We start from the raw sequence: 58,528 nt of genomic DNA on the forward strand, positions 1-58,528 counted from the left end.
TACTTCCTGAGATTGTTTTATTACTTGGCATTGGCTTTTTTCTTCTTGGCAATTTCCACCATTTGTTCTGACATCCAGTTTGTTTTCTTCCCTTTCTTCATCTTTGACATTCTCTTTTCACTGTCATCCTTAACAAATGCTTTGATTTCATTCATACGTCCTCTGGTTCTCTGAAAGGTTCAGGACTTTAAAACGATTCCTGATGTTCTCCTTGAAAACGTTAGCTATACACACATGCTCTTCCCCAGGCCTTTGGTGAGGGAGCGTGAGGCCCACTCGCTTCATTCCATCGGCTTTCTCACAATGGGCCTCCTTTTATTATTATTTATTATTTATTAAATTTTTATACCGCCCTTCTCCCGAAGGACTCAGGGCGGTGTACAGCCAAAGATAAAACACAATACATATACAATTAAAACCGACAATTAAAACCTAGCAAATTACAAAAGGCTGATAATTAAAAGTTTAAATTTAAAATTATAATAGAATTTAAAAAACCCAATAAAAACCCCAATTTAAGATTAAAACTATTAAAACCATTATGCCAGTCCCGCTTGAATAAATAAATATGTTTTTAGCTCACGACGGAAGGTCCGAAGACCAGGCACTTGACGTAGGCCAGGGGAAAGTTCATTCCAGAGCGTCGATGCTCCAACAGGGTTTATAGGTTTTATTGTTAATTCCCTTGACTGCATTGTCAGGCAGCACACAGATTTAATAAACCACTAGTTGTTATCACATTGTGGCACTAATTGGCTTTCTTCTGCAGCTTTAGCTTGATTTGAACTTGTACATGAGCAGCTTGTGATGTGTTTCACAGTCAGCACCTGGCCAGGTCTTTGCTCTTACACCTGAGCTCTTCTGCTTCCTTTGGGACAATAATATAATCAGTTTGATTTTTGTGTTCACTATACGATGCCAACAGGGCTTGACATGCAGTGGATGGTAGTTTCAAAAAACATGTGGTGGTATATCTGGCCAATGGAACTTCTTTTTAGGTTAACTTCCCCAAGCCAGATCAATTTCCAACTTTGTTTCTCGTCTTGCCTTCTGGTGCCCCTCATCTTTGTGGCAGCCCCATTTGTCCAGAATGGGATAGGTTCTGAGCGGAGGCTTGGACTTGAAGATCTCCAAGATCCCTTTCGTCTATATTCACAAGTGCCTTTTAATAAAATTTGTCAAGTTATCGAAACATTTTCTTGTTTTTCCCCCACTCTGAGTAGCCTGACAGAGAGTAACCACCCATCTCATTTCTCTGATGCTTATTATGGCAATTTGCAGAAGTTTCATTTCATCTTTCTGTGGGTTGAGCCTCCCCATGTTCCTGCTTCTTCTGTTTCATTGCAATTCTGCCTTTGCAAATTCAGATTTTTTCCTATGGCATCATCATCAACTAATCATGCCAAAGGCTTTCACTGAGCCATGAGCATCCTGAAAAATCCTCAGCTCTTCCTCGGCATCTGGAGGGCCATATGACCTGAGAAGCCATCAGCTGGCACTGCACCCTCAATTGTTTTATATTTTCCATCTGGCTTCCTTGATCAAGATCCAGGAGTGGCTTACCATGGCCTTCTCCCATGCAATATGAATGGCCACTTTTGCCACAAAAGGGATCTTCTGCCCCCAGTGTCTGCTTCTATCACTGTTGCCCCATAGTGAGTCCTACTGGCTTTAGCTGGGCAGCTGGGATGACCTTCAGGCCTTGGGTGACCCTGCTGAGAGGCACATCCTTGGCATACACCCCTGGCCTTCCTCACCCACCCATCTCAAGCACACACGCGCACATATACACACACAAAGTAGGTTACTTTATTGAATCGCTGGGAGTATCTCAAATTACTTTAAGGCATTCCCAACCATTTTCTCCAGCAAGGTAATTCAGAAGTCATTTTTTCCCAATCACCCTTTCTGACCACCCTTTCTGCGGCTTTCACAGCCACATCATTTTCACAGGGGAAGACGCCTGGCTCTGGCAGTGTATCTCCTTAGTTCAAAGGTGCTTTTCAAAGGTGCACCTTTGAAGATAGGCTCAAGATCCAGATGGATCCTGACAGACTTGAACACTGGGCCCTAACTAACAAAATTAAATTCAATGTAGAGAAAAGTCAAGTCTTACACTTAGGCAAGAAAAACCAAAAGTACACATATAGATTGGATGAAACAAGGCTTAATAGCAGTAACTGTGAGAGATCTTGGAGGCTTAGTGGACAACCAGTTAAATATGAGGCAATAGTGTGTGATGGCAGGCAAAAAAGCAAATGCAATCCTAAACTGCATTAACAGAGGGATTCAATCTAGATCAAGTGAGGTACTAATATCACTCTGTAAAGCCCTAGTAAGACCACACCTAGAATACTGCATCCAGTTTTGGTCACCACACAAAGATGTTGAGACTCCAGAAAAAGTGCAGAGAAGAGCAACCAGGATGATTAGGGGACTGGAGGCTAAAACATGAACGGTTGCAGGAACCGGGCAAGGCTAGTCTAGTGAAGAGAAAGACCAGAGGAGACATGATAGCAATGTTCCAATATTTGAGGGGCTTCTACAGAGAAGGAGGGGGTCAAACTATTTTCCAAAGCCCCCTAAGGCCAGACAAGAAAAAATGGATGAAAACTGATCAAGGAGAAATTTTCTGACAGAACAATCAACCGATGGAACAGAAGTTGCCTTTGGAAGTTATGGGGGCTTCATCACTGGAGGCTTTTAAAGAAGAGACCAGACTGCCATCTGTCTGAAATGGTGTAGGGTCTCCTGCTTGGGAGGTGGGGTGTTTGGACTAGATGATCTACAAGGTCCCTTCCAACTCTGATAATCTGTAAAAAGGCAACTGGGCTCTTGGTTTTTTCTTTGAAAACAATCGCAGAAGCTTCTTCAGTTCAAGACAGTCGAGCTGCTTTTTGGAAAAGCACCTTTGGGACAAGCATAGCTGAGACCCCATAGTTGTTTCTGAGTTCCAGTTCGTCCTTTTGCGAGGAGTTCCGGAGACTACTGGCCGGATTCTGCTGGTTGGTCGGGTGTCCCACGCGGGCCTGCAACACTGCAGCCTCTTTGGGGGCAAGCCGCAACCCTCGTCGGATCACCACCCTGCTCCGCTCCCCGGCCGGGATCCCGGCGAAGGCAACCCAGCGCAGCTGCCCGGCTCCATTGGGACCCCTCCGCCCCGAGCCCGCCGGTACCGGCCCGGGACCGCTCCAGGCCGGTGGGAGTGCACCCTCCGAGGCACAGGAAGGGGCGGAGGCAGCGGCCGGGCCTCGGTTGCCCAAGTAGCCGCCCAGCCTCTCCGCCACTTCCGAAGAGCGCCGCTCCAGCGCTCAGCACGACGCAGCCCGCTCGCAGCCAGCCCGCCCCGCGCCCAGCATGGCCCCGCGGGCGCTGCCGCTCTTGGTGCTCTGCTCCGGGCTGGGGCTCGGCCTCTGCGCCGCCAGCAGCAGCTCCGCCTCAGGTATGCGGCGGGAGCAAGTCGTCCCGCTCGGCTCCTCCGGCAGGGCAGGGAGCTCGGGGCAGGGGAGGCAGCGTCGGCAGAGAGGGCCGGCCCGATGCCTGTCCCGCGGGAACGGTGGCGCCCGCCCGGCCCGCTCCCAACCTGCGTTTTTCCTCCCGCAGGCGAGCAACTCTTCAAGGCGTGGGCCGCGCAGGTAAACAGCCTCTGGCCAGGAGCCACTGCGGGACCGGCCGCCTCCCAGCGCAGCAGCCCCGGAGAAGCGCCCGTCCCCCCCTCCCCTCCCGGGGGCGAGCAGAGCGGACTGGGGAGGGGGAGGCAGGGGGAGGTCTGCCTGGCAAGAGGCCGGGGGTGTTGGCCGCCCAGGGACCCTCTCTCGCCTTCTCAGCCGGGCCCAAGCACGGAGCGGGGGGCGGGCGGGGGAATGCCAGGCTGGAGGCGGTTCCCGGGAACTACCCTCCTGCTCGAGCCCGGCGAATCCTCGCCTCGCTTTCGCTTTCTCTTTGGCGCTGCAGCACCGCCGGGAGTACCGCTCCGAGGAGGAGGTCCGGCACCGGTTGCGGATCTTCCTCGAGAACAAGCAGAAGATCGACAAGCACAACGCAGGCAACTCCAGCTTCCGAAGTAGGGGCTCTGCTGCCCCCCCCCCGTTTCCTTTTGGTGGTTAAGAAAAAGCGGAGTGGGAGGCCCTCCTGACCGCCTCCCCCGTTTCTCTCTTCAGTGGGCTTGAACCAGTTCTCAGATATGACCTTCACTGAATTCAGGAAGAAGTATCTCTGGCATGAACCTCAGGTAAAGCCACCTGGGCTTCTAAGGAGATCAGGAGGGGCACAAAACTCAGCTGATGTGCCCTTAATCTGATTACAACCCACCCAGACCCCAATCTGCTAGAGGGGCAGAAAGTCCCAATCTGACTTTGGAAACTTTGAAGACCTCCTGGCTTCAACTCCTAGAATTCCCCAGCCAGTATGGTTAACAGCTGAATTCTGAGACTTACAGTTGCCTAGGTTGAGAAATGAGGTTAACATCTCATGGTCACATTTGGGATAAGCATTAAAAGTGAAAGGGTGGGTGGGAAAACCCCCAAACCATTGAATAGCAGAGCAAAAAGGGAAGGCTTCTCACCAGACTTGGAGCACTGCCAGCCTGCCAGCCCCTTTACAGTGCCATTCCTGTTCCTTTGCATCAAAAGCAGGTCCTGCCCAAGCCAAGCCACAGCCCTTTAGTTTTCTTATTTGGATATAGATGTGCCTCACAAAACCCCAGAGCCTCGGCTGGCCCACATGGGGGGGGCATTACAGTATGGAGGGAATGAGGGAGGGAATTAGCCCCCCAATCCTATATTTGTCCCCACCCATGAGAAGCAGGCTAGCTGTGGTGGCCAGGGACCCATCCAGAGCTTCCTTAGAGTGTGGCCCCCATTCACGGTCTGTTCAGGCATGGGGAGAGTGAGATGGACTGGCCTGATGGGGCTCATCTGCTGGCCAGTGACCGCTTCCCACTTGCCTCCAGAACTGCTCTGCAACCATGGGCAACTTCCCCAGAAGTTCTGGGCCCTACCCGAGGGCCATCGACTGGAGGAAGAAAGGAAAGTTTGTCAGCCCTGTGAAAAACCAGGTAATTGGGTCAGTCATACACAATCCGTACAGCCACTCATCCCAACAAGGGGCTCTGGGCAGCCAGCAGGGCTTAAAGAAGGGGGTGAGCTTCCCTCTGGCCTTCGGGAGCCTTGCCAAAAAGCTGGGTGATGGGATCTTCTCATGCCTCTCCTCTCCTTCCGCTCCCCCCACCCCCAGGGCCCCTGTGGCAGCTGCTGGACCTTTTCCACCACCGGCTGCTTGGAGTCTGCCATTGCCATAAAAACAGGGAAGCTACTGAATTTGGTGAGGATGTTTGTTTGCGCTCCGTTTCTTTTAAAGATTTTGGTAAAATATAACAGGGCCATTTGGTATTTTATCCATCTATTTATTGGATAAAGCCAGAACTACACCAGTCAGCATAAGCAGAGGGGATTTCCACGGCTGAAACCCAACACCTCCCTTGCAAGTCTTCCTGAGGATCCTTCCAGTCTCACAGGTGTCACTTGCAGCTCAGCAGGACACACTTCGTGCCACCCTCTTGGAAATGCTGCTCCTGACCCGAACTCATCAGCGCCCCCCTTCTTCTAGACAGGTGGCGGCTTGTACAGCAGCATCTAACGGGGGGCCAAACCCCTGCCAGAGAAATTGCAGCCTTCTCCTGCCAAGGCCGGAGGGGTGGGTGGGGCGGGGGCTTTCATGCTGTGCGTTTGTGGCAGAGAGAGCAAGCAGCCCCAGCTGAGCCCCAGCCCAGCAGTTATTTATTTATATGCTGCCTTTACTATGTTTACAAATAACTCGAGGCAACACATCTCCCCCCCTCCTTATTTCCCCCTCAACCATCCTGTGAGGTTTGATGGGCTGAGAGTGAGTGACTGGTCCAAAGTAACACATGGCTACCTTTCATGGTTATGGTGGGACTAGAACTCTATCTCCCACTTTCTAACCTGGGTGCCTTCACCACTTGACTTCAACATGTGAGACTCTCTACACCAGTGGGGCTGCTGAGGAACAAGGTGGACGCAAACTCTTGCAGAGCAGCCTGGCCCTGAGCATCCACCTTATATGGTGGGCTTTTATCCTGGGCTTCAGTTTGATCACAGTGGGCATGAGACACTGGCTCCTGTGGGGAGCCTCGGCCCCTACAGGGGCAACTTGAGGACAGGCTTCCTCAGGTGCCAAGCACAGTGGCAAAGAGCTGGGAGGGCCCCTTGTCTGCAAAGACCCCCAGCCTCCAGGAAAGAAACTGGCACTAGGTAAGGCAGGGCAGGCTGCTGAAGAGATGGGCAGGAAGGCTGGCTGGGCCTGAAACAGGCCCTCAATGCATGGTTTTCCAAGGCTGGCAGTCTTGATTCAACATGTCTCCTCTCCCAGGCGGAGCAGCAGCTGATTGACTGTGCTCAAAACTTCAAAAACTTTGGCTGTAATGGGTAAGAGAGGCCCTCAGGAAGCCCCCCCCCCCAACATCCCAGTTCCACTCTCACCACCAGGCAGCTTTGGCCTCTGGGGTTCCCTGTAAAGGGTCTGCATGATGAGGCTGTTCCTTCCCTCCGCAGGGGGCTTCCCAGCCAGGCTTTTGAATATATCCTGTACAACAAGGGACTCATGGATGAAGAGGGGTACCCTTATCAGGCTAAGGTATGGGGGGGGGAGTGTCTGATCCAAGGGGAGGCAGGCAAGTTGCCTCTTCTACAAAACAACATCTAAAAAGGCTCCTCTGGTTATGTGCAGAACGGCACCTGCAAGTTCCAGCCTCAGAAGGCAGTGGCGTTCATCAAAGACGTGGTCAACATTTCACTGGTGAGCAGACTTGCAGAGGCCAAGCAGCAGCCAAAAGCCCTTTGCTCCTTGGGGGACCAACCTTCACCTTGTGCCCCCCAGAGCGGAGGCCCAGGGCATTTCCGGCAGTCTTCCTTGACTGCCCTTTCTTTTTAAAGAGATTAAGAGACTTGAAAATGGCCTGCTTCTCACTTGGGTTTGCTCTGGCAACCTGTTGGGAAGCCATGTCCCCACTTTCTGCACATGCTCAGAGGCCCTTGCCCAGTAATGCTGGGCCTCTTTTTTTCCAGTACGATGAGCAAGGCCTGGTGCAAGCAGTGGGCACGTACAACCCAGTGAGCATTGCCTTTGAAGTGAAGGAGGACTTTGTACACTATCAGGAGGGGGTTTACACCAGGTGAGTGAGTTCCTGTTAGTGCACCCCGGAATGTTGCTCAAAGGCCCCATAATCAGCCTCTTCCCAGCAGGGCTGCCTGGAGCAGCACTCTGGCAACCCGCTGCAAGAATGGCCCCCGTTCCGTGGCCCCTCAGATCCCCACCAGAACTCCGAGGCACCCATTACAGGCACATGCTGAATTGGGAGATGGCAAGCAAATTGGCCAGCTGGGCAGAGGCACTAAAAACAGGTCCACATGAAAGGGAAATGCCCGTTTCAGGTTTCATGCTTACTTCTTTGAAGCATTGTGCAGCCCTAGATTTCAGCTACTTCCTCAAAGGTACCACTTCCAGGATTACTTTATTCCAGTCCTGTTACTTCACTTTCTTTGATCAGCCTGTAATTTATCAGTCATATGCAAATGAGCTGATCTTAAAAAACCCTTTAGCTGGAAGAGACCTCGAGTCCATGTCCCACTATGTGCCAAACCCCAGCTGAGACCATCTGGCCTCTGCTCCCACCCAACCAGCACAAGGCCCAGTTCCTTTTCCCCCGTGCCTCCCACTCATCCAGAATCTGCCCTGTGACACGATTGCCTTTTGGGACAATAGGAACAAGGCTTCACATCCTCAGATACTTGAAAATGATATTTCCCCCTCCCATTGCTTCTTTTTCCAAGTCACTCTATTTAGTTCCATTTTCCCCTCATAAATTTTGTTCCCAGACCCCTACGCAACTTGCTATCCTGTAAACTGTTCCCTAAAAATGTGGCACCCCAAACCAGGCATAACACTGACTTAAGTTCCTGTGCAGAAAAAAACCCCCACTATTCCTTCCTATGATCTAGAAATTAAATATGTTGATTTATCTTTAAACTGTATTTGCCTTTTTTTGCACGCATGTTACACTGTTGGCACATAGTTTGCAATCGGCCACTATTCCAAGCCTGAGTTTCGCCCCAGGCGATTAGCCGCCATTTAAAGCAGGGGTCTCCAACTTTGGTCCCTTTTAAGACTGGTGGACTTCAACTCCCAGAGCCCCTCAGCCAGTAAAGCTACTGGCTGAGGGGCTCTGGGAGTTGAAGTCCACCAGTCTTAAAGGGACCAAAGTTGGAGACCCCTGATTTAGAGATTTTGTTTCCGTTTCTGCCTTTGCATCTAACTGAGCAGTCCAACTAAGCAGCGAAAGGAGAAGGAGCGCATCGCTTATGCTTCGGCTTCTCTTAAGAACCGAATTTCCTGGAGGGCATCTGATCGGATCCTTCATGATCATCTTTTCTCTTAAGAGGCCGAAGGACCAGGGGGCTTCTTTCCCTCTGACTCGCACAACGGCGGCTAAAGCAGGCCGGCTCGCTCTCCAACCGCTGCTCGTCTCTCTCCCCACAGCACGGACTGCGACCGAACCCCGGACAAGGTGAACCACGCCGTCCTGGCCGTGGGCTACGGAGAGGCGGGCGGCGTCCCCTTCTGGATCGTCAAGAACTCGTGGGGGCCCTCGTGGGGCATGGACGGGTAATGCAGGCAGCGCCCCCAGCCTCACAAGCAGCGGCGCCCGCCAGGCTCGTTCAGGGGCCTCCGCGGAAGCCGCGGCCTCGGCTCCAGGCTCGCGAAAGTCGCCTCCCGAAGGGGACCCGCCTCGGGTCTCGTCCCGCGGCTTCCCGGGAGTGCCGGCCGGCCGTCCCCCCTGTCAGCGGGCGGGGCGCTCCGAGGGGCTCCGGCGCCTGAGGCTGTTCTTTGTCCCGGCAGGTACTTCAACATCGAGCGCGGGAAGAACATGTGCGGCCTGGCCGACTGCGCCTCCTTCCCGATCCCCCTGCTCTGAGGCGAGACCGAGCCCCGGGCGCACTCGACGGCGCAGGCGCGTTCCGTGCGCGGCGGTTAATAAAGCCTTCAAACCGAGACTACGCGTGTGGGCGTGTCGAGGGAGGGCGGGGGGCGTGGTGTCCGGGCTCGCCGGAAGGCGCCGGACGCCACTTCCGTGCGCGGGGCGGGGTTTGCGGCCTCCAATCGGGCGCCTTAGGGCCGGGAGGGCGCGAGGTCCGAAGCCTTCGCAGCGATGGCGGCCCTTCCGCGCAACAACCTGCGGGAGCAGCTGCAGCGTCACTCGGCCAGGGGCGCCTCCAGCCCGCGCGCCGCGCCCAGGCCCAAGCCCGCGTGAGTCGAGGGACGGAGGGCCGAAGGGAGGCGGCGAAAGTCCCTGCACGTCGCCCCGGGCGGGCCGTTTGCCGTTTGCGAGGGAGGCCTCGGTGCAGGCGGAGGTCGTGGGCGCCTTGCAAGCCGCGCAGGGGCCGCCTCAGCCAGCCTGCCCTGCGGTTGCTCGCCTCGCGTGGAGCCCCCGGCCTTTTGCGGAGGCCGCCGAGGCAATCGGGGCTCGGGCGGGAGGGGCCGTGACCGGGAGGGATGGAAGAAGCGGGGGGAGCTGATGCCGCCGCCGCCGCCGCGACGACCCTTCCCGAGTGCGCCCACGGCGGCCGGGGATGCTGCCCTCCAGGCGGCGGCGGCGGCAGCAGCAGCAGCAGCAGCAGCAGCAGCTTCCAGACCTTCCCAGGCGGCCCGTAGAGCGCCGTGCGGTGATCCTTACATAGTGTAAGCCGCCCTGAGTCTTCGGAGAAGGGCGGGATATAAATGCAAATAATAATAATAATAATAATAATAATAATAATAATAATAATAATAATAATAATAATAATAATAATAATAATAATATTCCTCCTCCTCTCGGGGTGACTGAGCGCGGGCAGCGCCTCCCAGTCCAGGAAAAGGCGCGAGTGGAAGAGAAACCTGGGCGCCTCCCCACCGAAAGGGATGCGCCTCAGGTTGCACCCCAGTTTTCTTTGGGAAAGTGCAGCTGAGTCCAGAATCAAAGGTGGAGACACTAGATCGGTGGGGCCCCCAAACCCAGAATCCTCTCAGTCTTGCCGGGGTTAAGCTGAAGCCTTTTCTTCCCCGTCCAGACTCACAGACACCGAGACCGAATCTCCTCCTCCCAACAGGTTAGAGCCGCGGTAGTCAACCTGGTCCCTACCGCCCACTAGTGGGTGTTCCAGCTTTCATGGTGGGCGGGAGGGGTTTTGTCCGATACTGAAGCACTTTCCTTTTTTTTAATTTAATTGACTTTAAAACATTTTTTCATAGCATTATTTAAAAACATTTTCATTAGGTTTTCATAAAATTCCCCGTGACAATTTAAATTTTGGAAAAAATATTATTTGTATCACTCGCGCATAAGTTTAGTTCATGTTACGTAAGTGAAACTAAATGGCGCCATAGTGCGACCGCAAACAAAAGAGCCTCATCCCAGAATAGCTCACATATCTCCCCCCACACCACCCAGCTGTAACAGACAAGCAGAGCTGGTAGCCGGCGCCCCCCTCCCCCGCAACCTACTTTATAAATCATCATTACTGTGGAACCGGTGGGCGGTTAGAAAATTTTACTACTAACAGAGATACAAAAGTGGGCGGTAGGTATAAAAAGGTTGACTACCCCTGGGTTAGAGAGTAAAACGGAGGGTCACCGGAGGCCTGGCCCAGCGGCTTCAGATAGATAGGAGTGGGGAGAGCATTCAACCCTGAGATGCCCCACAGAAAACAAGCTACCAGCTAGATCCTTCCTCCCCATTCTCACCAACTGGAACCAGCTCTGCAAAGAACTGGGCTCCCATTCCCAAACCCCGGAACCAAGCCAGATGGCTACAATGATTTATGGTATCAAAGGCACTGAGAGATTAAAGCATTAGTCCTTGAAGTCTGGACAAGAAGCTCAACCCCCAGTAATACCTTTATTGTAAGGTTTCTGCAAAGACCTTTCCTTTCATTCTCCAGAAAAGGGACCCAGGAGGTTCCTTCTGGAATGCTCCCCACGCCCTTTTTCCTTTGGTAATCTAAGAAATCATTGACCTGCCAGTTGTCCAGTCGGCAGCAATTCCTTCTGCCTCCCAAGGTCATCATTACCACTCATCATTACATAAGGAGATTCAGGATGGACTACTCCATCCAACTCTTGCTAGAGACATCCACAAATGCAAGTGATGGCATTTCAGTCATCTGAAACCTGACAGAAAAGGATCCAGACAATCCATTTCTATCAGGCATGGAGATCCAGTGAGAGTTATTCAAAATGGTCAGATCTAGCCATGGTTTTTGAGGAAGGTAAACAAACAGCAGCAGGACCATCATCCAGGCTTAAGGATGAATCCCCCCTCCCCTAATCTAGAAAGCATAGACAGCTGGGCTAACAATTCCGGGTACCTTGCCTGTTTCTTAATGGTATTGTCTATGCTGAGATGTGGAGCAAGGAGGAAAAGGGAAGCAGTGAAAGAGAAACACCAGCAGGGAGCAGACATAACTAGCCAAGCTGACAGATTAAATGGTATGAAATCTGCTGAGTTTCAACTTGGCTTTTTAAGGACAGACTTGGAATCCTTTTTCTCAGGGATTGCTACCATTAGGTCGGTGATGGGGTAGCTGGGGGTGTGTGTGTGAGGAACATTCTGCCAGTAGTTTGAGTCTGTTGCCACCTTTACATCAGAAATGTGTTTCTTTTGCATAGAGACTGACTGGGTTGCCTAACGTAAAACGTAACAGGGCATTGCTCTCAGCCTTGTCAGGCAGATCAACCAGGAAAGATGATCAGATAAATCAATACTTCTGCTTAATTGTAAAGCTACATTAACAGAACCTTGCAAATCTGAAAATATAATTGTCCCACTGAAAGTCTGTAGATTGTCCCATTGTCACCTTTTACAGCCTGATAACTTGGGGTGGGTTGGTTTCTTCTGAGCTACTTATTCTGCCTGCTATTCAGCTGCGGGTTACACTGTCTCTTACTTGAAAGTTCCCTAGGCAACATCTCCCCCCCACCCTACACACACACACAAATACCATTAGATCTTACAATTTGCTACATTGGAGGATTAGCTTTGAGGAACTTGTCAAATGTCCCGTTTTTTTCAGGACTGCCATAACTCTGAACAGATACACATTATAGATTTAAAGTAGGCATTTTTTCAAATTACAATAAAACTATCCACCAATTGAAAACCTATCAATCAAAGTACAAGAGTTTAGAGGAATAAGGTGCAAGATAGATGTAGAAGAGGAAAAAACAACAGAATGTTACTTGTCTTTTTGTTTAATTTGTGCTCTTTTTTGGTTAAAGGGCAAAGTGACTGGCGAAAATCTAAACTGACTCATTTTTGCAGGGGATTTATATTCAGAAAAATGAATTGCCTTGATGACTGTGCATCAGGATATCTGGGTGGAACAAAACCTCTGGCCTTGAAGGACAAGAATATCAATTCTTCTTTGGAAAAACAAAGTGGTATTAAAAATAAGCAAACCAAAATTAATGTGCTGTTTGAAACAACACTGAAAGTTCAAGAAGGAAAACAAGAGCATTCAAATGATCAACAGGTCAAGAATTTAGATTGTTTTATCTCCTCTGTGAAAGAAAGTGATGCGGACTGCAAAGTGGGGGGATCTGAGATCTCAGCCTCAGACCATAATTGTTCAAACAACTCATTTATTGACCTTACTAATATTTGGGAAGACATGGAGGACTTTGAAACAACTGGACCACAGAAAATATGTCCACAACGGTCTGTATCATTTCAAGATAAGCTGTCTGTAAACAATAAAAAGACTGCAAAAAGCCCCTCTACCAGGAAGCCAAAGATATCTAGCACAGGAAGAGAGAATGAAAAATGTAATGATGTGTATATTTGTACAAATAGGAAAACACAAACGCTTCATATGGAACAAGAGGGAGGCAGCCTGCCTGTTCCTTGTCTTGACCCTTCTAATTCAAGTCAAAGAGATTTTTCAAATGGAGAACGTGAAGAGGAAAAGTCTTTGGAAAGTTTCCAGGCAGAGAAAAAAGAAAAATCTTGGATTGGTAAATGCTCTTTTTCTAATCAGTTCTGTAACAGGGTGGATAACTTCTGGGGAAATGAATTTATTACAGCAAGCGCCCCTTAAAAAGCTAGACTCTCAAATGAAGCTTACTTCCTCTTAATTTATGAATTTAGGTCCTCATTAGTTCCTCTGGGATGTTTTCCAACTTTCCAGTCTAACTTATAACCTTGAAATTCCTCATTAGGTCCCCAACTAAGAGCTAAGCAGCCCCAATGCTGCCTATTTTCCAGGGCTAGTCAAGGTGATGGTATTTGTGTAGGTCGTCTGCCATAGTGCTCCTTCCCCAGGAGCTCACAGCAAATGTCATTGGCTCACATCGGCTACCTTAGGGAAATCAATCACACACACACAGCCCCCTTTAGCCTGAGATCACACCCAATAACTTGTAGCTCTATTGCTGTTTTGACCTGGTTCTCCATAGTCCAAGTCTGACCTTGTTCCCTATCACATAACTTGACTATGTTAAAAAGAGTTGGGTATGTGTCCCCACTAATCAATACATCTAATCACAGAATATCATTAGATGTACTTAATACTTTTTCTTGCTTGATTAGCAATAGCAACAGCACTTAGACTTGTATACTACTTCATTGTGCTTTACAACCCTCTCTAAGTATTTACAGCGTCAGCCTCTTGCCCCCAACCATCTGGGTCCTCATTTTACCCACTTCAGAAGGACGGAAGGCTGAATCAACCTTTAGCCATCCAGAATCAAATTCCTGGAGTGAGCAGTGAGTTAGCCTGCAGTACTGCATTCTAGCCATTTATTGTTGTAATTTAACTTTATATTTTTAATGATTAAATGTGTTCATTATTTTTCACTGGTCTTTTGTTTAATATGTGCTCTTTTTTGGTTAAAGGGCAAAATGATTCTGGCCTCCCCTTAAGTGGGAATGAAGAACCTGATGAAGGAAGGGAGGACCCTCAAGTATTCAGTGAGTCTGAAGACTATGTGGACTTCATCCCCCCATCTCCAGAGGAGGAGATGCGGCCTGCTTCCTTCGGGCTGAAGAGCACTAGGTACGGTAGAATTTATCTTAAGGGTTCGTATGAATAACCAAAGACAGCCTTTTTCTAGCACAGCCCCTTGTGGGAAATAGCTGGTATATATGTATCTATCTGAATGCTCTGCACGAGGGAATGAGCAAAACTCTCCCTAAAGGTAAAACAATGAAGGTAAAACAACCAAATAGTTCTAAAAAGGCAGGTGGTGGTATTAAGTGGGGGAGCCTGGACTCTAAATATTCCTAGAGGAAAGGGAGATGTTTACCAGTAGCTGCCAGCATAGTGTTCTGACCTAGGCTTCCTGATACAATAAAAGCGCACAATGAGTCCCCAAAACCCTCTTTTTATTTCCATAGCTGTGAATTCTGCTCATTCAAAGCATGTTCATTCCCAATCTGTTCATTCACAGAGGAGTCCCAAATAATTGTAAAGAGTCCGACAGAAATCTGCCACAGTTCTTCAGGATAACGGTGATAAACACCCACTTTTATCTCCCTTTACATGCGGCTAAGACCTAATTGGCAATTAGCTTTGCAAAGCCATACGGAACAGAGTCAACACAGAGCTGCAGTCTTGAAACAGGCCAGCATGAACAACAGTTGCTTCCTACAAAGGCTCATGTGCTTTTGCTCCTCCTTTATGTCTTATGGGAGGGGCCAATCATCTCCAAGCTCAAAAGTTGTCCCTTTTGTTTTTCTTCTTCTTGTTTGTTCTTGCCTTTTGGCAACTCTGCACATGCACGCACTGCGAACAGGCTCCCCCTGTTCCTCTGCCTCGCTGATGTCCGACTCTGGAGGCTCCGGAGTCTGCACATAACTCCCAGATGGCCCTGGCCCCATCTCTGCCTCCGACGCAGATCCCTCGTCCTGGTCTTCTCCAGGACTGGCCCATGTTCCTCCCTAGCCTCTTCACTGTCCAACTCTGCTGCAGGCCGCCAGTGGACCACAACACATAGGATCAACATCTTCCCTGGTTTTATTTCCACCCCCCCTCCCCAAAATCACATGGGGGCAGGAAGGGGACAGATCCAGAAGGCTTCCCCCTTTCCCCACTAGACAGATAGTCTTCACTACCACAATTGTCCACAAATTTCTGCTGTTAAGCAAGCGATAGCACTAGCATTTAGACTTACATACCACTTTAACAGTGCTTTACAGCTCTCTCTTAAGTGGTTTACAGAGTCAGCCTCTGGCTCCAACAATCCGGGTCCTCATTTTACCCCCCTCGGAAGGCTGGAAGGCTGAGTCAACCTTGAGCCTGGTGAGATTCAAACTGCCAAATTGCAGGCAGCCGCAGGCAGCAGAAGTAGCTGCAGTCCTGCACTCTAACCACTGTGCAAGTCATTTATTAAGTGAGTTTTGCCCCATTGTGTGACCTTCCTTGCCATATTTAAGTGAATCACTGCAGTTCAGGTAACAACATGGTGGTGAAGTGACTCTGGCTTCCCCCTTGAAGGGCACAAAAGGGAATTGGTTGACCTCAGGGCACCGCAACTGTCATAAATAGGAACCAGTGGCCAGGCATCCAACTTTTGATCACATGACCATGGGGATGCTGCACCGGTCGTAAGTGTAACAGTTGGTCCTCAGTCATGTTTTTCAATGCTGTTGTAACTTCAAATGGTCACTAAATGAATGATTGTAAGTTGAGGGCTACCTGTAGCTCCAGCAGTGCTCTGATATGTTTTACTGTGACCTCTGAGCCGTCTTTGCAGTGCCTTCTTAGTCTTTGCAGGGATGAACGCTTCCCCCAAGTAGTGACAAATCATGGAAATACAGCCATTAAGAGCTGACTTTACAAATACTTCCAAGATCAGAGTTCCCCAATCTTTTTGGGTTGGGGGCTGGGAGGGTTCCCCTCCAGCTGGCTCAAAGGATACCTTGATCAGTCCTGAGAGATCATGGAGAGCCAGGATCAATATCAGCTCAATGCTATGTTCAGGCCTGAAACTGGACTGTAGTGATTCGGATAATCTGCAATAATTGAAAAAAATCTCAACAATGTTTGGTGATTAATTCTATCAAAGATTTATTGTTTGTATTTATAAAGATTTGTTAACCGACTTAACCCAATAAATCAATGCATCTTTTAGTGACAGGTGTATTATTGCAAAAACTGGAAAATCAAATAATTTCTCTGGCTGGTAGCATTTAAGCAAATGGGAAGAAAACACACTGAAAAATTAACACTTTCAAACTTCAATACAGTTGTTTTATTCAAGTCTAATTTCCATTAATTCCATACTTTTCTAATTGTCATTGACTATAGAAATACATACAATTTTTGTTGACAGAAATACTGTGGATGTGTGCATAAAATCCCTGTTTTTTTAAAATTCTATTTGATGTATAAAGTGTATCTACTTCATGATATATCTCTGGATTTATTAATAATTCTTAACATTGTTAGGCATTTTCCCCAAAGAACAGCTGATGAGACAACTCTGAATTTTGAACTCTCGGTGAACCAACTTCCGGAGTTTGGAGAAATGACCAGAAGAAGTGAAGGAAGGAAGGAAGGTAAAACATTGTGACATGTTCCACAATCTTTTGATGATCGTCAGCCAGCTTTGCACTGCTGGTGCCTTGCAAAATATGTGACTGAACCCTGTTACATTTCAGGCCAGTCCCTCCTTTGTGTAATGGAAGAGATCTGTAAACTGGTGGACTCCGTTCCAGAAAGAGAGCTGAAGTCTCTGCTAGGTGGCCAAGAGCTGCTTCGGCTTAGAGATTGCAGGTCTGTTGGGAGTTTGGAATGCGATGAGGGCCTTTGCTTCTTTACCTTAAGAAATTAAGATGGGATAGATTTGTCCAAGTTGCAAAGTGGTCGGTTCCCTGAGATTCTCTTAGCTCTTAATGCAGACCATATAAAGCAGGTCAGTTTTTTTTTTAGGTATGCAAGATAACTTCTAGAAAGTAGAAGGTTCTTTGTCACAGGTTATGAGTCCTACCCATATTTATTTCAGAAGCAGAATTATGCAAATAAATTCCCTTTTTTTGCACCGGGATTTAGTATCTCATAATTTCAGTGCTATTCAGTTCAGGGCTGTAAAACCTCCACAGAAGTCCATCCTTGGAAAATATGCCTACTCCATAAGGGGGAAAACTGTTCCTTACTATTAGATTAGAGAAACAGGAATAATGTTGAAGAAGAGAGTTCTTAATGATCAGATAATACTATACTATCATAGTTCTACAGGAAACTCATGGGTGAATAATAATTAAAAAATACTTTTTAAGTATTCCATGGCCACTGAGGGTCAGGAGTATTGAAATTGTTGAAATTGTTCAATTTCAGTATTGACTGAAAATGTTTCTATCAGTTAGGAAAGATTCCACAGGACAATACATTGCTATTAAGGATAAATAGGTTGTATGGAGGATATTTAGAATAATAATATTACTTCACTTTATTGGCCAAACCAAAACTCTGGAAATGTTTATATATAATACACTCAAACCTATGTTTTAATGTCAATTATGTTTTATAGACAGGGATCTAAATTGGGTTGTGAGTTGTAAGTAAGGTAAAAGATTAAGAAGAGGAGTTTCTGGGAAGAAAACAGCAAATTCATTTGGGAATTTTTAAAACAATAACTTATATATTTTTTTATATTCAGAAGAAAACTGTTGAGCAGTTCCAGAAATGGAAACAGAACCGGTGCTGATCAATTTCTAGATAAGAACTGCAAATATAATTTTGACTATGATGGCTCCCACAATGGAAGTTACTCTTCTCAGCTGGGAAAAACGTCTTCCCCACTTCCTCAAGGGGCCGCCTCTACTTCTGGACCATTTTCTGGCAAGCGGCTTGGTGATGTTCCCCCCCTGCGTGGCATTCTTCCGCCACCCTCTCAAGGATGGGCCAGTGCCAATTCATCGGTTTTCGTGAAAGATTCTACCTGGGACACGTCCTCTTCTGCCGTGGAAAGTCCAGGCGTATCTTGTCCCAAGAGGGAAACCGGCGGAATAACTGGGCTCCAAAATCCAGACTTAGAAGCTGAGACATGCTGGTGGCCTTCAACGCTGAATGGAACAAGTTCGGACAGCCGAAGGAAATGTGCTCTGCTTACGAGCAATGTGGGAAGTGAGAGTCCTTTGGCAACTGGAGGACAGAAGCTTCATAAGGATGATTTTGATATTGATGATTTGAATGACTTGGACGATGCCGTAAGGGCTTCAACAGCCAGAGACACTTTCCAGGGCCCAGCCCAGCCTGCTGCAAACATCTCCCCTGCAGCAAATCTATTTTTGAAAGAAAACTCGGTTGCGACCAAGACAGGCACTGATCTGCATAGCAATTTTTCTTTCACAGACTGTTCTGTGAGGGGCGAGAGTTTCCCTGGTAAGTTACCCTATTTCTTCTTTTAGTGCATTCTGGGAAATAAGCTGCAGTAGAAAATTATGGTGAAGACAACAATTAACTCATTTTACAATCTTGCACCAGAGACTCTTATCTACACATTAACTCAACCTTTTTGAGTATATTTGGATTTTTAGAAACGTGGGCACTCGTCACATAGTTGCTAGGGGTATTTCCCAGTTCACAAGTTGGTTAGCTGTAGGTATGTTTGCTAAGGCAGGACTAGAACTGTTAAAAAGTCTATTTTTCTGGCAGCTTTTTCTTTTTGGTTTTTAATGGTAATTTTGAATCTAGCTGCATTATATCCAAAGTTGCTGTGTTGTAATAGGTGGAGACTGAAAGTTTTCACTGGCTGAGCTGTGTGTCAAGATGCGAACTGGGTCCTCTTCAAGACTTCACATTGTTCTGTACATTTATAAGTGGAAATAGAGTGGGTGAAACCTACTGAGATTTAATCATTGCAATAGCACTTAGATTTATATACTGCTTTACATGCTTTATAGCCCTCTCTAAGCAGTTTAAAGAGTAGCCTCTTGTACCCAACAATCTGGGTCCTCATTTTACCCATCTCGGAAGGATGGAAGGCTGAGTCAACCTTGAGCCTGGTGAGATTTGAACTGCCAAATTGCAGTCAGCCGGCAGTTAGCTGAAGTAGCCTGCAGTACTGCACTCTGACCACTGTGCCACCACGGCTTATCATTGACATCATCATCATCATCATCATCATCATCATAACAACAACAACAGAGTTGGAAGGGACCTTAGAGGTCTTCTAGTCCAACCCCCTGCCCAGGCAGGAAACCCTACACCATTTCAGACAAATGGTTATCCAACATTTTCTTAAAAATTTCCAGTGTTGGAGCATTTACAACTTCTACAGGCAAGTTTTTCCACTGATTAATTGTTCTAACTGTCAGGAAATTTCTCCTTAGTTCCAAGTTGCTTCTTTCCTTGATCAGTTTCCACCCATTGCTTCTTGTTCTACCCTCAGGTGCTTTGGAGAATAGTTTGACTCCCTTTTCTTTGTGGCAACCCCTGAGATATTGGAACACTGCTATTATGTCTCCCCTAGTCCTTCTTTTCATTAAATTAGGCATACCGAGTTCTTGCAACTGTTCTTCATATGTTTTAGCCTCCAGTCCCCTAATCATCTTTGTTGCTTTTCTCTGCACTCTTTCTAGAGTCTCAACATCTTTTTTACATCGTGGTGACCAGAACTGAATGCAATATTCCAAGTGTGGCCTTACCAAGGCATTATAAAGTGGTATTAACACTTCACATGATCTTGATTCTGTCACTCTGTTTATGCAGCCCAGAACTGTGTTGGCTTTTTTGGCAGCTGCTGCACACTGCTGGCTCATATCTAAGTGGTTGTCCACTAGGACTCCAAGATCCCTCTCACAGTTGCTACTACTGAGTAAGGTACCACATATCCGGTACCTGTGCATTTTGTTCTTTTGGCCTAAATGTAGAACCTTACTTTTTTCACTGTTGAATTTCATTTTGTTAGATAGCGCCTAATATTCTAGTCTGTCAAGATCTTTCTGTAACTTGAGCCTATCTTCTGGAGTGTTGGCTATTCCTGGCTATTCATGGTGTCATCTGCAAATTTGATGAGTTCCCCTTCTATCCCCTTGTCCAAGTCATTGATGAAGATGTTGAAGAATACTGGGCCTAAAACAGAGCCTTGGGGTACTCCACTGCATGTAGTTCCATTGAGTACTATACGTTGAGTGCGGTTGGTCAGCCAGTTACAAATCCATCTGCTGGTGGTGCTGTCTAACCCACATTTTTTCTACTTTATCTAGTAGTAGGTTATGGTCTACTTTATCAAATGCTTTACTGAAGTCCAAGTAAATTATATTGACAGCATTCCTCTGGTCCACTAATTTTGTCACTTTGTCAAAGAATGCAATGATTAGTCTGGCATGATCTGTTTTTGACAAACCCATGTTGGCTTTTGGTTATTACTTGGTTTGCTTCTAGGTGTTCGGTGATTCGTTGCTTGATTATCTTTTCCAGAATCTTCCCCAGTATTGAGGTCAGGCTGATAGGTCTGTAGTTTCCTGGATCTGTTTTTTTTTTCCTTTTTTGAAGATGGGAACTACATCAGCTCTTTTCCAGTCCTCTGGCAGTTCCCCTGTGCTCCAGGATCTTTGAAAGATATAGTTCAGTGGTTCTGAGATTTCGTCTGCCAGTTCCTTCAGAACCCTGGGGTGTAATCCATCCGGTCCTGGTGATTTGAACTCGTCTAGGGTAGACAGATGTTCACTTACCATTTTCCCCCCTATTTTAACTTGTGTTCCTAATCTGTTTTTTGTGGTGCTGTTTTTGATAGGTTGGATTTTTTTTTCCTTTTGTGTAAAGACTCCCTCCATCCCTCCTCCCACCCCTGAAACATATTTGGATATTTTCCTGTTTATGAAATTAATTAAGTTTCAGCACCTTATTTGCTGGCTATAAATTCTGGAAACAGCAAATATATTTTGTCTTCAGTCTCATAACAAAAATTTGTTTTTTTCCAAGTTCCTCCACTAATTAAGGATACACCTTCCAAAAATGCTACCGTGGAACCATTCAGAGGTTTAGCATTTCCACATTCTAATGAGATGATGAAGATATTCCATAAAAAATTTGGTCTCCATCATTTTCGGATCAATCAGCTTGAAGCCATCAATGCTGCTTTGCTGGGTCAGGACTGCTTCATCCTGATGCCCACAGGTGAGTCTTCAGGCGGAGGCCTTCTGCCCTCCAAGGAAAGGGGTAAAGGAGAATCAAGGCTGACAAACGACATTTTAAATTGGGATTGAAATAATCAAGGGGAAAAAAGAGCAGTTATAATAATTGGTTTTAAATCAAGTTGCTGATATTTTGCCTACATTCTAATTGAGGCATGCTGATAAGCTGAACAAGTGAGATGAAATGATTCAGGTGGTGCTCCAACCTTGAACTTTCTTCCCTTCTGCTGTTCTGATCAATTGTTACAGACAGTTCCTGTCACCTCACACTATTCAGTACAAGTGTGCAGCCCCTATAGAAGTGAACCATTGCTATTAGGGGAAATTAAGTTTATGAATGAAGTCCATCATTCTGTCTGTTTTGGAAAGTTATAAATATTGGTTTCAGACAGTGTTGGGTTGCCCCCGGTTCGCTCCGGTTCTGTAGAGCTGGTAGTAAAACTCTGCTGGCATTCGGAGAACTGGTGGTAATGGCTGGCCGGCCACGCTCTCAAACCGGTTCTCCGATCATCTGAGGTTTATTTTATTTTTTTACTTTTAAAAGCCTCTTTTCTTCAGCCAAAAAGGGGCTTTTAAAAGAAAAAAAAGCCCTCTGATAATTGTGTGGTTGAGCAGGGATCCTCAGAGGAGCATTTTAAAAACTTTTTTTCTCTGGCCCACCCAATCTCCACTCCTCACTTACTTAATTAAGCAAGCTCCTTTCGGGCTCGCTTTCCTTTGGCGTCTCCAATCGGTTACATTGTCTGGAAGGCAGAATCAGTTGCAGCTAATGTAATTGATTGGAGTTCCCCAGGAACTCTGGGAGTTGAAATCCACAAATCTGCCTGGAATCCATTGCTCAGCCAAATGCTTTGCTGGCTGAGGAACTCTGGGAGTTGAAGTCCACAAACTTTAAAGTTATAAGGTTGGAGACCCCGATCTAAAAAATTTAAATAAAATAACAAAATATTTGTGCAGCTTTCTGAGATTTGGTGTGTTTCTGTAGTGTTTCACTCTAACTAAACAAACACACAGAATCCCACAAAGCTGTATGTGGCATTTTGTGTGTGTTGTGTGTGTGTGTAAAGTGTGAAACTTGGTTTTTGAGCTTTTTGTGGCTTTGTGAGGTCCCTGCTTGTTGCAGGGGCCCTTTTGGGTGAAGTGCAGTTGCTTTTACATTGTGTGTGAGTCAGTTGTGTTGTGTTGTGTTGTGCGTGTGTAAAGTGTGAAACTTAATTTTTGGTACCTCTTATTGTTTTGTATACTTTGTTTATTATTTTTATTATTTATTGTTATTGGCCACGCCCACCAGTCACATGATGGCCAAGCTACTCTCACCCAGTCACATGACCACCAAACCACACCCAGTGTCACATGACCACCAAGCCATGCCCACAAAATAAGCCATGCCCACAGAACCGGTAGTAAAAAAAATTAGAACCCACCCTTGGTTTCAGAGTTGAATGGGTTGCATAATTTTGGTAGCCAAACATTAGAATTGGGAAGACTTTCAGTTCTGAAACCCTGCAAAGTAAGCTATTTCAAACATGCTTACTGTCCGCAGTGCATCAATTTATGACTGCAATGGCTTTTGACTGAAATGTCAGCTTCTATTATGGTTCTAAGTCAAGGACTACCTTTGGGGATCATTGAGTCATGGCAACAAATGCATACCTTTTCAACTGCTTCAATAATAACTGAATCCTTTTCCATCCCATCCCGTGATCCATTGCCTGCCTTTTCTACTTTCCTCACTCCTGCCAAGGATAACTAAAAGATCTCGCCTATTATCCTCTCACATCACCTGCCAAAAGCATATACATTTATTTGCTTATCTGGGCGTTGATTGCTGGTGATGGTCTCTTTGTTTCCTTTTTAGCTTTTTATTATTGTCTTCAAATGGTTCGAATTTATCTCTGTGGCTGATTTGTCTGAGTGCTTCCGGGAATTCCCCAGCATTTTTGGATTTAACTTGGTCTAGGATGCTCACCATTTCTCAGTTGAACTATGGTTGAGTCTGCCCAACTGTTGTGTGATTAAGGAGTTTTCATGGTGTCTTTTGACTGCTACGTGGTGTTCATGACTAGTCTGTTCTACATACAGGTAGTCTTTGACTTACGATCACAACTGAGGCCAAAAGTTCCATTGCTAAGCAAGGCAGTTAAGTGAACTTTGCCTATTTGGGGACTTTTCTCACCACAGTTGTTAAGTGAATCACTGCAGTTATGATTGTGAAGCGAATCTGACTTCCCCATTGACTTTGCTTGTCAGAAGGTTGCAAAAAGGGATCACGTGACCCAGCAAGCGTCCTCAACACATGCCAGTTGCCAAGCAGCCAAATTTGGATCACGTGACTGTGGGGATGCTACAGTGGTCATAAGCGTGAAAAAAGATCATAAGTCACTTTTTTCAGTGCCGTTGTAACTTCAACAGTCACTGAAGAAAGTTCTAAGTCAAGGACTACCTGTAGTGGCTATTGCAGTCCTTATATTGTATGTTGTAGAGGACTCCTGTTTTTTCTTCTCAGGCTCCTGGGTCTTTTGGTCTAGATATTTTGAAAAGCTTCAAATGATGATGCCATGTGATTGTAATCATATGTTGGTTTTTTCTAGATGTTTCTGATGTATGACAGCGTTATTAGCCTTTCCATACCTTGTGCTGTTTGTGTTGTAGCGGGTTGAGCAGCCGGGGACTGTTTGATAAAGTTCCATGGGTACCCAATTTGTTGGAAGATGTTATAGGTCAGTGGTTCCCAACCTTTTCTTGTTTGAGGCACAACCTTTTCTTGTTTGAGGCACCCTTGGAAAGCCTTTCAAAAGTTCCCGGCACCCTTATAAGGAAATAGATATTTAAAATCTCCGTAGCTCAAAAGTTCCCGGCACCCTCAAAAGATCTCACGGCACCCCTTAGTGCCGCGGCACACTGGTTGGGAACCACTGTTATAGGTGGTCCTTTCATGCTCTGGGTTATCTGAGTGATGTTCTTACCCAGCTCCTTTCGTAGGAGTTTGGGTTGATACTTCGCTAGTGGAACACTTGGCTAGGGTGGTGGGAGATTTTTCAGAGACACGTGTTTCTAATTTGCCATCACTTCCTCTGCTGATGAGGATAACCAGGAAGGTAGTGTGTTGTTATTTTCTTGAAGGTGGTGTTGATTGCTTTGTGTGTCTTTTCTAGGTGTTCCTTTTTTATAATGAGAAAGGTGTTGTTCTGTATTTTTGGTAAAATGCCTGGGAGTGCTGTGCTTTCTAGATACTGTGTCTCTGTTAGGAGATCTGAAAATGGTGATTCTGCCAGGGTTTTCCTCCGATTTGTTTACTCTGAGGGGAGCATCCATGATCATAAGATGAATCAGTTTTCTTCACCTGCTTGGCCATTTGCCATCCTCTCTACTGGAGGGTTTGTGGGGTATGGTGTCATTAGTATCCATGCAGACAGAATAGCTGTTCATTGGTGGAGTTTTGCTTTGGCCCTCCTGCTTGGATCTTACAGTCCTGCCAGAGGTGCTCTCAAAGTCACTAAAGTAGATGAGGTTGCCCAATGTGTCAAGTGGGGGGGGGGAGTTAAGTAAAATTCTGTAATTTTATAACAAGTAATTATACTCTAAATCAATTTTAAACTTTACTCGGAATAAAATAAACCATTGGATTTCTTACTTGGTTGAATTACACATTCACAACCCAGACTGAGCACTCTTCTGCCCATTATAAAGCTATTTTCTGTTTTGATTTTAATGTATGATTTGCTGTTCATTATGATTAGAAGTCATTTTCAGGATTTCAGTCATAAAAACCCAAAGAATGATCTCCTAGAATAAATTTCATAAGAAATAATTGTATTTTACCTGAGCAAGTGTTAAGGGCCTTCTGGGGATGCTTCACTCCTGTACCAAACAGAAGGTTGAACTTAGTGGTTCTTTGCATCTCAGTTCTCGGGCCAGATTTTTAATCTTTATGGTAGCAGAGGTGATGGAGAAAGTGTGAGTGGAAGCCCTGGGCCTCCTCCCATGGTTCTGCATATAAAACTCGTGTGTATAGAACTAGTAGCAGAATAGAACATGAATAGAGTTTTCATCTTGTGCTTTTGCTCCGCTCAGGAGGTGGCAAGAGTCTGTGCTATCAGCTACCAGCCTGTGTTTCGGTGGGAGTCACCATCGTCATCTCTCCGTTGAGGTCCCTGATAGTGGATCAAGTCCAGAAACTGACCTCAATGGATGTGAGTTCAAGATGGCTTCCTGCTTGATTGTCTGTAAATTGTCTGCAAAACTTTTTAAGATCATTGTATCTGTCACGGGCATATTGATTTTTGCTCTTTACAGTGTGACCGTGCAAATATAAAAACTCTAGATTCTGGTAGAATCTGTGTTCATACAAAATTTAGCGGGTTAGTCCTGTTAAAATCTAGGACGAAAACCTGGTGTATAACTGCTTTCATCAAAAGAACAACGTAGCCTTGGCTTCCCCAGAGTTATGGGTCCAGCTAGAATTGGGTTTTTTGACATATAATGGTTATTGAAACCTTTAAATGAGAAGATGAAAACTAAAACAAAGAAATAGCAAAAAGTGCAAGAAAAGAAAATTGAAGAAAAGTAAGGAAAACAATACACAAAAGTGGCTTCCAGTATTATTCACAGCAGTTATAAGTACAGGTCCATCTAGAATTGTGTGCTGCTTCTTACAATTTGGTTCTGTGGCCGAAGGGACAAGCATTGGCTGAGAGCAGAGCACTGGTCTGACCTTCCCCACTCCGAGCACAAGCATTGGCCGTACTGTTGACCAGTTTCCAAATGAAGCGGTCAGCAGCAACCAAGATAAGCTGCAAATTAGAGCCGCTGACTTCTCTGTCTAGATTCCAGCCACTTACCTCACTGGTGACAAGACTGATGCCGAAGCATCCCGAATTTACATGCAGCTCTCAAAGAAAGATCCCATCATAAAACTTGTCTACGTTACTCCAGAGAAGGTTTGTATGGAGGCCTGAGCTGCTTAGCAGCGCTCCAGCTGACCCAAAGGGTTTGGATGGAGTCAGACTCTGCCTGGGTCCCTGCATAGGTGAGGAGGCTTTGACTGCCGTTGTCTGCCTGATGGGTCCTGGGGGTGAAGGAGACAAGAAGACTTGGAACGGTGCCAGAGTTGCGGCATCTGGGCCTCCTGCTGCTCTTGCTTTCCCCAGGTTTGCTCGAGTGGTCGGCTGATGTCAGCGCTGGAGAATCTGTACCAGCGGCAGCTCTTGGCTCGCTTCGTGATCGACGAGGCCCATTGCGTCAGTCAGGTGATCTGTTTTCATTGAAAAGGGTGCAGACGGCCACAACGGTTGTCTAGTTCACTAGCGGTCAAGGCACCCGGCCGGAAAGTGGGAGACCTGCAACTTCCACCTTTGGCATGAAAGCCAGCTGGGTGACTTTGAGGTAGTCCCCCTCTTTCAGCCCAGCCCATCTCACAGGGTTGTTGTGGGGTTAATAGAAGGAGGAAGGGATATGTTTGTAGCCTTGAGTTATTTGTAAAAATAGTAGATGCGGAATACAGTAAAGAAAGTTTCACCCTGCTGGAATTCTGTGGTTTTATGTATCAGGACATGTACTCCTGTTCGTCTGAGGTTGTGTTTACCTCTTTTTAAAAACTGAGATGATTTTTACTATGTCTTGATACATAAAACTATAGAACACAAAAAAAGTGATCTTTTTTCACATCACTATATAAATGTAAAGTGTAACTTTTAAAAATCTTTTTATTAGTGGGGTCATGATTTTCGCCAAGACTACAAGCGGCTTAACATGCTCCGAAAGAAGTTCTCCTTGGTTCCTATGATGGCTCTTACTGCCACCGCCAACCCCAGAGTGCAGAAGGACATCCTGAATCAACTGGAGATGCACCAGCCCCAGGTGTAAGTTGGACTCGGAGGCAGAGGAGAGATTTCCTTCTTGAGAAATTTGGAGAAGGAATGGCTTCACTGGGATTGCTGTATAGATGAGTTCTAGAGTCATTCAATAATCCTTTTATTCAACTAAATATCCTTCTAGGTTTACTATGAGCTTTAACAGGCACAACTTGAAATACGACGTGTTACCCAAGAAACCCAAAACTGTTGCTTTAGATTGCTTACAATGGATCAGAAAATATCACCCCTGTAAGTTATCACCCATTCTTCCTTGATCAATGTCTGCTTGTATGGGATTATTTTAAACCCAAAGTTTTTATTAGATTATAGAGAAATTCTGGTATTTGCTATCTTGTGTTCCTTTGTGAAATATGCACAAAATAGGTAAGCCTAGTGGAATGATTCTGTAGATATCTAAAACCTGTTCAAAAATGTCCCATATTAATAAATAAAGTGGTGCTGTGTGGCTAATGCAAGTTTCTTCAACCCATTTGGAATTTGGGGCCCTTTAATTTTGAAAAGTATTTGGGTAAGAGCACCAATGCGCCAGGTACAAAAGCTTGGAAATGCCCTTTTTTCCCTACCTTTATGCTTTTTCTGGGGTTAGAAAGGCCCATTGAGGCTTTTTGCTTACTCAAGGCCAAAATCCAAATGCAGGCATCCCAGAGAGAAGGACGTCCAGCTTCCAGTTGGAGATACTCAAGAAGGGGATAAATTATTTTATACATATTTTTTCAAATGTGTTTTTTGTTGGGAAGGCTAGGAATTTGGGCAGGTCCCTCCTTTCTGGAACAGTGGCATCCATGACCATTATGTTGCATGCCCCACATGAGAGTATCGGTTGAAGACCGTGCTGAGATGTTGGCAGAGCAGCAACTGGCAACATAATTTCCAGAGCTTCACCTTCGTCATCTTGTTATGGGAAGAGGAAGAAGCCGGCTTTGTTGTTTGGGCTAAGAGATGGGGAAGGACCTTGTCACCTATTACGACCTTTAAAGGGCAGGGAAGCTATGGAGATAAAGGAACAATGTCAGGTTTGACGGTTGGATTTCTTTCTATCCAATGGTGAATTGTTACTAGGTGCCATTAAGTAAAGCCAACGGATGGAATTCCGAACTGTATCACCTCCTTGAACCAACCAGACTTTCTCAACCTCAGCAATTTTAAAATGGGTGGCATTCAACTCCCAGAATTCCCCAACCAATTTAAAGTTGTTGAGGTTGAGAAACACTGGAAGAGATCTTTAGAGGACTTGAGACCCTGAACCTTTTCCTCTGTGTTGCAGGTGACTCGGGAATTATTTATTGTCTCTCGCGGTATGAATGTGACTCAGTGGCCAACGCTTTGCAAGAGGGGGGGCTCTCAGCCCTGGCGTACCATGCTGGCCTCCCGGATGGCACTAGAGACCTTGTGCAGCAGAAATGGATTAACCAGGATGGATGCCAGGTAGAAAGAAGACCCTGTGAGAAAGGGAGATCCAGTCTCACAATCACGTCAGCAATTAAAGCCAAAGGAGGGGGAGGGGGAGGGGGAGGGGGGCAACGTGACTCACCCTCCCCAAAGGGAAGTGCAGGGAACTTTTGAGCCCGGTCAGGTTTCAAGAGCTCAGACCGGCACAGATTCTGCTGACGTAACAGTAAAATAGGGCTTTTCGTTCTTTGACCAATACTGTGGCTTGAACAGGATTCTTGGGAAGATGAGAAGCCTTAACAACACTTAGAATACTGCATCCAGGTTTGGTCTCCATATTACAGGTAGTTCTGAACTTATAACAATTCGTTTAGTGACTGCTCAAAGTTTCAGTGACACTAAAAAAAGTGATTTATCACCGTTTTTCACACTTAGAACCGTTGCAGCATCCTCATAGTCATGTGATCAAAATTCTTACACTTGGCAACTGACTCATACCATACTTATGATGGTTGCCATGTCCCAAGGTCACATGATCACCTTTTGCAACCTGACAATGGGGAAGCCAGATTCATTTAGCAACCACGTTACTAACTTAACAATTGTAGTGATTCACTTAACAACTGCTGCAAAAAATGTCATAAAATGGGGCAAAACTCACTTAACAAATGTCTCATTTGGCAACAGCAATTTTGGGCTCAATTGTGGTCATTAAGCCAAGGACTACCTATATAAAAAAGATAAGAGTACAGAAAAGAGCAACTAAGATGACTAAGGGGCTGGAGGCCAAAACATATGAAGAACGGCTGCAGGGATTGTTTGTCTAGTCTAGTGAAAAGAAGTACAAGAGTGACATGATAGCAGTCTTTCAATATTTGAGGGGCTGCCTCAAACAAGAGGTGGGTATGTGTTCCACCTCTTCTCCAAAGCACCAGAAGGCAGGACAAGAAGCAATGGATGGAAACTAACCAAGAAGAGAACCAACCTAGAATTAAGGAGAAACTTTCTGTCAGTGAGAACAATTAGCCAGTGGAACAGCTTGCCTTCTGTGGATAGCAATAGCACTTAGACTTATATACTGCTTCACAGTGCTTTTACAGCCCTCTCTAAGCAGTTTACAGAGTCAGCTTATTGCCCCCAACAATCTGAGTCCTCATTTTATCCACCTCGGAAGGATGGAAGGCTGAGTCAACCTTGAGCCAATGAGATTCGATCTGCTAAAGTGCAGCTACCAGTCTGCTGAAGTAGCCTGTAGTACTGCACTCTAACCACTGTGTCACCTCAGCTCTATCCAGTGCGCCATCACTGGAGGTTTTCAAGAAGAGACTGAACGGCCGTTTGTCTGGAATGGTTTAGGGCAGCGATGGCAAACCTTTTTGCCATTGTGTGCCAAAAGGAGGGGAGCACGGGGGGGTGTTGCACGTGTGCCCACACCCATAATTCTATGTGCCTTGCACATGCGGCTCCCCCCCCCCCCCGCTTTTGGCCCGGTAGGCCCGTTTTTTGCTCTCACCAGGCTTCAGACCCTTTCTAGGAGCCGGGGTGTGTGGGGGTTAAATGGCCTTCCCCACTCCCCCGGAGGGCCTCCAGGGGTTTGCCAACTTCCGGTCCCACGTTTCTGGCCTCCAGAGGGTCTCCAGGTGGTGGGGGGAGGCCGTTTTGGTCCTCCCAAGGCTCCTAGAAAGGCTCTGGAGCCTGAGGAGAACAAAAAACGGGCCTTCCCCACCCCTACCAAGCCTTCTGGAAGTAGGAAAAAGCCTGTTTCCCTATTGCAGGTAAGCCCAGAAGGCCCAGAAATCAGCTGGAGCTGAGTCGCATGCCCACCAGTGTGGCTACGTGTGCCACGCGTGCCATAGGTTAGCCATCACAGGTATAGAGTCTCCTGCTTGAGCAGGGGGTTGGACTAGAAGACCTCCAAGGTGCCTTCCAACTCTGTTATTCTATTATCAAATGGGACAAAATGTTCCAGTTCAGAAGACATTGGCTCAAATGGTATGCCATCATTTTTTTTTTTTTTTTGGCAAATTTTTTTTTTAATTTTTCCATAATACTTCCCTCCCGAAGGGAAAGGGTAAGGAAAGAGGAGTAAAGAAGGAAGAAAGTAGGTAGGTAGGTGGGTAGGGAGGAAAGAAGGGAGGGAGAAGAAAGATAGGAGGAGGAGAAGAAGGAGAAGATAGAGGGTTAGAAAGGATGGTAGTGAGAAGTGGGAAAGAGGAGGGGAAGTAGGAAAGCGAGGAGAAGGTGGTGGGGGAAGTTTAAGAGGGATGAGAAGGGAAGAAAGGATTAAAGGGGGGAGTGGCAGTCGAGCAGCCCTGATTGAGTATAATTTTTGTATAGGACTGATTGTTGGATAAGTGATTGTATTGTACACTGGTCAAATTGTGGGAATTATTATGGTATGCCATCATTTTGTGGCACTGCCCAATGTAGCAATTGGGCTGCCTCCCCGACTGGATCCCCCACACTTGATAAAACCATCAGTGTGCTTGACTTTTTCCTCCTTGGGAGGGTTCAAAGAAGAGCAGAAGAGAGAGAGAGGGATTGTCTGCAGTCCTGGCAGCATCTCTGTGGGCTAGCAATGAAGGATAGGCCAAAGGGGATAAACCAGAGACTGGCTCTGCCAGTCAGCTGGCTGGACTCTCGCTTTGGTTCTTCCAAGGCCCCAGACTCGCCCCCAGCCATACTGGCACAAGCAAAATAGGGAGCAGTGTGGTAGAAGAGGCAGCCAGGCACATGGGCAGGGAACGTGGCCAAGGATGGCAAGCACTCTGCCCAGCCTGAGCTTTGGGCAAAGAGGAAGAGGAAAGGAGCCAGAGTTAATCCAAGTGCTCTTGCTTCCCCTGCATGATGTGGCTTGTTCTATTGCCTTCCAGGTTATCTGTGCCACCATTGCATTTGGAATGGGGATCGACAAGCCCGATGTGCGCTTTGTGATCCATGCCTCCCTCCCTAAATCAATTGAGGGCTATTATCAGGAATCCGGCAGAAGTGGGCGGGATGGCGAAGTCTCCCACTGCCTTCTTTTCTACAGCTACAGCGACGTGACCAGGCTGAGACGGCTCATCCTGAGTAAGTGTCATTTCAAAGCGGGGCTTTTCAAGCTCTGACCTGGCCATTATTCACTTGCCCATTCACGGTGCTGCTCACTACCAAAGGATCCAGTCGGCTAATGGTGAACAGAAAACCCTAAACCTAAATAGAGGGAATGTCCACCGATGATCTTCTTTCCGTGTTTCTCTGTGCAAGCAGCCCTTCCGGAGCAACTCTCACTGCCTGCCACTCCAACAATATTCAGAGCCAAAATAAGGCTGACTTTACCTTGCTTGGACTGTTACGTGAGAGGCCGTCACATTCCAGCATCTCATAATTTGGCTTTGACTTCTTTTGCCTAGAAAGTCACCCGGAATTAGACTAGACCAGGGATCTGCAAACGTGGCTCTTTTAAGACTTGTGAACTTCAACTCCCGGAGCCAGCTTTGCTGGCTGAGGAACTCTGGGAGTTGAAGTCCACAAGTCTTAAAAGAGCCACGTTTGCAGACCCCTGGTCTAATTGATTATAACGGCTGCCTGGCTGATTTCTTTTGTTTCCTGTTTGCCAAGGGATCTATGTAAATAGGGTGAGGATTGGGAGCAGCTAGGACTAATTTTTCCAAAAATGGAAAATACACTACAATTGGCAGCTGTTTTTCTCAGCAGGCTTTGGGACGGTGCTTGTCCCAACCTAATCTGATCCAGCAAGACTGCCTGGCGGCTGGGGGATCTCCTTATTCCAGGAAAATGGCCACAAAGGAGGTTCCAAGGTCCGTGGGGTGTTTCTTTCCATCCTCACCAGGTTCCTCAGAGGTTTGCAGCAGCTTTGTGAAACTTTAGTCGCTTGTCCCAGGTCTTGCTCCTCACAAGGGCCCCACTGCTTGCCTTTCAGTGGAAAGGGAGGGCAACAGCCACACCCGGCAGACGCACTTCAACAACCTCTACAGCATGGTCCATTACTGCGAGAACATCATGGAATGCCGGAGGATACAGTTGCTGGCCTACTTCGGAGAAACGGACTTTAATCCTAGATTTTGTAAGGAGCACCCCGAAGTAAGTTGCGACAACTGCTCCAAACAACAGGTAAGCCCCAAAGTTTGCCTCTAAACAGCTGGATCAGGCCCCTCTTTGAGGAGTGGGCAGTTTAGAAATATGAAATATAAATACTAAACATAAATCTTCCTGGGAAGGGCTGAAAGCTGCCAGCTTTCCATATGTTAGTTTTCCATATGATAGCATACCATTTTTTCTCATTATTGCTGTTCTTCATCCCAAAAAAGCTATTATATGATATTCCTGTTATAAGTAATTACATTTATGTTACATTTAAATGGTATTAAATGCTGCAGTGCATTAGCTCATGTGAGATACAGAATTAATGAAACTACATTTATTAGGTATACAAGTTGAGGAATGTGACCGAAGAAGTAAAAAACATTGTGAGGTTTGTAAAGGAATATTGTGGTGAAAAAGGAACTAGAAATATCAAGAGAAATGCAGGAAGATACACCCTCAATATGATGATTGATATTTTCTTGGGTAAGTTCTACATTACACGTATTTCTTTGGTTTTTTAAAGTCTTTTTTATTGAACAGTTTGTCTTTAAAAATAAAAAACAATCACACACACATATAAAAAAAACACGTCAAAACATAATGTATTGAACATTACATTCCGTCAATGGTAATTTTACAGCATTCCATATTGACATACGTATTTTGCTTTTGTAGTTCTCTATCATTCCTATTTACTTCTCAATAGTATTATAATCACATTACTCATCAGTATTAAGTTAAACATTTCCTGTTCTGGTTTCTATTTTTGAGCCAGCTGTACATTTTATTCCATGTTTCGTAAGAATACTCCCTCTCTTTCAACTCCATAGTCATTTTATCCATCTCTACGCATTCTAGAATTTTCCTAATTACTGTTTCATCCGATGGTACATTTTTTGTTTCCAATTTTTTGCGAATGTGATTTTTGGTGAGGTAAGTATGGGCAGTATAATGTATTGAAGGTTTTTGTTCATTTTCGGGTCCAGTATTCCTAATAAAAACAATTCAGGTTTTAAAGCTATTTTTTGCTTTGTAATTTCTTCCAGCCATTTTTGAATTTTACACCAATACTTCCTTGAGATAGGGCACATCCACCACATGTGGTAGAATGTTCCAGATTTATGGTTGCATCTCCAACAATTAGGTGATAAATTGGAAGATATCTTGGCCAATCTTGCTGGTGGCAAATACCATCTACAAAACATTTTATAGAGGTTTTCTTTGTAGGCAACTACTGTTGTGAGTTTGTAGTTCCTTTCCCGTAGATTGTCCCACTGTTCTAATTCTACACTGTGGCCAAAATTTCTTCCCCAACTAATCATTGTTTCTTTTACAACTCCCGCCTCCATTTTATATCTTAGTAGAAATTCGTATAATTTTCTAATCATTTTTCCTTCTGTTCCTAGTAAAATTTTATCCAATTGTTTTTCATATAAGCTGAATTGTTCCTTGATCCTTTTTTAGTCTTGGTTTGATTTGTAGGTAGGGCCACCATTCTATATTTATTCCTTGTGTTTTCAACATTTGCACTGATTTTAATTTTCCTTTCTTGTCTAAAATTTCTGAGTATCTTACCATTTTGCTGAGGTCTGTTGTATTTGGGTGTATCATTGCCTCCATTATCGATAACCAATTTGGGATTTTCATATAGTGGTTTTCTAAAATCTTTACCCAGACATAGTATAGAGAATTCCTTATTATATACTTCTGAAAATATGAATGTATTTTATTTTTACCTTCCCATAGAAACCCTTGCCAACCTAGTTGGAGATCGTGTCCTTCTAATGCTAATATTCTTTTGTTTTTGAGTTGAATCCAATCTCTTAACCATGTCAGGACTGCTGCCTGGTAGTAGAGCTCTCAGTCTGGGAGGCCAAAACCCCTGTGGTTCCTACTGTCTTGTAACCGCTTAAATTTAATGCGAGGTTTTTTATCTGCCCATATAAATTTGGATATTATTTTGTTTATTTGTTCAAAAAATTCTTCTGTAACTTTACCGGTATTGTTTGAAAAATGTATAGCAATTTGAGTAATATGTTCATTTTAATTGTTGAAATTCTGCCAATTAGTGATATCTGTAATTTGTTCCAGTTTTCCAAATCTTTTTGTATTTGTTTTATCAGTGCATTATAATTATGCTTTTATTACATTTTGTACTTATTTTGCTGATAGCCATATTCCCAAACACTGTTTCCAATGTATCAACTGTTCAATCCACACTCACAATCATTTTCCCTCCTCGCCAATCTACAACAATTCCATCTCCTTCCTTCTCCACTCTACTGCTAAGGCGCTGCCACCTCCACCTTGGAAGACTCACTTTTATTCAGTAGTTTTTGTAAATCCCATCCACCAGAGAGATAGTTCAGTGTCTATCCGCCGATACTTCTGACGCTTCTCACTATCTGCTTCCTCTCCTGTCTTTATCGGGTCACCACATCTCCGGACCTCACCTTGACAGCTGGTCTCTTCTGTGCTTTCAGGGCTCTCACCCTTCGTAACGGGATCGCTCCTTTCCCCATCACCGCTGGATGCTCCCCTCACTATAGCTGTCCCTCCAAGGACCGCTTTACCATTACTGGCTCCCAAAACGCAGAAAATCGGGCAAGAAGAATGGAGTCTAGTTTCCCTGCACCGCACCACCATGGCACCACCCTGGAAGTCATTATACGTATTTGTATATACATATACAAATCCTGTATAATTTTTTCAACATTGGGTGCCAGATAGTTTGTAAAACATTTTCTTCTCCCCAGCCCACCCGCTGTTGCTAAGGAAGGATGCGCATGGTTTGACGCACAGTCATTTCCAGGAGTATCCCATGGCTCCCTTTATCCCCCTCCTTGTCTTCTGTTAGGGCTCAAAGGGTAACAGCCTGTTGACATGACAGAGATGGTGGGGTGGAATTTGTGCCCGAGCAATGGCCATCCCAGCTTCCATATTTGCCTGGGGGGAGGGGTGTCTTCTCTTTTTCAGCCACAGAGAAGCCTGAGGAGAGACTGGACAGTCCCTTTGGCTGCCTGGCTACCTGTGTGGGAAGCAGGGAGGGCTGAAAGGAGGAATCAAGAGGGGCCGGGCTCTCTTCCCCTTTCTATGAGAAACCCAGAGAGAGGTGCATATTCCAGGCTGCCCAATCACTGCACTCTGGCTCAAACCTTCCCAGCTGGTTATATCCGAATGTGGACTTGTCTCTTTCTTGTTCAGTGCCAGAGGTTTCTAATCCTGGGCTCTGTTCTTTCTGAAGAAGAGCCGAGAACTTTCAAATGATAAGTTGGCTTGGCCATGAAAATAGGCTATACTGTCCTCCTTTTCCTAGGTTCAAAAGCTGCAAAGATTCAGCGTGGTCTCTTTGGCAGGGGAGCAGCCTACTCCCGCCATAATGCCGAGCGACTTTTTAGGAAGCTGGTGCTGGACAAGATTCTGGATGAAGATTTGTACATCACTGCCAACGATCAAGCGATAGCATACATCCAGCTGGGGGAAAAAGCTGGTGCTGTGCTGAACGGCTGTTTGCAGGTGTGTGACTGCAGACCCAGCTGCCCCTCAGCATGGGCTGGAGCTGCTGCGGAATGGTTCAGAAAAACTGAATAGCGACGGGGGCTGCTGAAAAGGAGCTTTCCTGCTGTCCGTTCCATCAGTTGTGCTGGATTGTCCCCTCTTCTTTCTTCTCTTGCAAACAATGTTTCAGAACTGTTCTTATTTTTAGTGTATACCAACATGCCCTTCATGCCCTTCAGGTGGAGTTCTGTGAAACAGAAAGTGCCAGCAATATCCGGAAGCAGAGGGCTTTGGAGACCAAGGTGTCCCTACGGGAAGAGATGGTTAAGAAGTGTCTCTCTGAACTCACAGATGTCTGTAAAAACCTTGGGAAAGTGTTTAATATCCACTATTTTAATATTTTTAACACTGCCACATTAAAAAGAATAGCAGGTAATATATACAAATATATATATGTATATCTTCATGAAAAAATGTGTATGATATAGTTAAGGATAAATCCTATGTGTTGCAATAAAATAACAAACATGTTATCATAACTATCATGTCACTGACATGCCAAATGTACAATTTCTAACACTTCAATGCAACACTCGGCTTATGTATAATAAATGCAAAGCTTGTTCAAATAGCAATCCTTGTCATTTTATAGAATAGAATAAAATAGAATAGAAACAATAGAAAGAATAGAATAGAATAGAATAGAATAGAATAGAATAGAATAGAATAGAATTCTTTATTGGCCAAGTGTGATTGGGCACACATGGAATTTGTCTTGGTGCATACACTCTCAGTGTACATAAAAGAAAAGATACATTCGTCAAGAATCATAAGGTACAACACTTAATGATAGTTACAGGATACAAATAAGCAATCAAATCGTATTAGGAAACAGTCAATATAAATCATAAGGATACAACAAGGTTACAGTCATACAGTCGTAAGTGGGAGGAGATTGGTGATAGCATTGAGAAGAATAATAGTAGTGCAGACTTAGTAAATAGTCTGACAGTGTTGAGGGAATTATTTGTTTAGCAGAGTGATGGTGTTCGGGAAAAACTGTTCTTGTGACTAGTGGTTCTGGTGTGCAATGTTCTACAGCATCATTTTGAAGGTAGGAGTGTCTAGGATGCAAGGGGTCTGTAAATCACAGCCTCAAAGCCTAAATTTCACAGCCCTCTTTTTGACTCATGCAGTATACAGGTCCTCAGTGGAAGGCAGGTTGGTAGTAATTGTTTTTTCTGCAATTCTAATTATCCTCTGAAGTCTGTATCTGTCTTGTTGGGTTGCAGAACCAAACCAGACAGTTATAGAGGTGCAGATAACAGACTCAATAGTTCCTCTGTAGAACTGTATCAGCAGCTCCTTGGGCAGTTTTATCTTCCTTTATTTGCCATCTCATCCACCTGTTTTCTCACTTGCTTTCTCTGCATAAGTTTGAATTAGGTAAGAAAAGGTCATGATACCTGACGACATTTAAAAAATCTTTTACTTGGTAGGAAGCTGTAAGAGTTGTAAAATTTGTCTGTCTTCAGATTTTCCAGCTTTCAAAAGTGCCCTGTTTCTATAGCCCTGGCTCCATTTCATGCAGATTTCTTTGTCTCTGTCTGATGACCTTCAGGCAAAATCAGGCTCATAATGCTCTCAATGAAAAATCAGTCAATGTCAGGGCGTTGGAAAGCCAAATCACGTCCCTGAAGGCAGAGATGGCAAGATTTTTCTGTGTTGTAGTTGAGTAATAAGGATCTTCCAGGATGTCAACAGGGAGCCATTTACAGCAGGTGGCCAACAACTAGCAGCTCATGGCTGATCTCAAAAAAGCTGAGCAGGATTGGTTGGTTGGTTAGACTTGGAATCGAACCATCGTGCTGTAGCCTAAACTGGGAAGATAAAAAAAGATATTGGAAGACAGGAATGACAAGCCAGTTCGATATTGTGGATGCCAAAAAAGCTGTATTGAGATTTTTTTTTTCCAGAGACTTTGTCTTCAGATCCAGCAGTTTTGCTTCAGATTGACGGTGTCACAGAGGACAAATTAGAGAAGTATGGAGCAGAAATAATAGATGTGATGCAGAAGTATTGTGCAAAGTTACTACCAGGTATTTAAATCACTTCATTTACTTAATGCATAGGCTCTCTGCACTCTGCAACAGAATCTTGCTAAAATGTTAACTTCTGTCCTGTTGACTCTTTTCCTCAGTTGTTTTGGTCTAGACAAGGTTCTCAGATATTTCGATGGCAGTCATGCCAATGGGACCCCTGGGGCAGAAATGCTGTCTGGATTAAGAAAAAGGAATTGTGTTAAGGAACTTGGGTTTTTCTCCACAGTGGAAAAGAAGCCTCTCGCAGCCACAGAGACTTATGTTAGCAGATGTGACAGTGAAGGTGAGGAAGGAGAAGCAACGTATACGACATCCAGCTATTTCCAAACCAAAAATGGCAAGGGAAGGAAGAGGAAGAAGTCTCATTTTTTTAGAGAATCGAAGAAGAAAAAAGGATCAGGGGGACAGCAGGCTTATCCTAAGAGGTATGTTTTCTGATTCGTCATAAAGTTTGAATGAAACTGTGACCTAGTGCTATTGAAGCACCTTTTAACTATTTCATCATGAAAAGCTCCTTGGAGATATCCACTAGTAGGTTTGCGGGTTGAATTCCAACAATGACAATAGCTTTGGAATTCTTTAACATGACCAGTGGCTGGCTGTGCCTCTCCTTCCCCACCCCACCCCTCACCCCCATTGTAACAGCCACACAGATATAAATGCCACCTGAAAACAGAGATTTCAGAAAAGGTGATGAGAATGAAACTCTCACTTTTTATACTCTGGAAAAGAAATCTCTGCTGGTGTCACTATGTTTCCTTTCTCCATGTGCAAATGACCTTTTAAACTATGTGGCAGAAGCCCATGTGATTTATTTATTTTTGAAACCAAAGATATATATAAGGGTATCTAATAGCCTGTTTGTTCGTCTCTCTTCCTAGGAGTTACAAAGCCTGCAAAAGTGCATCGTCCAATTCCAGAAGTTCTATTTCCTGTGTTTTTCCTGGCCAACCAGGAGCTGGCAAGAGGCCTGGAATCATGGCACCGCCAAACCCCCAAAGCAGACAATACCTTAAACCTTCTTACACGCTTTTGTGATGCCCTTAAAAGTTACGTTCATTTTTATAGATGTTATTCAGCATAAACATATTAAATTTTTCAACGACTTTTATATTAAGTACTCATGTTTCATAACTTGCTTGTACATAACTAAAGCATTTAAATTAAGTCACTTCTTGTCAGCTCTTGCATAAGAAAGCTTTTGAGTTATGGATATGAATCCCTGAAATATGAGATGAATGCCCTGGAGGCGGGAGACATTGAGCTAGTGGAGATTAAAGTATTTGTATCTGTTCAATTATATTGGCAGTGATCAGCAGCAGCCCTTTGAGCAAGGGGGCTTGGCCCGCTGGTCACCAGTCTTTGGGGGAAGGCTCTCCAGGACCAGAACAGGGTGAAGGGGGCTGGAGGCAGGGGTCAGGGAAAGGGTCAAGTCCCGTGGAAGGAGCAGAGGGGGGGGGCTGTTGGAGGCTGCCAACAGCCTTGGGGGGGTTTCTGCCTCCCACCCTGCATCCCTGCTCTTCTTTCCCCTTTCCAGAAGAGGGCAGGGGAAGGAGGGGCGGGGAGGGCGTCCCAGCGTTGCCTAGGCCAGGGCTCTCCAACCTTGGCCACTTTAAGCCTGGAGTTGAAGGTTGGAGACCCCTGGCCTAGGAAACTCAGGTGGCCGTGTGCGTGTCTCCGCTCGCCAAGGGGGAGGCCTCGGGAACCAACCCCGTAAACAAGCGGCCTCGACTGGCAGGGAAAACTGACGAGGCCGCCCTCGGGAGCAGCCCCACCCGGACGGGGGGAGGGGAGAGGCCTCTGCGCGTGCGCGCGCCTGCCTGCCGCTCTGGCGGGAAGCCGGCTGGGCGGCGAGAGCGAGGCGCGGGGTGGGGGAGCCATGGCGGGATCCGCGGGAGCCTCCTGGGGCCTCCGGGCGGCCGGAACGGAGGGGGGAAAAGAGGCGCCCGAAGGCCCGCGTCCCTCCCGGCGCGGCGGCGAGGGGGCGCAGCTGTCGGCCTACGAGAGGAAGCGGCTGAGGAACATCTCGGAGAACGCCCGCTTCTTCGCCTCGCTGCAGCTCTTCGAGGTCGGTGCGGGCCGGGAAGCGCTCTGGCTGCTCCCCGAAGGGGCTGGGAAGAGCCGAAGCGCCCACGGAGGGTCGGCTGCCCTCTTGCACCGAAGGCAGCCGGGAAAAGCGCTCCCCGTTTCGCCGGGACGCAAGCCGGGCTCTGGGCGGAGGGAAGCCACCCCCCCACCCCCCACCCCGCTTAGGGCTGGCTGCGTTTGCGGAATCTCGGGGGGTTCGGATTCCAAAGAGCCGCTTCGTGGCGAGGGGAAGAGGCGCTGCCTCAGGTGTGCCAATCACATCATCAGGTTGTTTGCCGTCTTGTGGGGCCGCATTTCAGCTGCCCAGGGCTGCACGTGCCTGGGATAAGGATTAAGGGGCTGACCTTGAAACCAGGAGGCTCTGAGTTCTAGTTCTGCCTTAGACTAAGGGTCTCCAACCTTGGGCCCTTTAAGACTTGTGGACTCCAACTCCCAGAGTCGGAGGGACCAAGGTTGGAGACTCCTGCCTTTAGACAAAATGGGCATCTGGGTCACTCACCGAGAGACCCGGAATTGTAGTCCTGCCTTAGGCCTGAAAGCCAGCCGGGTGACTGGGCCAGACCCTCCTCCCTTTCAGCCCAACACACGTTACTGGGTGGTGGTTGTAGGGAGAAGAGGAAGAAGGAGTAAGTATGAGTCCTTGGGTTATTTATAAAAAATAAAGATGGGATAAAAATACCATAATTTAAAACAAGTGTGTTGAAACATTGAGGGAGCACGCTTCTCTGTTCTTTTTCTCCTTCAAGTCAGCTGCCAGACTTCATAAAATGACCTTGAAAAGGAAGACACAAGGAATAAAGAGGTAAAACTATTGTGTGTACATTGACTGAAGGCAGAGTTCAGATATCTGGCAATCCCAACCGAAAATTAATCTAGACACACCTGCCATGGGAAGTGTTCTTGGCCTGTGACTGTAGCCCTTCCGGTGGTATCTGTGGAACCCCAATTAAGTAAAACTTAAATTTAAAAGCTTACACTTTATACAGTCCTTAAATCTCACAAGTTAAGAATAAAAACAGTTTATGATTGGGGTAAGGACCAGTCTGAATACAAAAGTGAATATTCAACACTGCAGAACTTTAGTTGCCTAAAGAGAATGAATTGTAAAATATGAAGAAAGAGCAAATAGGTTGAGAGGAAGGGAAAGTAAGGTTCATTACATGAAGTTACTGAGATCCTCCAAGAGGAAGAGGAAAGGACAGTGGAAATAAGAATGAACTGGGGTAAGATGGAGTGAACAAGTACACATGGGTGGAAACAAGATAGAGGCAGGTTTCCCGTCTCTGTTCCCCCCACCCCCCATTGCCATTTTTATGTCTTGGCATAATGATGCTTATCTTACAAGAGAACGATGTGAATCACATGAATGTACTAAATTGAATGTACTCAAATACATACCCTGGATTTCAAAAAATGAAAGGATCCCACAGCAGGACAAATGATTGGGAAGCATGATGTTTCTTAAAGTGGGGTGGGGGGAGAGGAAAAAGGCCAAAAGTGGCTCAAGGGCGGGCGGGCAGGCACAAAGGGAGAAAACTATCAGTAGACTGGAAGTGTATTGGTGGTGTTAGGAAACCCAGGAAAAGAATTGCTTAAGGTGGGCAACAAAATGCCCCCTGATAATGAACGGGTCCTTACAGACATTTTAGCAAATATCGGAACTCCCGGTTTGGTTTTAGTAACTGTTACATCTCATGGTACTGCAGGTTATGGATTATTCTAAAAGACCCACAAACTCCTGTTCACTTCAGTAAACGGCTTTCTTCAAACAGGTGAAAGACTGCAGAGGAAGGTCAAGCCTTGTTCTCTGCCAGGATTCTGGAGTGAAAGATACAGAATATCAGAGATTATAAGGAGGCATTATGAATTGAGTGTTAGGAAATATCCAGACAATAAGAGGGATCCTACTTCAGAGCAGGTTCTGGGTATTGGCTGGAGGAAAGCATTCGCTTTCTAGGGAGGACCATATCCTTGGAGAAAACTGGTAGCCCCCTCTGTGTCGTAGCCCAATGGAAACAATCCACACACGCATATGCTTAGCCAGTTGGGGAAGAGCTGCAGGGCTCTTGGTCTCCAGCCTAGTTCATACATCTTCAGATTGAGTGACCCTCAAAGGGGAGAAATGAAAGAAAATACAATCAGAATTAAAACAGTGAGAACTCAAGTAATTGAAAATATCAACAGGGCATAAGCAAATGTTTTCATGACATGAATTTTCTTGAAGCACAAGATTTTAGAGGTGCACTTGTATTGTCTCAGTAGAGTTAAGTCTCCAAAGGCAGAAACGAAGACCACTTGTCGAAGATCCATGCGTTTGCAGAAAATAGATCCACTGGGCATTCCTCTCCCGGAGCCGGAAGCAAAGGTGGAATCTCCTGTGGAAGAGGAACAGGTAAGAAGACCACAGGGGAGAGGGCAGGTTAAGATGCGCTTGTGCTTGGTCCTCTGGGAGACTCAGACACATTAGGGGCTTCTGCCCTCGGCTGGCAAAGCTTTTCTGATTGAGTTACCTTGTGTAGGGACTAATGGATGGTTTTGGATTTCCATTGCCACCTTGCTACTAATGCGCATGCAGTTGCTTTGAGTGTGACTTAAATTTAGCTTTGCTCGAGTGACTCGGATTGTGCAAACAAAGGAAAATAATTTGATTAAGAATCTGTATTTGTGCTGGCTGCTTTTTCTGTGAACTGCACTGATAATATACACATTGCAATTCACTGCTTTATGCATCTTTTCCTTTTTTTGAAAGACCCGATTGCCACCTGGACCTCATCCAATGGTTGCTACTATTCAGGAGCCAGAAACTGACACATTTCTCAGCATATGGGCAAAAATAAGCCAGGTATTTTTAGAATTCTCTAAATTTGAAAGAGACTGAACACTTAATGCAAATAATTTCTGCATTGTTTTCCAACCATTAACTAGGTGGAAGGAAAGAAGAGTGAGACGAGCTCATGTAACTTAGAAAGGTGACTTTGAAATTAATTCTAACTTGGTTTTTTTAAATGCGTTTACTTTGTGTTTAAACTAACATAGTCATTATATTGGTCCAGTTACAAAACTCATCTCCGTGGGATGGTCCTCAGAGAAGAACATGTTGCAAAAGTGGTGAAAAACCGGATTTATTCTGTGGCTGTCCATCCATCAGAAAGCAGAACTCTGGTGGCAGCTGGGGACAAGTGGGGGCAGATTGGCATTTGGGATTTGGTAAGTACTTCGTGATTCATTGTCTTTGTAACAATGTTTTATTATGCTTTCAAGGCAGCTTCCATATAAGTTATGTTAGGTAGAAATAGTTAAATGTATAGAGAAACAAGAAACATTTGGCTGGGCAAGTGAATATTGTCAGGCAAAAACTGAAACTCAGATGTGGCCCTCCTGCTATTCGGATGAGTCAGGCTGCTCCGTTTCGCTCTCACTTGGCAGGATTTTGATAGCCGAGCAGAGGTTTGAGCTTTGTTCCAAGGCAGTGTTTTTCAACTGTGGCAACTTTTAAGATGCTGTGGTATGTTGTCTGGGGAATTCTGAGAGTTGCAGTCCAGACGTCTTAAAGTTGCCTAGATTGAGAAACACTGTTCCAAGAAATGTAGGTTCTGTGATTTGGAAAGAAATGGAGAAGCTTAAGAAAGGCTTGTGCCCTGTCTGATTTCCTTCTGCTTCTGAAAGGCAAAGTTGATGGGAAGCCAAATTCACTTAACAACCATGTTATTAACTTAATATTAATAATTGCAGTGATTCACTTAGCAACTATGGCAAGAAAGATCATAAAACGGCAAAACTGACTTAACAAATGTCTCATTTAGTAATAGAAATTTTGGGCTCAATTGTGGTTGTAAATTGAGGACTACCTGTATTATTCTGGAGAAACCCAGGAAGACTGAGAAGTGACAAATTATTGAAGGAGAGCGAATATCCGTACAGTATCTTCAAAAAGATAACAAGGAAGATAGAAGACCTGCCGAAGCCTGTCTCTGCCATCTTGTCTGCCTTTGTTAAATCAGATCCCTGGGAATATCAATACCAAAGGCTTTTTTTTTTTTTTTTTGGTTCACCCAAGTTGTAACATTCTCACTTTTTGAGAGTACCTGCCTTGGGCCCGGATGGAGCACAGCATTTGTGTCCCTGCGTGAGAAAGTATTCCTCTTCCTGATGGCCCTTGCTGTGAGTTCCATTGCTGATGGTGAAAAGCAGGGCTGTAACTGTGGTATTACTCTGGTTTGTGTTTTTCAGGACTCCAGTTCAGAAAATGGAGCCTACGTCTTCATACCTCACAGCCAGGCAGTCAGCTGTTTGCACTTTTCTCCCGTTAATCCTGCTCATCTTTTATCTCTCAGTCACGATGGCACGTTACGATCTGGGGATGTAACTCGAAGAATTTTTGAGGAGGTGAATATTTCAGCCATTAAATAATACTAAGAATCCTATAATGCCTTGTGGATAATCTACTCCGAGTCCTCTGTCTGCTTATACTTACCTATTTTTTAGGGAAAAACTGCAAAGTCTTGACAGCGCTGTTCCCTTAGCAAGTGGAGCATAGCTTGATTCAGTCAGGTACAGTGGAGTTTGGGTTGGGCTCTCCCATTCCTGCCCTTCTTCCCTGTCCCTGGAGGCAGGTGAAACTGAAAAGCAATGCTCTTTCCCATCTGCCTGGGACAGCCTTTGCCACTATCGGAAAGAGATAGCCACAAGCGAGGCCTGGGGCTCTAGAGAGAATATTACAGGCTACTCTGGATAGTTGTGTTCTAAGTGACAACTTCCAGCTGTGCTTAGTTTTTTCTGAGTTAGTGAATATTATTATGTGTTTGGGAAACTCAACTGTCTTCAGGAAAGCCTGCTATTCTCAGTCATCTTTTGACTGCTATAAGCAAGCCTTGAAAATAAATGGAAGTTTAATTTCCAGCTGTTGTGAAATGCAGGAATCAGGACAGTAGCTCAAGCTGAATAATGCCCTAAGCCTAGTCTTAATGGAAACCTCTTTCTCATTCACAGATATACCGAAATGAGACCCACAGCCTTTCTTCATTTGACTTCTTGGCAAGCGATGCCTCTACTTTGGTTGTAGGAATGTGGGATGGAAAGGTAGCCATAGTGGATCGAAGAACACCAATCCCATTCCCTGAGATCTCGGTTGATCTTCTTTCAAAGACAAGGACGGTCCACGTTCACCCAGTCCGTAGAGAGTACTTCGTTGCTGCTGGGGAAAGGTGAGTTCTTACACAGGTGCAAAGGTAGTACTAGGCTGGTAGCAACAGGGAAGCAGCAGCCATCCATTTGAGTTAGAATAGAATCTAGAGAAATAGAATCTAAAGAAAAATGTTTGGTGTAATGAATAAAGAATTGGTTGAAGAGTCCTCTAGACCAGGGGTCACCAACCTTTCGGACCTCAGGGACCACTAAATTCATAATTTTAAATCCCGCGGACCACTAATATGAATTCAGTGTGCCGTTTGCTGAAGCGCCTAAACTCCCAGTGACGGGACGGGGTCCTTCAGGCACTTAGCTTGGCTGCCTGTTTCTGCAACCTTAAACACTCGAAGAGCCATTTGGACTCATTTCCCACAGAAAACAAAACACTGTAATCTCTCTCTCTCTCTCAATATATCTCTTTCTCTCAATCTCACTCTTATCGCTTTCTCTCATCTCGAGCTCGCTCTCATCTCTCTCTGTATCTCTCTCTCTCTCTCTCTCTCATCTCATGGGCCAGCCAGTGTCTTGGGGCAGAGAGGAAGTTGCACGTCTCCCAGTCGCACAGCACCAAGGGCCAGAAGAAATGTCCATGAGATCCAGCAAGAGATGAACTTTCACTCCCGCTCTGGAATATGGAGCGAATCTCCACCCCCCGCCCTTCCCTTCTCAGGCCAGGCAAGGAGTGAGTGGAAGGAGAGGGCGAGGGGTGGGGCTAGCTAGTGCAACAGGAAGCCACCCATGCTGCAACAGTACCACTACATAGTTCCAGCCGGCGAGTGCTGTGCTACTTCTTGCACATTGCACCTCCTGCAAAGTTGCAAGTTGCATGCACCTCCCTCTATGGCAGAGATTTCCAGCCCCACCACGAGCTGCCTGGCCGGTCCCATATTTCAGAGCTCTGACCCATTGGTCATCCCGGAGCAGCTCCTCCACCCAGGTGTGCTACAGACCACCAAAATGTTCTTGTGGACTACCAGTGGTCCACGGACTACTAGTTGATTACCTCTGATCTAGGGGCAGAGGTCTTATTAAGTGCAAGTGGAATTCTCTCCTAATTAACTTTGTTATCTCATAATGGGGGGGCAGAGAAAAAGAGGAAGGAGCTTGCTACTAATGCTCATGAGTACCCCCAAGGGTGAATATTGGTTGAATTGTCTTTTTGCTCTTTCCTCCGAAGCACATTTTCTGAATAGTGTACAAGCACTTCCAGGCAATCTATAGTCTAATTTGTAAGAAGTGAATGATCTAGAAAGGTGGGATTCAGCATGATTGAAATGATAGCAATAGCACTTAGACTTCTATATTGCTTCACAGTGCTTTACAGCCCTCTCTAAGTGGTTTACAAAGTCAGTCTCTTGCCCCCAACAGCCTGGGTCCTCATTTTACCCACCTCGGAAGGATGGAAGGATGAGTCAACCTTGAGCTTCTCAGGATTGAACTCCTGGAGTGAGCAGTGAGTTAGCTCTGCAGTACTGCATTCCTAACCACTGTGCCACCATGGCTGATAATAATGTGGACTTGTTTCTGTACACATGTTATATTTCTCCTATAGAAAATGATTCTAACACTTTTTTAAGTCCAAATTTTTAAAACATGCCATGAGCCCTAAGAAAAAAATCTCAGCATTTGCTGTGTTTCCGCTGCTTCCCATTCATCTGAAACACTTTCTTGATGTCATTCCAAATGAAATGCCAAGTCAAACACCTTTGCAGTAAAATAGAAGGGAGAGCAGCCTCTTGGACTGCTTTGGGCCACAATGTTGGGGAAGGGTTTTGGTCCAGGAAAAAGCAGGATCCCCACCAGACTGGAAAGGGTCTGAGTTTTAAGAGAGGAGCTGGCAATTCCTCTGTGATGCCAACAGGCTATCTGGGCTATGCTTTGCAACAGGGCACCTATCCTACTAAATAGGCCACCTTATCTACTTGTTTTACCCCCTACCTGTGGCATGATTGTTGCACCAAAAAGTTAATTTGCTGATGAGATTAATAGCGCCAAGGCTCCAAAGCAACGCTCTCACAAGATCCTTACCTGCCTTCCAGTTCAAGAAGAGATGCAGGTCAAAATTATTGCTCCTCTGCTCTGTTACAAAATAAAAACTATCCACTCAGCCCCGTCTCCCAGGAAAATCCACTTCTGCACAATGTGTTCCCTTTCCAGATGAAGGTTCCCACAGTGGGAGAAGGCGATGTGAACCTTTTACAAACAGAATCAGGAACATAACTGATCGACTGATGGAATTATAGAATGGGAAAGGAACTTTGAGATCTTTGTCCTGTCCCTGCCAGAGCAGGAATCCTGCAAATGGTGGTCCAACCTTTGTGTGAAAAAATTCAGTGATGGGACCTCCTTGATTCCAGGAAACAGACTGTTCCATTGTTTAATAGTTCTTGCTATCAGGAAATTCCTCTTTGTTTTAACTCTGGATCTCCCTCCGTAAAGCTTACATCAGTAAGTTCTTGTCTTGTCTTTGGAGCTGAAGAATAAATCCATACCCTCCTCCTTGTGGTAGACCTTCTGCTATCCTGTTTCCTGTTACTTTTCTCTTATGTAGTCTAAATATAAGAGTTCCTTAAACACTCTTGTTACGTCCAAGACCCTCACCATCTTAGTCATTTTTCTCCACTTTTTCCTTTGTGTCTCTATTTAGGTTCAATCTGACCAGTGCAGAACTATCACTTCCTGTGAGATCTCACTTAACTCTGTTGATGTAGCCCCAATTTTACACTGGCATTTGGTAGCTGCAGCATATGCCTGTCTTGTGCTTAATCTGTAGTCTACCAGGATCTCCAGATCCTTCTCACTACTCAGCCAACTGCTGCCTTCTCTTGTCCATGTCCATCTGGATTCTCCTACTTGAGCTTCCTTACATTTAGACTGAGTTCAGTGTTCAAGTCTGTCAAGATACTTTGGAACCTTGAGTTTGGCATATTTGCTGAATATCCGTTTTATCTCTCATCTGAGTCATGTTATAAAAAGCCCTAGGTATATGCCTCGCTCCATGAGGTCGTGGATCCATACTTTGGGTGCAATTGATCTGTGAAACACCTAGAAACAAGCAAAGCTGTTACTAGAAGCCAACATGGGTTTGTCAAAAACGGATCATGCCAGACAGATCTTACTGCATTCTTAACAAAGTGATTAAATTAGTGAACCAGCAAAATACTGGTTAGTAGACCACAGCCTTCTTGGTAAAAAAAAAAAAATGTCCGATAGGCAGCATCACCACCCAGTGGATTTGTAACTGGCTAACCAGCCACACTCCTCATGTAGTCCTCCATGGAACTATATCTACATGGAGGGAAGGATGCAGTGGGGTACCCTAAAGTTCTGTCAGAGGCCCAGTACTCTTCAACATCTTCATAAACAATTTAGATGAGCAGATAAAAGTGGAAATCATCAAATTTGCAAGCAACAAGCTTAGGGGAATAGCCAACACTTTAGAAGACAGGTTCAAAATACAGAAAAATCTTGACAGACTTGAACATTGGGCCCTGTCCAACAAAATGTAATTCATTGGTGAAAAATGGAAGGTTTTATGCTAGGCAAGGAAAACTAAATACACATGTACTGGTTTAACAGCAACATTCAAGAGGGGGATCTCAGAGTCATAGTGGACAACCGCTTAACTGTGAGCCAGCTGTGTCCTGCAGTTGCCAAAAAAGTCAACATAGTCCTAAGCTGCATTAATAGAGACAATATCGAGATCACATGAACTTTTAGTACTGCTTTATAATGCCTTGGGAAGACTACAGTTGGACTATTGTATCCAGTTTTGGTTGCCATGATATAAAAAAAGATGTGACTCTAGAAAGAGTGCGGAGAAGAACAACAAATATGATTAGGGGACTAGAGGGTAAACCATATGAAGAATAGTTACGTTGTGGCTCGCCAATGGCCAGCAGAGCTGGCAGCAGATTTGGACAGTGAGGAGGTAGGGGAGAAACGTGGGTCAGTCCCAGAGTCTGGGGAAGGCTCAGATGATGGCTCTGAGTTCGGAGGCAGAGAAAGGGCCAAGGCCATCTGGTAGTTCTTTGCTGCCTCCAGAGTCTGACATCAGCGAGGCAGAAGAACAGCGTGAGCCTGTTCCGAGGCAGAAGAACAGCATGAGCCTGTTCCCAGTGTGTGCATGCACAGAGCTGCCAGAAGACGGGAACAATTAAGGAAGCATATGCACCAAGACAAATTCCCTGTGTGTCCAATCACACTTGGCCAATAAATTCTATTCTGTTCTATTCTGTCAGGGTCGACTTGGGAGTAAGGCTTGGATATGATTGGCCCCTCCCATAAGACATAAAAGAAGTGAACGGGAGGTGAGCTTTTGCAGGAAGCAATTAGTTCATCTGGCTGATTCAAGATTTGAAACTTCTGTTTTGTTAACAAGTTTCCAAGTTTGGGCAAGGCCAAGCTTGGCACAGAGTCACAAACAGAAGTTTCAAATCTTGATCTCTTGTTAACGAGATCGCTTGTTAACTAGATCTCTTGTTAACAAGTTTCCAAGTTTGGGCAAGGCCAAACTTTGCACAGAGTCACAGAGATCTAACAGAATTAAGGAGAAATGTCCTGTCAGTGAGAGCAATTAATCAGTGGAATGGCATGCCTCCAGAAGTTGTGAGTGCTCTTATCACTGAGATTTTTAAGAAAACTGATCAGCCGATTGTCTGAAATGGTGTAAGGTCTCCTGCTTGAGCAGTAAGTTGGACTAGAAGACCTTCAAGACCCCTTCCAATTCTGTTGTTCAACTAGGTATAAATCCATCTGATTACGGGACAATCCATCTCGTATTGTTCCATTATACTTAAGTTTATCAAATGCTTATTGAAGTCAAGACATCTGGGTCTACTAATCTAGCCTCTTTGTCAAAACAGAAATGAGTCCGGCATGACCTGTTTCTAACAAATCCATGCTGGCTTCTAACAAATCCGTGCTGGCACTTTGTTTCTTGCTTAATGCTCACATGCCCACTGCTTGATGCTCTTTTCTAGGATTTTCCTAGTTCCTGATGTCAAGATGATGGGTGGATCCATTTTGTTCTCTTTCTTAAAGATTGGAACAATCTTTGGTCTTCTCCAATCTACTGTTACTTCCTCTATACTATTAGTCAAAAAGTCACTGATTCCAGCCTAGACTGCATGAAATTTTCCATTCACTCAGACTGTCATTTCAATTTACTGTTCTATTGCTTTGTTGGCCTAGACAGCTGTTTACAGATACTCCGTAATCCTTTTGTTTCTACTAAAACAGCATTTTTGCTTAGGGTCGTAATGAAATAGTCATTAATCTCTGTTGGGAAAATGGGACAATGAAACTTTCTTCTCACATCAGCTGGAACAGAGACGCTGCATTTTTAATAAGTAAAATATACAGAAGGTAGTGTATAAATTAAGGTAATCTAATTATTAGGCCTATCCATATTACTCATTCAGAATAGTGATTTAAATATTACATGATATTGCTTCATAAAATGATGCATTATTTAATTATTAAGTAATTTCAAATAATTCCGTTATAAAGCATGTTATAACAATTTACATTCTAAAGGACATGCCAACATGTGCATGATGTTGTTTTTCCCCACAGAATTCTTGGTTTTGTTTGAATGGCTAGAAAATGGAACAGTTCTCCAACTGTCAACCTTTATTTTTTCTCCTTTCTCCAAGTGAAGGGTGCTCACAGTTAATCAAAATTTAGCTAATTTGCATTGCAGATTGCAACTGCCACATCTCAAAGGGTATTGTCCAATTTCTGCTTAGTTGATTCCAGGGAAGAATCCAGATTTTCTATGCAGTGAGATCCAAAATGCCTCACATTTCTTTCCCTGTGTATTTCAACCAGGGGTCCTTCTTTTGCTTTCTGGAATCATTGAAAACAATTTTCCTCTGTCTTCTTGATTGTGGTGGCTGTTTCACATACTGTATTTTTCAGACTATAAGACGCGCCTTAATTTTTCAGGAGGAAAACAAGAAAAAAAGAATTCTGCCTCCGCCTACCAGCATCAGAATCAGCAGCATCCTCATTTCCAGTTGGATTTTGATAACGAACAGCACAGATCCTTTTATCCATTTAAAACAAACCCTATCACACTACACGCATTTAACTGGAGGGGGGGGATGATTTTCATGGGAGCAGAAGAGGGACTTGGCACCAAAGGCTCCACTCTCAAGATGCCCCATCTTCCTCCCTATAGCCATAGGCGTTGAAAGCCTGGCTTTCTTGCAGCAACGGTTTTCTTTCATGAAAATGCGGCAGCAGCAGTTTTCAGCTGGTTCCAGGTGATGGGGATTGCCAAAAACGAGCATCACATTTTCGGTCTCCTGATTCCCCACAACTGTGAATTTAAATTCTCTTCCATGAGAGGAGATGTGCACTCCTTTGCCTTAGTCCCGCTTATTCAGGAGTGATGGAAGTTGATTCCCTACGCAGGATCTCCTGATCTTTGAAGAAAGTCTGCAGTCCCGATAAATACCCTGTTTCCGTTCTCTTACAGAAACGTCAGTATTTATGATGCTCGGCACCTGAAGAACAGAAGTCAGTCAGTAGTTACTCTCAACGGACATACCAAGAGTGTTGCTTCGGCTTATTTTTCACCTCTGACTGGAAACAGAGTATTGACAACTTGTGCTGATGATACACTGAGGTATGTGTGAGTTGGCTTTGAATTAGATTTTGTTTTTGCTTCTAATTTTCTTCCCCTGCAGCCGAAATATTTTATTTAGCAGGACAAAAGGTCCAGGAAAATTGCCTAAGTAACCTTCATACCAGATGTCTATTGAGGCACATTGGCCCTCACAGCATTTCTCTTTTTTCTTTGCAATGTGTGCAGAATGAAGGGAGTTTGTTGGTTTCTGTGAAAAAAGGAGGTGAGACAGAGGAACTCAGTTGAAAGAGGGGCTGGGGAAATGCTAGAGGACTCCGCATACATACCTCTAGACCCTTATTGTAAATATTGTGAGGAATTGAGCAATTCTGGTTCTACTATTGACTATCGGATTCCACAAACTGGAAAGTCCGAATGTGAGTTCACAGAGCAAGAGGAGCTCCAGTTCACTCCCCCACCCCCCAGCTGGGACCAGTTGGCATCTGCCCCAAGGGAAGAGCAGAAAGAAAAACACCTTCGAGCATCTGTGGAAGGACTTGCATGGAATCTGCAGCTGAAGGAAAACAACCAGTTGCCACGGGAGGGGGGGGGAATATGTGGGCACATGCTACCACTCAGTGGAGGGTTCCCGTTTTTCAGCAGGATTGTTTTGCTCTTATCAGCTGGTCCCAGGAGCCAGCTGGGATTGACAGCTTGGAAAATATTTTGACATCATTCAGGATGGAGACTGAACCATCAGGGAATTCCCAAATGCCCAGAAAACTTAGGCAGTGGGGTGGACCATCTTATTCTTAAAGGGATCCTCAGCTACATAGATACTAAGGGTGATCTGCAATCTGGCTAGAAGGGGATTAGAGCACAGCAAGGGACAGATGGCAACCACTCACCCTTCTATCCAAGCCAGGATTCATTTGCTTGGCAGGGGAAACTAGGCTCTGCTGGGCCCACACCATGAAACCCCTGGCCATGCCCGATACCCCAAGGCATAGTGCCCAGCCAGGTCACCATTGAAATTTGGGTGGGCAGCCTTGATCAGCCTCGGGGAGTTGGGGCATCCAGGAATCAGACCACAAATCCCTTGGGTTAGAAGTAAAAGCTGCACCAGTGTGATGGTCCCCCTTCTCCAGCAATCTTGCCAGTGTCCCCTAACGTGTCTTCCTCTGCCCATCAGGGCTTCCGGGTGTGCCATCCCAGAACTGAACTTTTTCCCAACCTTTTCCTCCTCACTTCCCATAATATATCCTAGCCGGTCACCTCCGGGCTGCTGTTTTGCAGGTTTAGATGCAATTAGATGTCCCAGTACCTTCCCAATTCCTACTTTCTTCGCACTAATCCAATCCCAGATTTTCTCCGCAGACATCTTTGCTGTTTATACACTTCCTGTGGGGATAGGAGATACCAGTCCCAAGGCTGCCCTGATCCTTGAGAGAAGCCAGCCTTTACAAGCCTGCTCAGGCTGGATCCTGGCCTGTCAAATTCATCAGGGTTACCCTTCTTTCGTTCCAGGGGACCAGAGCAGCTTCTGAAAACAGAGATCAAATGTGGCCTTTCCCAAGGCCGCCCTGCCCTTATGGTATCGGGGGTAGGTTGAGGCTTGGGAGGTTGCCTCTTGTGCTAGGTCAGTGGGGTTCCTTTTCTGGCTTTGCTGTCATCCTTTTGGCAGGGGGTGGGTCTCCACCTGCATTCTTTGGCTGCTATGTCTGCCCCTTTTCCCACACTCTTTTGGGGATTTAACTCAAAATAACAATTGCGCGGGGGGGGGGGGGGCATCCAGGAGGGCAGAAAGAGCTCCAGAGAGGAGAAAGGCCTTGATGGTCCTTCTCCCCCCTCCCCCCCCCCCTCTTTTTCCCTGTTTGTCTCTAAGAGTCCCTGAGTTTCTTCTGCTCACAGCCTCTGGGTCTTGATTGAAGCCTTGCATTCATCTATTGATCTTAGGGGGATCCGTTTCAGTTCTTGCTTTTACTGATTGATTATTCATTGGGTCAGGAGGTTCTGGCAGGGAGATGGCACTGTTATTGCCTGCCCGTCTTGGTGGTTTCATGCCTGACTTAATGCGCTCAGTTCCTCTCTCCATTTCTGATCGCATCCAGAACAAGGCTGCTTGGGCTGATCTGGCCCTTCTGGGAGGATTTCCATCTCCATGCAGTGCAGGGATCACATCCAGAGATCAGTTTAAGTTACAGGGCTTGTGTACACGCACCAAGGTCCACTGCCCTGATTTCCCCCTCGTCATCCAGGGTCTGTTCACATCCCTGTCAGGGACTTGGTCCTCAGCCCTGGAATAGCAATAGCCCTTAGACTTAACATCCCGCTTCACAGTGCTTCACAGCCCTCTCTAAGTGGTTTACACAGTCAGCCTCTGGCCCCCAACAGTCTGGGTCCTCATTTCACCAACCTCGGAAGGCTGAGTCAACCTTGAGACTGGTGAGAATCGAACTGCCAAACTTCAGGTAGCCAGCAGCCAGCAGAAGTAGCCTGCAGTACTGCATTCCAACCACGGCGCCACAGCAGTTCCTAAATCAGCTCCTAGTTCTCCCTTTGTCTTCCCTCTGAAAGCTTGGCTGGACAGTTAAGTGGGAAGCATGCTGGAACAGTAATAACAACTCCAGCTTTCCCCCAGTTGCCTGGTGGGAAATGGGAGGCAAGGAGGGGAATGGTTACCTGGTGGCGTGGGGGGAATAGGCTCTAGAAAGAGGCAGGAGGAAGGAAGCAGCCTCTGGCCTGAAATCGGCCCACATGGTTTAGAATCAGGAAGTCAGGAAGCTTTAAAATGAGAGTTTGATTCTTCTGAATTGAAGCCGGCTGTTTCTCTGGAGGAGAAGAGCAAGGCTCTGCCTATCTGCTGCTGGTATCACATAGGTCATCGTTACGGCAATTTTACTTTTCAGAGGTGGTTCTTCTGTTCTTGAGTCAGCCTGTGGACTAGGTTGTTGACTTGGTTTCACTTCCACAGTGGAGGTCAACTGACTGAAAGCTCTCAATTTTCACAAGCAAGTCCTCTTGTCAGGAACCTGGTCCCTGAGCAAAGACAGTGGAATAGCCAATACAGGAGGGGTGGGGATAGTGGAATACTAGCCAACTGATGTATTGTATTGCCTAGCTGTATTGATTCCTTGTTGGGGGATGCTGCAGGAGAGGTGAAATATTTGATCCTCAAGATATAATCTTTGTGCAAAATGAGATGGATGATTAGAGTGCCCCAGCACAAACCTTCATATAATGGCATAAAATGGATATTTATTATTAATTTTAATGGGGTTTTATGGTTTTATTGTATATTTTAATTATTTATTTATTATTTATTTATTTTTTGCATTTATATCCCGCCCTTCTCCGAAGACTCAGGGCGGCTTACACTATGTCAAGCAATAGTCTTCATCCATTTGTATACTATATACAAAGTCAACTTATTGCCCCCAACAATCTGGGTCCTCATTTTACCTACCTTATAAAGGATGGAAGGCTGAGTCAACCTTGGGCCTGGTGGGACTTGAACCTGCAATATTGCAAGCAGTTGCTGTTAATAATAGGCTGCATTAGCCTGTTGCGCCACCAGAGGCCCGTCAATTAATGGGCCAAATTGAATAAGTTTTTTAAAATTGGTTTTAATTGTATTTTGTATTTATTTATTGTTGTTTTTACTTGGCTGTAAACCACCCTGAGTCCTTTGGGAGAAGGGAGGTATAGAAATTAAATTATTATTATTATTATTATTATTATTATTATTATTATTATTATTATTATTATTATTATTATTATTATTATTATTATTATTATTATTATGAGAAGGATTGATGAGAGTTCATAGCATGTTTCTTCCAATTACTGATGTTGGCCAGGCATGGAATGTCTGCCCGGGAGATGCCAAGTTGTTGTCCCCTGGTTGTCCAGCCTTCATGCTGGAAGGCTGTGTAGAGAGATGCGTGGACTGCCCTGCCCCGCCCCATAAAACCAGGCCTGGGGACAGCCTGATTTATGTCAGTGAGTTTCCTCCCAGCTTGGGGAGGGGAGCAAAGGTAAGCAACTTTGGGGATAAGCCATAAGCAGCCCTTAAATTGTTTATTACAGCCATAAGGCTAGATATAGTGGAATATCCAATTGTAGAACTGTTGCATACACAACAGTTCTGCATCATAAGATCTAAATAAGATTATTTATCATAACATAACATGAAAACAATAAGGGGGAGCATGTAAGACAGCAGTTAATGATCTGAGGGTTTGGTTCCTACCCGAAGGTTGGGATTTCTTTGACTAAACCCTCATTTTTGCCTTACAGGATCTTTGGGACTCAGTGTTTATCATCTTTAGCTCCTGTTCTCACAACTATTAGGTGAGTTAAGACAAGGAGATTGACTGGATACAGGTAGCCCTTGACTTATGACAAAAAATAATTCCATTTCTAAGCAAGACAGTTGTTAAATGGATTTTACCCATTTTACAACCTTTCTTCCCACTGTTGTTAAGTGAATCACTGCAGTTGTTAAGTTAGTAACATGATTATTCAGTGAGTCTGGCTTCCCCACTGACAAGGTTACAAAAGGTGATCACCTGACCCCGGGACACTGCAACTGTCATAAATACATGCCAGTTGCCAAGCGTCTGGATTTTCATCACATGATTACAGGGATGCCTTAATGGTTCTAATTGTGAAAAACGGCCATAAGTCATTTTTCCCCGGGCCAATGTAAGTTTGAACAGTCACTAATTGAGGACTGCCTGTACTGATGAGAATGAAATTGCCTAAATGAACAGAGTTTTCCACAGTGCACAGATCTTGGTATCCGAGTGTCATTCAGGAATTTAAAGGGCAAGTGAGCCAACTCCGCGTTTCTCTCTTCCCTTTTCTGAACAGGCACAACAACAACACAGGCCGATGGCTGACCAGGTTCCGGGCAGTTTGGGACCCCAAAAGGGACGACTGCTTTGTCGTGGGGAGCATGGCACGGCCGAGGCAGGTCCAGGCCTTTCATGCCAGCGGGGAGCTGCTCCACTCCTTTCTGAGTGAGGATTATCTTAACTCTGTTTGTTCCATCAATTCCTGGCACCCCACCAGGTACCTGGTTGCAGGTGGGAATTCCAGTGGCCGCCTGCACATCTTTAAAGAGTGACAGATATTAGTGTTTAGTTTAGGTATGCCTTATTTTGCTTCAGGGCAAAGACAGCTACAGACCAATAAATAGGTTGTGTCACACATCTGAAGAGGTCTTCCATTGCGACTAAGTTGAAAATTAATAAGGCTCAGGTTTGCCATTATGGGATTGTAAATTTTTGAACAGGTTGTGAGAAACTGTTGGTGTCAATTTAATCACAGAGGCTTATAAATCTGTGTCATAAACTGTGCAATAAATAAAACCTCATTTAGAAGTTAAATGCTGGTACTTTTGTGATAAGAAATTTAAAGAAATTGTGATAAGAAATTCTTATGTTCAAGAATCAATAAAAAGCATATTTTTAATTCAAACAGCATGTTTATATTGTTCATTCCTAGTATCGATTGGAAATTATGAATGCTCTGATCAGAAAAATTGGGGGGGCTGTGTTAGTAAACAACTTTAACGTATAAACAACCGTATAACACACACCCCATGTTAGTCATTCATGCCTCTCTTATAATGCCCCTTCAACATAGTTAAATTTTTTAGTAATCATTGTACACAATTGTTCCCCAATTAAATTGCTCAAAAGGAATTTTTTCCATCATAATTAAGTATTTATTTAAATTTGAAAATACTTTTATATGGAATCAATGGTTTTGCACTAACTACAGGCTGAATATGTAGAAAAATTTACATCTTTGAAGGAAAAATGTGACATATAGTATTTGGCACATGAATTAACAACATCTATATTATGAAAATGAAAATTCACATTATCAGGTAATTGACCTTTTCTTGGTTCAGCGTGCAGCACTTTAGTCCTCATTCAGATGAGCAACCTGTGGAAATCCCCCAAGTCATACAGTTGTGATTTGGAACAAATGAGCAGAGAACCATGAAACAGAAGGCCGAAGGGTTGGATTGGCAGAAACTGCGCTCAGTCCCCCAACGCATTCTGAAGTGCACAAGAGAAAGTGTCCTTAATTGGGCCCAGGATTTAGGGTCAACCGCTATCTAAGAATGACTTGCCCCCATCCAAGATTGCATCTTGTCTATTTAAAAAATGTATTGCATGAAATAGTTACAGGTAGAATTGGACAGGTTTGAAGCATGAGAAACACCACCAACAATTAACACGTGAACATTTGTATATTTCTCTGGAATGGAGAATACAGCATGAAAACTTTTCCCTCACTGCATAGAAGCATCATTTACTACAGACTGAGGTAGGAACACCACACTAGACGTTTTTGTTGCTTTGTTGCATAAAACATTATAAATCCTTGGATATGTCCCTCCATCTTCTTGTAGACGATACAAAGTGTAATGCGTCCATTCCTCTTGCGAAAGCCACAATTGCTTCTGGCTCCTGAGAGGCTGGCCATGCGACTCTGAGGGGAGGCCCTCCGTTGACTGGCA

The 58,528-nt window shown here is 45.2% G+C and overlaps 3 protein-coding genes across 7 annotated transcripts; all 3 read left to right on the forward strand.

Moving 5' to 3' along the window:
- Positions 1 to 3,242: 3,242 nt before the first annotated feature.
- On the forward strand, positions 3,243 to 9,071 carry CTSH (cathepsin H). Its single transcript, XM_058156079.1, has 12 exons — positions 3,243 to 3,442; positions 3,604 to 3,635; positions 3,955 to 4,063; positions 4,161 to 4,231; positions 4,952 to 5,056; positions 5,236 to 5,322; positions 6,391 to 6,446; positions 6,573 to 6,654; positions 6,748 to 6,816; positions 7,086 to 7,192; positions 8,557 to 8,682; positions 8,917 to 9,071. The coding sequence occupies exons 1-12, from the start codon at positions 3,358 to 3,360 to the stop codon at positions 8,990 to 8,992; spliced, it is 1,005 nt and encodes a 334-aa protein (XP_058012062.1). The 5' UTR covers positions 3,243 to 3,357; the 3' UTR covers positions 8,993 to 9,071.
- On the forward strand, positions 8,689 to 39,439 carry BLM (BLM RecQ like helicase). Of its 3 annotated transcripts, none has more exons than XM_058156078.1 (21): positions 8,689 to 8,916; positions 12,374 to 13,065; positions 13,946 to 14,105; positions 16,500 to 16,609; positions 16,712 to 16,826; positions 17,710 to 18,434; positions 20,979 to 21,173; positions 25,265 to 25,383; positions 26,017 to 26,130; positions 26,341 to 26,439; positions 26,903 to 27,051; positions 27,188 to 27,294; positions 28,331 to 28,491; positions 31,329 to 31,524; positions 32,378 to 32,568; positions 32,883 to 33,024; positions 35,858 to 36,057; positions 36,279 to 36,471; positions 38,016 to 38,138; positions 38,368 to 38,566; positions 39,023 to 39,435. In XM_058156078.1, exons 2-21 carry the CDS (start codon positions 12,393 to 12,395, stop codon positions 39,177 to 39,179), a joined length of 4,128 nt encoding a protein of 1,375 aa, XP_058012061.1. In that variant the 5' UTR covers positions 8,689 to 8,916; positions 12,374 to 12,392; the 3' UTR covers positions 39,180 to 39,435. The 3 variants fall into 3 exon arrangements, with proteins under 3 accessions (XP_058012061.1, XP_058012060.1, XP_058012059.1); XM_058156077.1 differs by lacking the exon at positions 8,689 to 8,916 and adding an exon at positions 9,108 to 9,324 and having other exon boundaries at positions 16,515 to 16,609; positions 39,023 to 39,439; XM_058156076.1 differs by lacking the exon at positions 8,689 to 8,916 and adding an exon at positions 9,108 to 9,324 and having other exon boundaries at positions 39,023 to 39,438.
- Positions 39,440 to 39,936: 497 nt separating this feature from the next.
- WDR76 (WD repeat domain 76) lies at positions 39,937 to 57,474 on the forward strand. 3 transcript variants are annotated; one of them, XM_058155742.1, is made up of 11 exons: positions 39,941 to 40,209; positions 40,976 to 41,031; positions 42,489 to 42,621; positions 42,979 to 43,071; positions 43,155 to 43,198; positions 43,283 to 43,436; positions 44,460 to 44,615; positions 45,219 to 45,433; positions 51,901 to 52,050; positions 56,290 to 56,343; positions 56,866 to 57,474. In XM_058155742.1, the coding sequence occupies exons 1-11, from the start codon at positions 40,021 to 40,023 to the stop codon at positions 57,119 to 57,121; spliced, it is 1,500 nt and encodes a 499-aa protein (XP_058011725.1). In that variant the 5' UTR covers positions 39,941 to 40,020; the 3' UTR covers positions 57,122 to 57,474. The 3 variants fall into 3 exon arrangements, with proteins under 3 accessions (XP_058011727.1, XP_058011725.1, XP_058011726.1); XM_058155743.1 differs by having other exon boundaries at positions 39,942 to 40,209; positions 42,492 to 42,621; XM_058155744.1 differs by lacking the exon at positions 56,290 to 56,343 and having other exon boundaries at positions 39,937 to 40,209.
- The last annotated feature ends 1,054 nt before the right edge of the window (positions 57,475 to 58,528 follow it).

Source organism: Ahaetulla prasina, chromosome 13 (assembly GCF_028640845.1).
Source record: "Ahaetulla prasina isolate Xishuangbanna chromosome 13, ASM2864084v1, whole genome shotgun sequence".
Taxonomy (NCBI): Eukaryota; Metazoa; Chordata; class Lepidosauria; order Squamata; family Colubridae; genus Ahaetulla; species Ahaetulla prasina.

Coding starts and splice junctions, on each gene's coding strand:
- CTSH (XM_058156079.1), top strand. CDS start 3,358: ATGGCCCCGCGGGCGCTGCCGCTCTTGGTGCTCTGCTCCGGGCTGGGG. Junction 4,064..4,160: donor AGGCAACTCCAGCTTCCGAA/GTAGGGGCTCTG, acceptor TTCTCTCTTCAG/TGGGCTTGAACCAGTTCTCA. Junction 7,193..8,556: donor CAGGAGGGGGTTTACACCAG/GTGAGTGAGTTC, acceptor CTCTCCCCACAG/CACGGACTGCGACCGAACCC.
- BLM (XM_058156076.1), top strand. CDS start 9,227: ATGGCGGCCCTTCCGCGCAACAACCTGCGGGAGCAGCTGCAGCGTCAC. Junction 26,131..26,340: donor TCTACGTTACTCCAGAGAAG/GTTTGTATGGAG, acceptor TGCTTTCCCCAG/GTTTGCTCGAGTGGTCGGCT. Junction 26,440..26,902: donor AGGCCCATTGCGTCAGTCAG/GTGATCTGTTTT, acceptor TCTTTTTATTAG/TGGGGTCATGATTTTCGCCA.
- WDR76 (XM_058155742.1), top strand. CDS start 40,021: ATGGCGGGATCCGCGGGAGCCTCCTGGGGCCTCCGGGCGGCCGGAACG. Junction 40,210..40,975: donor CCTCGCTGCAGCTCTTCGAG/GTCGGTGCGGGC, acceptor TTCTCCTTCAAG/TCAGCTGCCAGACTTCATAA. Junction 56,344..56,865: donor CCTGTTCTCACAACTATTAG/GTGAGTTAAGAC, acceptor TTTTCTGAACAG/GCACAACAACAACACAGGCC.